At 40.4% G+C, this 72089-nt stretch overlaps 1 protein-coding gene across 1 annotated transcript; it reads left to right on the top strand.

The window, feature by feature from the left end:
* Positions 1 to 17520: 17520 nt before the first annotated feature.
* LOC130555750 (uncharacterized) lies at positions 17521 to 18968 on the top strand. Its single transcript, XM_057336205.1, has 3 exons — positions 17521 to 17681; positions 17760 to 17862; positions 18455 to 18968. The coding sequence occupies exons 1-3, from the start codon at positions 17521 to 17523 to the stop codon at positions 18809 to 18811; spliced, it is 621 nt and encodes a 206-aa protein (XP_057192188.1). The 3' UTR covers positions 18812 to 18968.
* The last annotated feature ends 53121 nt before the right edge of the window (positions 18969 to 72089 follow it).

Below are 72089 nucleotides of genomic sequence, written 5' to 3' on the forward strand. Positions count from 1 at the left end.
AACGTACATACCCTCTACTGGATTTTGTATAAGATAATCACAAGCACAGTGTTTTTGTTCAGTGTGAGGGAGGAAATTGGTGAATAAAGTTGTATTTTTGCTATCTATGGGGGTCAGAAAACTCTCGGACCTAATCAAAACCTCATCTAAATCTTAAATGTTGTTCTGAAGATGAATGGAGGTCTTAGAATTGTGGAACGACTTAAGGGTGGGTAATTCATGATGGAATTTTCATTGTTTGGTGAACTATCCCTTAAGGAGAAAATTTGGAGGCCGAATCCTCCTCTTGCATCAAGAAGCAAATCATATGCAAATCCCAGGTTAATACCCAAGACAACTTTTTGAATATTAGTAGACAAGTAAAACATTTGGCAATGCCATCCCTCCTGACTCTTCAGGCTTCTACAAAGAGTGCTTCCGCTGTTCTTTTAATCAGGACTCATTGCATTGGTAGTGTTAGCAATATGATCACAGTTTTTCTAACTGTTTACAATTGATCACAATTGTTGTAATATAAAGTATTTGAAATGTAAAATATAAAGGGGAAATCCCAAACAAGAGCAAAGTGACCATCTGACAATCCCAGCTCCAGCTCAGGCAATTCCATCCCCAACCAAGAGCAAAGACGGACTACTTGTCACATTAATGCTAAATTTGCAATACTTAGTATTTAATGCTAAACTTACAAAACATGACAGCAGTTTGAAGTTGTAGCTGCACTCAGTTTCATTATGCCATTACTATTTTCCCTGCTTATAACATTCCTCTGTTGTCTGACATCAAAATTTAAACTAGACCTAAACAGTTTCAACAAAATGAAATTTCCTAAATGACAACTAATAAACTCTCCCTACTATTCATAAACATTTACTCAGTAACTTTTAATCAAAGTCAGTGAGTGCAGCTGTGACACGTCAGAGGAGAACTGGCCCTCCCGACTGAGACCGGTTTCTCCTGAAGTTTTTTCTCCACTTATTTATCATTGGAGTTTGGGTTCCTCACCACAGGGCCGTGTTGTCTTGCTCATCGGGAGACTGCAGATATTAAATATTAGAATGATCTCGTTCGTTCTATAAACAACATGTGCTGTGTTTTGCTTTCTCCGTGTTTTCTGTTTTTCTTATTTTCTCCTGTAAAGCTGCTTTGGAACAATGCACATTGTAAAAAGCGCTGTATACATAAAAACTGAATTGAATTGAATTGGGGGTGATGGGGGTTAAAAAATGATGTCTAAAAGTGAAGGATGTTAGAGGAGAGGAGATGGAGAAGGAGCAGAGAAGAGAAGAGCAGAGTGGAAGGTATTGGTGCAGTGGTAAAAGCAAAATGAGAAACTGTACGACATAAACAGAGAGAAAGTGGACAGCAGGGTGGGCAGAGAGGAAGAAAGTACAGACCAATTAAAATGAACCGAAATCATGGCCTAGGGAGGCTAGGAAACGTCTTGGTTAAGTATGTAACCTCAGTTCCCTGATGGAGGGAACGAGACGTTGTGTCGAACCGACAGAATGGGGTTTGATCTTGAGAACCTATCATCTCTGATTGTACTTTTAAAAGGCCAATGAACTTGGCGAATGGCATGGCATGCCAGTCCCCGCCCCGTACATACTGATATAAAAGGAAGATGGCGTGCCCATTCATTCACTTTTGGGCTGAGGAACCTGAGAGGCATTCTCGGTCGCTGCAGCGGACGGCGAAGCGTTGTGGCATGAAGGACACAACATCTCGTTCCCTCCATCAGGGAACTGAGGTTACATATGTAACCAAGACGTTCCCTTTCTGTCGGTCTCTCGACGTTGTGTTGAACCGACAGAATGGGGTTCCTATACGAAACGCCACGGCGCTGCGTCGCGACTTCCAGCAGAGCGACACTGACTGGCCTGTGCAAGTCACAAGTGAGCGTAACCGTGAATCGGAGAATCGGAGACCACATCTGCCATAGGGAGATAATACGTGGAATACCTACACAGTCTCACCAGTGGGGAGATCTCATGGGAGTAGTAGTGTGGCCAGGGGTGCACAGAAGCTGTGGAGTCCACCGAGGGGAGGTCACAGGTTCACCGACAGGGGAACCAAGAGTGAGGAAATGCCAGACGGGACTACCCAAGGAGGAGGAGTCACTATGTGTGGAGCACGTAATGACGTAGGCACTCGTTGGACACAGAGAGTGCATGCAGATCCCCTACCCTCTTGACAGAAGTAAGCGTCAGAAGAAGCTTTAGCTCTGAGAACCAAGTCTAGTTGGGCCAATAGGGTGCAACCAACAGAACCTGATGCTCCTCTTCACTGACCTTGCACAGGACCTGGGAAGGCTTACTTCCGCTTGTCCCGCGGCCAGCTGTGCGCAAAGGCATCCGTGCCGAGGGGGGCCTTGGTCAGGGAGTACCAAAGCGGACAATGAGAGGTGTCCAGGGAGGCTAACAGGTCCACCTGTGCCTGCCCGAACTGCTCCCAAAGGAGCTGGACGGCGAGGGGGATGGAGTCGCCACTCTCCGCGGAGCGTGACCTGCCGAGAGAGCGCGTCGGCTCTCTGGTTGAGGTCGCCTGGGATATGAGTGGCCCGCAGGGATTCCGGCTGCTGACTCCAGAGGAGGAGGCGTCGGGTGAGTTGCGACATCTCCTTTGAGCGAATGCCACCTGGTGGTTGACATACGCCACGAATGAGAGGAAGGAACCTCTTCAAAGCAAGCCAAGCAATTGATATGCCACTGCAGGATGGGTCCCGTCCTGCGCCCCGACACTGCATGCCCATTGCACACAGCACCCCAGCCGAGCAGGGAGGCGTCTGTCGTCACCACAACACTCCTCAAAACCTGCCCGATCGGGACTCCAGCCGATAGGACATGTCTGTCCAAGGGGCTAGGGTGCGAGACGTGATGATAATACGCTGCTTGCCGGTGTGCCACGCTGTCCAAGGAACTCGACTCTGAAGCCAATGCTGAAGCGGTCTCATATGCATCAACCCGAGCGGCACGACTACCATCGATGAAGCCATATGCCCCAGGAGCCTCTGAAAAAGTTTCAGTGGGACCGCCAAGTGTTGCCTGACGAGGGTCAAACAGCGCAGTATTGACTGGGCGCACTCGCATGGTAACAGAGTCCAGTTCCATACCAAGATAAGAGATGCTCTGCGCAGGGGAGAGCTCGCTCTTGTCCCAGTTGACCTGTAGACCCAATCGGTCGAGGTGCCGGATCACAAGGTCCCTGTGCGTACACAACAGGTCTCGCAAGTGAGCCAAGATAAGCCAGTCGTCGAGATAGTTGAGGATACGCACGCCCTGCTCCCTGAGGGAAGTGAGAGCAGCCTCCGCGACCTTGGTAAAGGCACGGGGAGACAGGGCCAGACCGAAGGGCAGGACCTTGTACTGGTATGTTCGACCCTCGAAGGCAAACCGAAGAAATGGTCTGTGCCGTCGGAGAATCGAGACATGAAAGTACGCGTCCTTCAGGTCGATAGCCATGAACCAATCCTGATGTCGGACAGACGTCAGGATGCGCTTCTGCGTCAACATTCTGAACAGAAGCCTGTGAAGGGTCTTGTTCAGAGTGTGCAGGTCCAGGATAGAGTGCAGCCCCCCACCTTTCTTGGGGACGATGAAGACATCTTGGCCAGAGGGACGGGCTCGATCGCTCCCTTCTCCAGAAGGGTGGCGACCTCAACCCGAAGCATGGGAGCATTCTACTTCGCTCCGAGGTGCACAATGTCCCGGCGACTGGCGAACTGGAACGCGTAGCTGAGACGATTCATCCTTACTAGCCACCGCGACAGGGTGGGGAGCTGTGACCAGGCCCCAGACACCTCTTTAGAGGAGCTAGCAGGGATATCTGCAACATCGCCCCCATGGGGGGAGGTTCTGTGGCTGGCAGAACTGCTGTCTCACCAGGAACAGAACCCTGGGGAGGCGAGTGGATCCGCTGACTTATCTGCCTTAAGTCTTCGCTGCACAATGCACCGTCGAGTGGAGAGTACTGAGGGCTGTGGGATTGGCATGACGCAATGTCGAGTTGAGCCTGCTGCATGCTGGAACACCCAGGGAGAAAGGAAGCTCATTTAGAGACAGAGTGGGTGCCAGGCCCTGAAAAGCCCAGCTTGAGGCCGCCACCTTGGTCGCCCGGAGAGCGAGGTCAGTGGTGGTGTGCAGTTGCTATATAAACGCTGGGTTGTGCTTTCCCTCGTCCAGCTGCTTCAATACCTTAGCCTGCGGGGTAGCCATGGCATGAAGTGCGGAGGCAGCTTGACCCGCAGCAGTGTAAACTTTTGACACCAGAGATGAAGAAAATGTACACGCTTTGGAAGGGAGCCTTGGTCGGTACATCGATGTAGCCCTAAGCTGCTCCGGTGTCAGAAAAGGGGGCGTTCCCGGTCTTCGCGAGCTCTCCGTGCACTTCCGGGAAGAAAGGTATCGGGGCAGAACGCCATTGCCACCGCGCTCAGTTTCCAGGTACCAATAATGCGGTGCATTGCAACCCGAGGGTCGCGGCGGCTCGGGCAAGCACGGCTGACATCTCTGCATCAGACTCGTCCTGGGCTCAACCAACCGAAGTAGGGAGCTGCAGGGAGACATCAGCGTCTGATGCCAGAAAGACGCCATCCGATGCTGTGACGGAAATCTCATCTTCTGCACGCTGATGCATGGATCCGCTATGGGACGGTCAACTACCGCCCATCGGTGACAGGTTAGGTGAGCGTAACGGAGCCTGGACAGTCCGCGGCATTGCTGCGATGGGTTAACGTCCATGGGAACCCCCACATCACCATCGCCGCTGCAGACAGCTTGGCAGCCGCCACGGAATGAGAAGCAGATGATGTTATGGCTGTGTCCAAAAAGAACACAGCCAACCGTAACCGCAAAACCTTGATAGACATGTCTCCCAGTGCTGACATGCCGTATCCACGAACGTTACTTCAGCATGCTGGTGACCCAGACATGTGATGCAGGTATCGTGCCTGTCAGACTTGAGGATGAGGCGGTCACATCCAAGATTACAGCGGTGAGACATGCCTGGCGACAAGTGCACACTGTGAGAAATTTAGCTCTTTTAAGAAATTTGCTCTAATAGACACCTTCAGTGCTACCGAAACGCCCAGGGGAAATCGCACACACCAGGACGAATCCGCTGCTCTGCGTTGTAGAATCCAGTAGATAATCAGGAGTTAATGCGCTCAGCATTTCAGCTTAGCAGGTTCCGAAGAACAAAAGGTGAATGAATGGGCACGTCATATTCCTTTTATGTATGGGGCGGAGACTGGCATGCCATGCCATTCACCAAGTTCATTGGCCTTTTAAAAGTACAATCAGAGATGATAGGTTCTCAAGTTCAAACCCCATTCTGTCAGTTCGACACAACGTCGATAGACCAGCACAAAGGGAATGGGAGATTGTCAATGCAATTCTATTTTATGTCCCCTATTTTATCTCTTAGTTTTATTATTTTTCTTCTTCTTTTTCTTCTTCAGCCATGGAAATCTATGCCAGCCAAAAAGGTCAAGTGGGAAAGTTGTGAAACACATAGAGGACAGTCTGAACTGTTGCCATGGCATATACTGTAGTCTCGAGTCTCTAAATCTAATTCTACAGTGCCACCACCAGTTCAAACTATCACATACATTTTTCCCTATAACTTTTGAACCGTAAGTCGTGGAAACAAAATCCTTTCATCCTTTGAAACCGTGCCTCATGACGAATCTTCTGACATGTCCAATTATTTCGCTTTGGTCCATTGTTGGGCTTGATTCCGTAATTGCTGCTAGCAGTTATGTTTATAAATATAATTGTTGATAGTGCAGATTTGTAGTGCTCCTGGTACAACGTCTGTTCTTTACACTTATTATAGGCAGGGGGTACACTTTAAATATACATTGAAAATATACATACAGTTGGGGACAAAAATATTAGCCCCCTTGGTAAATATGAGCAAAGAATGCTGTGAAAATAAATCTGCATTTTTTTCTCCTTTTGATCTTTTATTTAAAAAATTCACAAAAATCCAATGTTTCATTGAAGTAAAACAATTTAAAGTAGGGGGAAATCACATTATGAAATAAATGTTTTTCTGTAATACACACTGGCCACAATTATTCGCCTCCCCAGAAATTCTTACGAGTGAAACATCTCTCAGGTATATTTTCATTGATTTTTACATTTTCTTAGCACACCAAGGTGACTAGAAACATGATGTTGTCCAGTCGTTACTTCTTTTTGCACAGGAGAATAAATATTAAGTAACACAAAGCCCAAACTCCTTTAATCATTCATCACAATGGGTAAATCCAAAGAATATAGTTCTGATGGGCAACTAAAGATTTTTGAGCTACACAAAATAGAAAGAAGCTTTAAATAAATAGTTAAAACAATAAATACATCTAATTTCCAACATCAGGGCAATGAGCAAGACGTTTTAATCGACTGGAGACGTTGCAAACCTGCCTGAAAGAGAATGTGTGTCTATATTGTCTCACTGCACAGTGAGGAGAAGAATTTGAGTGGCCAACGACTCTTCAAACATCACAGATGGAGAATTGCAGACATGAGTTGAATTTTGGGGTCAGAAAGCATTTCATAAAATAAAGGAAAACTGCACCTCCATCAGCACAAGTTGTTTGGCACACTGTTCAAGAAACAAATCTTCTGCTCTCATGCAAAAACAAACTCCACCATATTAATCTGCCATACTGGAACTTTAACCAGGACTGGGGTCTATGGCCATATGGAATTTAACAGAGTTTTTTTGCCAGCAAGAGCACAAGATAAGTTTGGTGCACACAGGGATAAAAAAGTGCCCCATGTCCACATTTAAATATACTGCCGGAACTTCATTGTTCTGGACCTAATTTTATACCAGAGGTTCTGTACATCTTGTTCAGATACATGGCATCATGGATTATATTAAATACCAACAGATAAAAAAATCAAAACCTGACTTGCTCTGCTAGAAATCTTATAATGGGTCGTGGTTAGATCTTCCATCAGCACATTGAAGGTTCAAAACAAACATCCAAATCAACAAAAAAATGACTCACTGAACACAAAATCAAGATCCTGCCACAGCCATCCCAGTTCCCTGATCTGAACACTATAGAACATGAGTGGATGAACTGAAGAAGAGGCAGCACCAACATTTGAAGGATCTGGAGACATTCTGTATGGAGGAATAGTCTAAGATCACTTGTCATGTATTCTTCAACCTCATCGGACATTATAAGAGCAGACTCAGATCTGTTTTTCTTGCAAATGAAGGAAGCAAAAGGAATTAAATGAAGGGGGGCTAATAATTGTGGCCAGTATGTATTAGAGAAAAACATTTATTTCATAATGTGATTTCCCCCTACTTTAAATTGTTTTACTTCAATGAAACATTGGATTTTTCAGATTTTTTAAAATAAAGGATCAAAAGGAGAAACAATGCAGATTTGTTTTCACAGCATTCTTTGCTCATATTTACCAAGGGGGCTAATATTTTTGTCCCCAACTGTACAATGAAAAAAATGCAAGTGCACTCACCTGTTCTCCCTACAAAATGTCTGAAAGACACTTTGACCAACCTCAGCCATTGCAAGTCCATGATTAAGAACATGGTCCACAATTCATTGCCTTGTAATTATAAGGTTCTATATGACCTTTTTGTCGAATTTGAGTTTTTACATATTTTCATTCCGCGACCATTTATTTATCTGATGTTTTTATCCTTAACGTTGTGTACATTTTGGGTACAAGTTTAATCTACAGAGTCAAATGGAATGCAAAAACTTTAATGCTTGTTATTTCCAAACTGCTCAGAATCCAAATAGAACCTTTTAATGCCAAGGTGACGAGTTGTGGCTCTTTTTAAAGTCCAGGTAAATCAATACAAAATATGTGTTCTGACTGTGTCATGCCATTAAACATGTGTTAGTATGCTTTAGATTTGAATGCAGTTTGAATCCTTATTAAACCTACTTTTTTAACATAACCTAGAGACAGTCCTGTCAAAAAGTGATTCAAGTTTTTCAATTGGTCAAATGGTTCTCGTATACAGTGTTATCTAATTATAATGCAAACATAACAAAGAGTCATGTGTCTGTATCTCTGCAAAACTTGTGTGTATTGACACAAACTCGGTGTCACGTTGAGCAGAGGGAAAACAAGGAGTGGATCCACGTGCAGTATTTTTAACAATAACAATACACGAACAAGTAACAAAGAAAACTAAAAGACACAGAAACTCTGAAACAACACTGACAAATGCCAACTGAAACACAGGGTTATATATACACAGATTAAGGGACAAACAGGTAATGAGACACAGGTGAAACCAATACATGATAACGAGACAAAGCATGATGGGAACTGGAGTCCTTAAAAAACACAAACAGAACACAGAATAGCATGGCGCCCTCAGGTGGCGAACCAAGGCGCCAGCAACAGGGCGTAACTCTTGGTATGTATCATCACTGGCACATCTTGTTCCCTCACACAAATTTGGGGACAGTGCCACCTACTCGTCAAAAGTTATATGCACCTATTGGCAGTTTCAGGAGCAACAACATAAATGTTATGTTATGCCCAAACTACCGGTAGACCTCTGCAAAAATTTGGAACCGTTAAGTAGTTTTTACTATATCTACATTAGTACAATTCATGTTTATATAAATCAACATGAATATAAATGAAATATTAAATACATTTTTATATTATAACCAATCACAGACCGGAAGATAACTTTGGGCCTGGTGCGTGCGGTACGATGAAGTAGTCTATATTGTGTTCCAAGCGATTTTCCCTGTTTTCATACCTGCTTTCAAAAACTCATCATCTGACATGACCATATGTCACATGTTTTTCCCTTTGTGCCTTTGAAGTGCTTGACCCTGTAATTGCTGCTTGCAGCTATATTTAAGCTTTTTTGTATGGGTGTTTGTTACCGAATCTTGGTTTATAGTAATGAGGAACTTCTCTGAAAAATAATGCACCTATTGTTTAGTGACCTTTGTGATTGAAACTGTTGAATTTATTTGTAATATAATTTATTTTTGACTGTTAATGTTGACTGTAGATGTGTTTTATGAGTTAATGTCTATAGTTATGCCTTTTATTACTAAAACAAACACAGTAATGATGAGCAACATTATCTCATATTATTGCAAACCCACCAATGTTTTTAACATGATATCTCCCGAGAAGACAGTATCAGGCAAAGAAGAACAGGTGAAAATTGCAGCATTTGTGTACAACCTTAGTTAACATTTCAGCAAACAGATTTAAACAGTGACACAACAAGAAACATTTCGATTTTACTGTAATGAAAAAAATGTGCCAGCTTTCCCAACAGTGAAGCTATAAACTACATCAACATCTGGAGGCATGTGTATCTATGAAAGTAATAGACAACTACAACAACCAAAACTATTTAAAGAAGTTTTAAACAGATCAACATCTGGTAATAAGACAAAAGTCATGATTCAGTAATGCCACATTTGTTTTACCTTTAGGCAACTGTATATTAGACAGCTGACCCAATATCTTCTGGTTATTTAAAACACAGAAAGTTGAGCTTCTCCTCACAGTCTCTGGGTGTCCAGGTCTGTGTGTTCTTGTCCAGAGCTGCACAGCGTTGGTTTTGGGCAGGACATTGAGGCGGTCCAGCTGAAGACCAGACATTGAGGATAAGATCATCTCCACTGATCCAGAACCATCCACCTGCTAGAAAGCGCAGACCGATCCACACGTATTGTGTTTGAGCTCCTGTGATCTTACTGAGAGCATCAGTCATGCTTCTGCTTGAGCTCAGAGACGCCAGATCATCATGATGATGTCTACAGTATTCTAGAGCTCCCTCCCAGCTCTCAGACTGCTGAACCATCACAGTATTCACAATTACTGTCATACAGAAGAAGGTGCAAGTATAAGTGCAATCTCTATCATGCAGTTTCTTACTGTCTTTGTGTAAATAAGCACATAAATGATTGGCCGGCTCACCAGCATCCCAGCTGATTTGTGTTGTAACTTCACCTGTTGCCCACTTCCAGGTTCCAGAAGACTTGTTGAGTCCAATCCAGGCATCAGAGGTTTGACTGACTGCATATTTTAAAAATAGTTGTTTCTCAATATCATTAAGGAAGGTGGACAGAGCTGTATAGGAGGCGTTGCAATACTGCCTGGCCTGAGGCCTTGTCTTCTTCTCATCTATAAAGTAATGTTGTTTAATGGCACATGAGGCGAGTCCATAGAGCTGGATGATGAGGAGCACAGTGAGTGTAGTCTTCATCTTTACCCAGTCAAGAGGTTTTGTGAGTTTGAAGATGAAGACACAACTGTGACTCTCTCTTACTTCAACTGACACACAACCAATCACAAAAGAGTTACAGTGACACAGTCCAATCACAACACAACAAACACATGTCAGGTGCAGGTGACCAATCACAATCACACATTAACTTGATAATGCTTCAAAGAAAGACAAATTTTAATCTGAAACGAAAACAACAGTGCATGTGTTTCCTAGTTCATTTCGTGCAGTTGATTATTAATAAATAATATTTTATCTGATTCTTAAACACTGATATAAATGTATCTTTAATCTGCTGTATCTAAAAGACAGAGTCAGTTATTGTTATCTTTTTATATATAGCTTAATAAGTTTATTTAAATTGTAAACTCATCAGATAAATTGACTTACTGTAATGCATGGGTCAGGAAAAAGATGCCTGGATTTACAACCCATTCATTTCTCACAATGTCACAGCACAACAGATGAGAAAGGCTTATTTTTGAGAGCTTTGGTTTAGATGAACAAAAACACACAGTTAAAAAATAGCAAATTTCTGTCCCACATACTTTAAAAACACTTTATTTTGAGAATAAAGCCATATTAATATGAGAATAAACTCATATGTAATTTGTTTTAGTAATTTTAGTAACATAATGTTACATGAATTCATCTCTAATGTTATTTTATTTATTATTTTCTTGTCACAAAAATGTTGTTGTATATTTAATTAATGATATTTAAAAAGACGTTAAACTTGAAATACAGGGACAGTTTTTTAGTCGTGTGTAATGGTGTGCATTATATCCAAATAAAAGTATTTGAGAGCAATCAAATGAAAAGAGGTGAAGCTGACTGTTCACATACATTTTCAGATGTAAGTAAAATAAGAAAAAGTTATAAGAAAAGTTTAATGCACTGACAGTCATATCTACAAAAAGAAACTAACATAGAGATGTTGAGTCTTGTGGTTTTGAATTGAAAATATCTCATTAAGATTTGTCAAGAAACACACTTTCTTTCTTTCTTTCTTTCTTTCTTTCTTTCTTTCTTTCTTTCTTTCTTTCTTTCTTTCTTTCTTTCTTTCTTTCTTTCTTTCTTTCTTTCTTTCTTTCTTTCTTTCTTTCTTTCTTTCTTTTACAGGAAGAAGGAGGTTGACCAAACATTAACAACATAAAAGACGATTGAAATGTAAACCACATCATGCATTTAGAATAACATTTGAACAGATTCAATAACACATAGTCAAGAAAAGTTCAAACTTTCACAAGAACTACTTTTACAACATGTAATATATATGAGCATGAACGGTAATATATCCAGAAACTGTTTAGGAACAAATGCCTTATCACGTGGTACACATGTGAATGTGACGCGTGGTTGACTGAAACATGTTGAGGTCAGAAGTCGGATATTTTACGATATGATATGCGAAAACCGAGTTGTCTGGAACGCATCATTATACTCGTGAAAAGGTGATTTCTGTCAAAGAAAATATCTCCCTTTGCTGTGAAGTATGAGCGTTATGACTTTGCAGATGTTGTTTATGTTCAAACAGCTATATTACACACTAAGTAAAGTTAAAGTGAAACCTTATCATACATGCTCCTTAAGAGTGATATTTTTAAATGAGAAATAAATACATAGTGGTCAACCAGATTAAAAGCTTAAGATCAAAGTGACAACATTTCCACCAGAAACCATCAGAAGCCAGAAAGATATCATCAGATACTTTTAATAGGGCAGGTTCTGTATGATATAACTTCCTGAAACCAGACTGAGAAGTTTCATACATTTGGATAGACCTCAGCGAACACTGCTTGATTTCCTCAGATTTTGTGGTTTCAATTTGTTTTTTAAGCAAAGTGTGGGTGACTGTAAATGTAAATGTGGTGTATTTTGACTAATGTGCCCTTTCACATGTCACAGAGGACACTCAGTGTTTCCAATTACATTCATGACTCAATCAAGTGAAGCAAATTCCAAAAATCTACAAATATTTGATGGATTGAACAAAAAATAAACATTTTTAAGTGTGTCAGGACACATGCAAGACATGACAAAGCTGAAGCGGTTTGTGTGTTAGCCGATCCTTGAAAAAGCTGAGCAAAATAAAGATTCTGTCATAAATGAACATAAAAATAACCCCAGGGCCTCTGGTCATCTTTGGAACACAAATTCTTATATTTTCCACAAATATCTTGTGCGGTAGATCTTCAGACGGTCCTTTTGAGAACTGTGAGAAATAGTTTACTTTCACTTGAGATAAAGACCTTAGAGGAGAAGGGAGAGAGGAAAGACTGATGAAAACAAAGGTCAGCACAGGTGTAATTTGCGGGTGGGACATGTCCCCACCACTTCTAGCCAAAGTAAATTTTGTCCCCAGCACTCATTGGAAGAAATAAAAAATACAGAGTGTCTATTTTCAATGCAATTAGCCTGCCTTGTCAGCAGAGGTTATTTACACTAACTCCGCCCACCAGTTTCAGATCGGAATAGAAAAAGTGTTAGCGGCTCCAGTGGCTTACAGCGCAAAGTGTGTGTCACTTATTTCCCTTATTTCCCCATCACATATATCAGATCGTAAAGGCATTTATTTTCAATAAAATGATGAAAATATTTGAAAAGTGGCTACTCAAGTCATACATGTACCAAACATTGAGCTCTTAATTGCGCTCTGTTGCTGTATTCGTCCTTATTGTTCTCGATATGCGGTTGCTATCTTCTATTTTGCAAGTTTAATTACATTGTATTTGATAGAAAACTTGTCTCAAATAAATGGAAAAAGTCACAACTTTGTAGTTTCATGAAATGTATAGTTCAAAACAAAATTTTGAAAGTTTATTATATATTTGTATCCCACCTGGCAATGGCTGAAGTAATAAGTGAAAATACCAATGTGTATTCTTCCATCTGTTTCTCCTGCATACTTGATAAGTCATGTTTGTCATTAATGAGGAGGGAGTTCCCAAACGTTTCAGTCCGGGACCCACCGACAGGTCGTCTGTGTCAGACACCCCAGTTTTTTAACATGGGGAAAACACACATTCGTTTCAGTAGTTTTTATTTTATCACAAATTAATGTGTCTGGGGACGTCAGCTTGAGGTCAAGAGTGATAAGGCAATGGTCTAAAGTGTGCACTAGGGTGACTTGGGTATGATGAGTGGAGCAGTAAAGTGGTTTGCCTGCCAAGAATGAGTGGTCGCCAAGAAGTGTTTGGTTACAAGCATTCTTCCAAATGTTCATCAGATCAAAGAAACTTATACAGACTTGGAACAATGCCAGGGTGAGTACTGTAAATAATGACTGAATTGTATTTTTGGGTGAACTGTCCCTGTAACATATCACTAAACATGCTGCCATTAGTGGATGAATAACACGAATAGCAGGCACAATTAATGGATATTTCACAATTCCTTATGACAAGATTTTAAGTAACCAGAGACATGTTTTACTCCACATACAGTAGATTGTAAACCATAAAAATGTGTCAAGACATGTAAAAGTGATGATGCTTTTAAAGGGGCCATTTCATGAAAATCAGACTTTTTCCATGTTTAAGTGCTATAATTGGTTCTCTGGAACCATTGCAGAATAAGAAAAACGAATTTCATTCCGGTAACACTTTACATTAATGTACCCTTTATAAAGCATTTATAAATGTGTTCATTAATGATAAATAAGTCATTTACAAATGCATTATGAAGCAGTTATAACTGCATGAATAAAAAGAGTGATTCTAACGAAATACCCGCCAAATAGTGAGCCATTTTAACTCACATGTTATAAATGTTTTATTAATTATTAATTTTATTCGAAAACAGATTCATTATTATCTTGATGTTGTTTGCAATATAGGCTTTCAGACTGGACACTGTAGGGTGTTATGTTGTTTATCTTATACCTGCTCACTATTTGGCAGGTATTTTGTTAGAATCACCCTTTTTATTCATGCAGTTATAACTGCTTTATAATGCATGTGTAAACGACTTATTAATCATTAATGAACACATTTATAAATGCTTCATAAAGGGTACCTTTCATCCATCGGATGAAAATAAAAAAAGTCTGTGTTTAAGTGCTATAATCGGCTCCCCGGTGCATCTAGCAACCCAGAAAACGTCAAAAACAAGATCCCAGTAAGTTTGTTTTGATGAGCCTTTCCCTGCAAGCATGTGAGAAATCCAGCCGTTCAGATTTCGCTCCTGTTGTGACGTAAAAGCAGGATCTTATTATAATATTACCGCCCCTTAATCAACACAATTCCACCCACAGCGCTGCCGCCCATGTTGTTTTCACAAGCGACAGCAGTGTACGGGAAGCCATGGCTAAAGTTCGTGGACAACATGCAACATGCAAAATAGTCGCTGCACAGTGTCCTAACCTCGGAAGAGACAGGAGTGGATTTATTTTATTTTTAGTGGAAATCCCTCAGAAACCATAAGTAAAAACCTGCTTGTTTGCGTGAATCACTTCAAGCTGCAGTGTTTTATCAACCTGGGACAGTACAATCAGGATTAGCTTCAAAGTTGTTCCTCAAGAGGGATCGAGACCGACTGAACGAGACAAAACTGCCGATGTAAGTAATATTTATCAACAGTCTGAATTGACGTACATGTACCGTTTATATAGGAGGATAATGTTAGCATATGATAGCGAAGGGAGCTAAGTCAGTCATGGGCTAAATAGAACATTTAAAGCCAGTGTTAAACTTACTCTATATTTATATGTTATTTGGCAAATGAGCACTTGGAGTTTAGCTGTATATATGTTAATACATCATGTGCGTTAATCTGTTCAGCTGCGACAAGCTGTTTGTTTTGCTAATGAACAGGGGCGAACACTGCGGTTAGTTTCGTTTTAAACATCTCAAATCATTTGCGCTGTATCTCATTGCGAGCATAGCTGTTTTTGACGAGGCAAGAAGGGTTTTGTTTACACAGCCATTGGGTGTTTTTAAGCAAAATATGTTCCAGACATTTCATGAAGACCCTAATAAATGATACCAACTTGTTGAAAGTGCTCATCCGATGAGTCCTTTAATGTAAAGTGTTACCGGAATGACATTAGTTTTTCTTATTCTGCATTGGTTCACATGGATTATTTTCATATACTTGATCTACATAATCAGGAAATGAATCACGTTTGAAACGCTCATACGCTTATGGGGACTGGCTGGTTTTTGAAAAACTTGTTATTTTTATTGTTATCAATGAGTTTAAGAGACTTTACAAACTGCAAAATCTCCGCAAGACAGACATAAAACAGACAAAATCTTGAGAAATTTTGTGTTTTTGTGAATAAAAAACGAAAACGTTTATTGTCTGGCCTTTGAGAACAATGCATCTCTTCACAGTTTTAGAGCAGGTTTAAGGGACATTATTCATGAGCAGTAAACACAGAAACCATCACGAGTGAACCTATATGGGTATTTATACTCTACATGTTAATAGCAGTGGCGTCCGGTCAATAGGGGGTGCTGGGGCACCGCCCCCTTAAAGTTATCCAGAGAAGAAAGCTACTTTAATATGCCAACAATAAGTTTAATATATATCGCAAATTAATAACGTAATAAAATAATTTAGTCGTACTATTCCACCGTTAGTCAAATTATCATTTATTAAAAAATCAAAAAATCTAAATTGTATTTTGTTCATACGTGTGCGGGGCGCCGGACAAACGAGTGTGTATGTAGGCACGAACATTTTTGAAAAGCATGTGATTTGAGGCTGAGCTCTAATTGGCTTGTTTCAAATCATCCTTGGGGCGCAGCACTCTGCGCCCCAAACCCTCCCACTTTTGTTGTAAGCGAATCAATATTGTTTTTATATTTTTGGCCTCATGTGATTGGACCGTTCTTAACGCCTCTCATTACCGCTCAGCAGATTGTCATTTGACTGACAGGTACTGATTAACGTGGAAGCAAGCGAAATTATCTCGAGATGAAAGAAAATTTGGTTTTATCTTTACAAGAATACCCGTTCCAAAGGCGTTCGGATGAAGAAAAAAAAACGGATCAAGGAGCTTGGACCAGATCGACCCAACTTGCAAATTCAGCAGCAGTCAAGTGATCGCGGTCGATCTTACACTCGGTGCTTTTCCGGCACTTCTTATGGAAAACGGAGTTGGCTAGCTGGATGCGATGTAAGTCATGCCTTTTATTGTTTTCCCTGTTTGCTGTTTCAAAGTCTTGGCACCGAAACGTTGTGGACAACAACAGGGGTTTGCGATTTAAAACATCTCTCTGATAAGTGCAAGCGACATGAAAGTAGCCGCAGCCATCTTGACAACGCTATGAGGCTCCAGTTTTTTGGGAAGCTTAGCATTGCTGAACAGCTAGATGAAGGCTACAGGATTGGCATTAGAAGGCACAATGAAGAGGTCACAAAAAATCGACACATCCTGTCTAGAATAATAGACTGTGTCAAATGTTGTGGCGCATTTGAGCTGGCTTTGCGTGGCCACAATGAGAGCGAGAGCTCAGATAACCCCGGGATATTCCGTGGCTTGGTCGACTTTGTTGCTTCTCTTGATGGAGTTTTGAAAGAGCACCTCGAGAATGCCTCTGTGTTTAAGGGAACTTCGAAAACCGTGCAGAACGAGCTGTTGGACTGTATGTTGTCTGTTATGAGGGAACACATAATCCAAGAAGCACAAAACAGCGATTTTCTATCAATCCAGGCCGACGAGACCACCGATATTGCCACACAGTGCCAACTTGTGCTTGTGCTGCGCTACATTGATGGCAAAAGCAACGTACAGGAGAGGTTTTTTGCTTTTATTCATCTGCATTCAACTACAGCTGATTCCATCGCTACAGCACTAAAAGAGCATCTTACTGTCATCCTTCCAGAGGATCAGAAGAGTAAACTCATCTCCCAAGCGTATGATGGAGCCAGCGTGATGAGAGGTGCCACTGCAGGTGTTCAAAGGAAGATTCAAGATGTGTACCCAAATGCCCATTACATCCACTGCTATGCTCATCAGCTCAATCTAATAATGCAAAAGGCCACTTCTCACATACCCAAAGTTAGAATTTTTTTTCTAACCTTGGAGGATTTGCCAGCTTTTTTTCAAGATCACCCAAGCGCACAGATGTTCTTGATAAAGTAGTTGCCCATAGACTACCAACATCAAGCAGTGTTAGATGGAACTTCCACAGCCGTGCCATCAATACAGTGTTTGAGCACAGAGAGGGCCTCATTCGCTGTTTTGAAACTATTCGAGACTCAGGTGACTTTGACCCTGTTACCACCAGAGAGGCAGGAGGCTTTGCCATGCTGCTGGAGGATCAGGATTTTAATTTTTTTCTGCAACTTTTCCACAACATCATGCCACACGTGGACATCCTCTATGCCAAACTCCAGAAGAAGGACATAGATTCAGTCCACATTAAGGGGAGCATCCAGCAGTTCCAGCAGGACATACAGAAGATCAGGTAGCAGCTGTATTCCTTCTTTTGAATTTGTTATCATTATTATTGTTATTAGTCATACATTTTCTTAATCCTTTGCAGAAATTCTCTCCATTCTCTGGTTAACCAAAGCAGTGAAGGAGCTTCTCAACCAAAGAGGCGGCGGTTGCTTAGTCCAGACGTCCATGAACGGATTGCAACAGAGGTAAGTTTATTGTAGTCCTTGTTACTCTGCAGTTTTTCATAGAAAAGCTATCAAAGGAAGCTATCAAAAAGAAAGTAAATATTAACAACAAGTTAAACGGCATGGTTTCATTTACCCTCTTTGGGTACTAAATGTGTTCTCATGTCTTTGAGTTTATAATTTTTTTGCTTAAATATTGTAGCAAAGAGTAGATCCTTTGATATTGGGCTTTATTAAACTTTATGAAACTATACTACATTTATTTGCAATGCATATTTTACTACAAGTCAATCTATTTAACCATTTTCATAGTCTTTAAATAGTGATCTAAATAGATTTGTTATTCTTAGGTTTCCTCTAGTGGTGTGCCCTTTTTATCTGATTGATATGAAAATGGCTGATAATAAAAAAATGCTATTAGCGCCCTAAGCATCAGAAGTTCATGAAACTTGGCATGTTTGTCTAGTCCATATGTATGAAGTTTGGATAAATCAGGGATTCAAACACTGAAACTGGTCTCCGTCTCTCTATGACTTACAACTGATCATGTTGCAGTTGAAATTGACATTTTGTCATCACTACATCATTTTTGTTTTTGTCCTTCACTCTGTAGGTCTGTGACACCATACTCCAACACACCATGGAACGGTTCTGCTTCACAAGCCACCTCGTTAGTGCCACCCTGCTGCAAGCAGACAGGTTTGAACAGTACACAGTGGCGTTTCCTGAAGATGCACTGAGTAGGACTTTGAAGGCCTATCCAGTGCTCAATGGGAGTAAGTTAGAGACAGAGCTTAGTCTCATCTACTGCAAGGAAGAGTTCAGAACCTGTTGTGGTGCTGTGGACCTACTGCAGCTGTTTAAGGAGAACAATCTTGAAGAAGTCTTTTCAGAGACTGTCACTCTCCTAAAGATCCTCATCACCACACAAGTGCAAGTAAAGCAAGGAGAGGTAGAGAGGAGAGAATAGCAAAGTTAAAAAGTTCCTTTGTTTCTCTAAGCACTACATATGCATAGCTCTGTCAGTGTGGACAATTTGCATCCAATAACTGAAATTGATTACAGAAAGACTATGATTCAAATTATAGTACTATAACATACATCACCTGGTGGTGATCAGGATCAGTTAGCATATGACAGGGTTTGAAACACATTAAGAATAAAGCCATTTAGATGTATGAATACCAGCAGAACCTTAATCCAACTTAAACATTTACTAGTTACAGGTGAGTTAAAATAGCAACATAAAACAGGGTTATATACATATTTCTACTAAAATGACAGTTTAGTCTGGTTTTGTCAACTGGGACTTTTCTCTTATTCCCTACTCTTTAAAGCTCAAGAGACTTCATACATGTCCTGTTGGGGGAGCAACGATGAGAATCCAGACCCAATACAGCCCGGAATGTCTCTGGCTGCACGCCATGCTGGTCCTCTGATAAGACATGTTGTTATCAAGAGCCTGGACGTGTTGTAAACCCCCACTTAGGTCTCCTTTAATGTCTCTTGGGGAGGGGGATACTTTTATGACAAAAGAATGATCAAAGAATGATCCCACATTTTAGCAATGCCAGACTTTGCAGCAGTCTTGTCAGAACTGTAATGTCAGCACCACTTACATACGTAGCACCACAGCGGACCAAAGCGGCCAATGTGTGCTGTGTGTATATATGTCTGTGGTGCCGATAATGAAACATCATAATGGCAAACTGAAGGCAACAAAAGACAATCCACTGAGTTCAACTATTGTTAGTGATGTCCGTGAAGACACCTGACAAGTCTGGCAACATATTCTATGCAGAAAAAACCCTGCAGTCATGAGGAGCAAAATTGTCTCATTCAACTGCACCCCCACCAATGCTTTTCACATGATATCTCTTATCAAAAAGTAAGTGAGGCAAAAGAAAGAACAGGTGAAAATTGCAGTGTGTGTGTACCGCCTTCAATAAATAGTTAATAGTTTAGGAAAAGGTGTGAAATGATTTGTCAGCAAAGTGTACTTTAACAAAAGAATGCATCAATAATTTACTTTCATAACAGTGAAGCTATAAATCAGTAGCGTAGCCGGAAAAGAGACTCTGGGTGTGCCACATTTATTAACAGATTAAAGTGCAAAAACCCAACTCTGCATGTAACGTTAGAGGATACACTGGGCTGATGTGTAAAACTAAACTCGCCACATATCCATAAATATTGTAAGTGAACAACAATAGCACGAGTATAATTTTTTTATGAAAACCCTTTCACACGTAAGTTTAAAATGTTCAGAATGACTCCCTGGTGTGAGTTTTTTTTCCAAGGCAACCGTTAGAACTTATCACTTTAATATTTCCATGGCGACGCGGGACTGCTTATCAGGTGACAGACGCACCACAGAACGACAGCAGCTGTATGACTGATGTGTTGCTTTTACGTATTTTTTTTTTAATTCAAAATATTCACAAACTTGTTAACTATGATATGAAATATCTGATATTCCGATTGTCAAATATGTGTATATGAATGTGTTTTGTTGTTTAAACACTTTTATAATGATCGCGTTAGTTGAGCTAACAGTCATGTTTGTTTGTGCCGCATTTACAGCACGTGAATTTAAATGTATGAAGCCTAAAATAAACATTATGTGATTGAAAGCACTGCATAGTTGTGATATGTGCGAGGCTTGAGTAAGTCTGTCTCTGGCTCAGTGCCAGCCAAAGCGCCGAATGTTCTAATCACACCGGTGTGATCGTATACGCGCCAAAGGGTTCATTTAAGACTTTCAAAAAATCTGCATTTATTTTTAGGTCTGCCATCTGCCACTTTGGGTGGCACCGGCACACCCTGGCACACCCGTGGCTAGTTTGTCAGGCAGTTGACCCATTATCGTTCATGCACCTGACATTTGTTTGTCCTCAGTCAAATGAATTTAACAATACTTCTAAGAAAGACACATTTTAATTCGACAGGAAAACAGTTTTGCATGGGTTTCCTAGATCTTTTAGCACAACAATTGATTCTCGGGACAAAACACTTCCAGCAACTGCAAGTGCTATTAGGTTTAACATTGAAAATGTTTTCAATTGTAGATGTTATGAGGGATTTATAATAGAACGTTTTTAACGCAGTTATCCTATTCAAGTTATTTGTTTTATTATACTGTTAAATCTATAACACTTATTATCTTCTCTAAAACATCGTGTCCACAGAGAAGGGTTCAATCATGCATCTGCAATAAAATAGATAAAAATGTTTTCAATGATGAAAAAGAGCTTGTTCTATAAAAAGCAACATTTAATAATATCTCATATCAAAGCAATGTTGTTTTTCAAAGACATGGGCGTGTTTCATAAGATTTTAAAGTTGTGTCAACACCATCAGACTCTCATTCAAATCAGTGGTGTAGTGTGGGCCATACGCTCGTATACGCCGTCTGCTTACTTTTTCCACAGCGTTGTTTGCGTGTTACAGCTTCTAAAGATCTATATTAGCGTATACCCTCAGTACTTGTTTTCCTGCTCAAAACTGTCATGACTCTGCTTCTTCATGTCATGTTTATTCTTGCCATACTCTTTCTCTCCGGTCCGCGTCTTTGTTCCCGCCATCTTGTTTCCTTGTTATCTTTCCCTGAGTGTTTTATTACCCACACCTGCCCTGTGTTAATTATCCCTTGTTTGTATTCCCTATATAATACCCTCATGTTTCATTGTCCTGTGTCGGTCATTGTATGTGCATGTTGTCCTGTGGATCGGTCCTGTACTTACACTGTGGCTGTTGGATTTTGTGGCTGTTTCCCGTTTTGCCTCGTGTTAATTTGTCGTGTCCCGTTTTTGATTTAGTTCTGTTTCTTGCCCCCTCGTGGGAAGTGTTTTGTTTTCTTGTTTTGTTTCCGTGTTCGTAGTTCCTGTTTTGTTTTGCACCCCATCGGGGGTTTTTGTTTTGTGTTTTTTATAATAAATATCCTTTGTTAACCCCTTCATCCACTGCCTGCCTGCAATTGGGTCCTTTCCACGCCACCAACCGTGACACAAAACCTCTCCAATCTGATTCTGTGGTAGCAACAGCATCGAGCCCGTCATCTTCAGTGTTTGCAGTTCGTCCGGTCAGCCACTGAGATCGTCCCTCTGAAACCATCAGGTAACATTTCTGGAACTGGCCACTTGTCAAAGTTGGTTTAAAAGTGTGCAGTGGGTGTCCTGAAATTTCACACTACCCGTCAGATCAATGTTACATCAATCTTTTTTTGCCCTGTAAAATAAGTACCTGTTTATTTTATATTGCTACCACAATCTATTCTACATATTTATTTAATACTGGTAGGACGATTTGTGCTGTAAACTAATCCTACACGTTTATTTGGTAGGATAATCTGATAGCGTATTTATGCCGTAAACTCATTCTATGTGTTTTTTAAACTGGTAGGACAATCTGGCAGGGTATTTTTTACATTGTAAAATGATCCTACCGGTTTAGATTATATTGATTTTTGACACTGAATTCACAGATTTATTCTTTCTCTTGCACTGCTTTATTTACCATCTCTTTGTGATATTGAGGAGCATTGCAAATCTGAGATATCTGCCACAACTTTGTCACAGACACGCCAGGCTCCAACCCACTTCCACGCTCACTCTCACCGGAATCCTAGCCAGCACCTGCAGCTCATCCCCATTCTACGCACCAAGTACTTACTGTAAGCCAGCCACTTCCCCAGCAGCCACATTGTCCCATCTCCCCTCCGGAAAAGGACTTGTGCGTGCGTGTGTGGATTCCTATTTACCGCGTGTCTCCAGCTATCTCCCAGTGTTCTCCTACTTACTCTTCGTGTTCACTGTGAGCTCTCAGTGCTCTGGATTTCTTCTGCGATTCCCAGTGTTCCCCAAACCGATCAGTGGCTGGCTGTCTGCACCTCTCCCGTTCACCAACTCCTGGTAACACAAAGAACTCTGTCCCTGCCATACCTGCATTCCCAAAGACTCTGTTACATTCATACTCGCCTGCTGTTGTCTGTTTCAACTTCTGTGAACAAATACCTGTCTGGCTCTTAATCCTGTTGTCTTGAGTCCTTCATATCGTTGCAAACTTTTACTTCTAGCTTTATTGAAATGACATGTGAGGTTTTAAACAGTAGGGATACAGAAGTGCTTTGTTTCATATCGTCACAAGTCAGAATCCTTAAAATGTCCCTGTATCCTTCCATTTACAGCTGTTTTAAAACCCCTCGTTATTGTTCTACATTTAAAATAAGGTTATTTTCACCACTTCTCCATGAATGATTAACACGTATTTATACTGAGATGGCAGTGCTGGGAAAGTTACATCTGTATCTGTCCAAGGTCAAATCTTTCTTCATGTTTTTTATGTATAGCCTAATTTGTGTATTGAATGGTAGCAATCTTGCGTATGTAATGTGTTAAAGATTTGCTTTGTTTGTTAAAATGTTGTTGAACAGTCTGCATATACTTTCCAACTAAAGCCAGTGCCCTGTAAATGTACTTGGTATCCTTTTTAAAGACACATTTTTTGTTGAAAACAAATTAAGGTTTGATGAAGATCAGCCTCCAATTTCATTGACTGGCCCACCACTCTCACTGTTCAGCCTGTAGAGCTGGAAGTATTTATTGCTGTTATCTTCCCAAAAGGCATCATTTGCTCTTGTAAAGATGACAGGGGTGCTGAGATGGTGATCAAGCGCTATAGGCCCAGATGTTTGTCTATTGTGGGACCAGTACAGTGGTTGTTTAAGGTGGTCCAGATTGGTCAATTTGAATGTTTCATATTTAGCTTAGTCACATGGTCAAGGAAAGGATAAAAAGGAAATGTAAGATAAGCCCTGGGCTCTCTTTTCTCCTCTCTGGGAGCTCTGGCTCTTCTCCTCTGATTCTTCTAAACCTTCTCTTTTCTATCCAATCTCTCAGGTAATATCTCATACATTTGGAAACTGTTAGTTGTATCATTTATAGTTGTGCAATTATTTTGTAACCATTTCACATGTAACTTCAATTTAAGTCTGTTATTAGATACTTTCATTTACAAATCTGCAGACTAGTGTTGGTTTTATGTTAATATTTAAACGCTCCATATTGCACTACAATATAGTCACGTTATAGCAGCGCTCTGCCACATATATAGCTATAATCACTGCACTTATCTACGTTGTTGGTATAAGTGGCAGAAGGGTGGAAATTGACAAATACACAGTTCTGTACCATCTTGCTGTTAACGTTTCTTTAGTCATTTCGGCATCCCTATAGCCTGAACCACTATAGTGGAACCACCCTTACAAACCCATATAATCATGTAGTCTGTAAATCTAGAAGTCTGAAAATGCTATTCAAGGCACAAGTGAAATTGTGCATTCATGGCATATTAACTGTAATAATTGTCATTTTTGTTACAGTGACGTCTTTTTTTTTGGCCGTTTAGGGTCGGGGTAATCAAATCTGGGACTATCAGGGGCAGCTGTCAATCTAAAGGGCCACGTTCCACCTCTGCAGAGTATATCAATGTCTGACAGGCTCTGGTAAGTTTGGTAGGTTTAGAATCTTTTATGAAGTTAATATTTCCTGTCACAACCTTGCACAGCTGAAGCAGCTAATCAACATGTCTAGGGTTGCGTTATAATGACAGACAGGTTTGTTTGAGCAGGGTTGGAGATCACTGCAATATGCTTTAGTTCAAATTAGTAAATAAATCCACATAAATAGTACATATTTATGTTAATCTTTCTTTTCTGACTGACTGACTGTGTAACAGACCGCTGAGCTCAGTGTGCACGTGAAGAGAGCTGCGTGTAATCTCACAGCATATTTCTAAGCTTGGATGATTGTGATTCAACACCAGTCTGCACTGTTGAGGTTGGAGCTGAAATCTTCAGAATGGCAGCTCGCCAGGAGCAGGGTAAGAGGTCCCTGACACATTGTGCACAAACATAACTTTTGTTTCATGGATCGATGAAGAATATTCCATGTCACCATTGCATTTCCACAATTCTAGATTGCATCCATTAGTTTTTTGAAGTCTTAACTTTTCTTGACATGTGACTGAATGATTTGACCCGTGAAATCGGTGTTTAACATCAACCCATATCAAACACACCTGATCCAGCTAATCATGATTTTCAGAATTACTTGACATTTCCAAGCAGGTGTGGTTGGAGCTGAACTCTGCTGGACTCTGGCCCTCCAGGAATTGAGTTTGACACCTGTGGGTTGACACCTGTACTTAAAAGTGCTTTTAAAGAGGAGTCGATTTCCTTTAATGGAATCCATGTCTTACCTTTGGAATCGACTCTTGATACCTAACACCTCAGAATCAAGGAATCTATTCTTTTTGGAATCGATTCACTGCCCCGTTCATTCAAATTTCTCTTCTGGTGCCTCGGATTCGATTAACTTCCATGGGTACCAGATCTTTTAGCTATGCTAAACCCCCCCCGGCCTATGGAGCTCCCTTCCCTTTGTTATTCACAATAGTGATTGCCTGCAGACTTTTAAAGCGCATCTTAAGACATATCTTTTTACTCAGGCTTTTATATAATATGCTTTGCTGACTCTTTACTGCACTTTATTTGTGCATGCTCAGTGTTTGAGTGCTTTTGTCTTGTGTAGTGATTTGTACTGTTATTCTTTTTTTGCCTGCTTGTGAGGTGACCTTGGGTGTTTTGAAAGGCGGCATTAATTAAAATGCATTATTATTATTGTTATTAGTAGTTTTAAATATCGCAATATCCATTAGGATTCATATCTTAATATGCATTTAATGGCATGTTTGAGTATAAAAGGTATTTGAAATCAAATACATAAAATCATATGTACATAGTCATCATACATTAAAAATATATTTCAAATGTAATCCATCATGATGAATGCAGACTAATATAATGTAATACAACACACAACAGTCACTTCATCAAATCCCTTTTATTATCACTCCACCATATACACAAGTAGCTAATCTACATAATAGAATATATATTTAGTGGTTTTTAGGGAAACTACACAGACACTCATGTGATATGAAGAGCTTCAGAGAGATGTCACAGGTGACTGTAGATGAATTGCATCATTTGATGTCCACAGTTGAGCCGATTATTACCAAAAACAAACACAGTCATGAGGAGCAAAATTATGTCATTCAACTGCACACCCACTAATGTTTTCCACACAATATCTCTTAACAAGAAAATATCGGGCAAAATAAAGAGAAACCCAGGAGAATAGTGCAGCTTATATGTACAGCCTTTAATGAATAGATAATAGTTTAGCAAAGACATTTAAACATTTTACTTAAACTGTGCTTACAGTATGTCAGACAGTCGACAAACTATCTTCTGGTTATGCAAAGCACAGAAAGTTGAGCTTCTCCTCACAGTCTCTGGGTGTCCAGGTCTGTGTGTTCTTGTCCAGAGCTGCACAGCGTTGGTTTTGGGCAGGACATTGAGGCGGTCCAGCTGAAGACCAGACATTGAGGATAAGATCATCTCCACTGATCCAGAACCATCCACCTGCTAGAAAGCGCAGACCGATCCACACGTATTGTGTTTGAGCTCCTGTGATCTTACTGAGAGCATCAGTCATGCTTCTGCTTGAGCTCAGAGACGCCAGATCATCATGATGATGTCTACAGTATTCTAGAGCTCCCTCCCAGCTCTCAGACTGCTGAACCACGACAATCTCAAATATCTTCATACAGAAGAAAGTGCGAGTATAATAGGACCCACCATCATACAGTTTCTTTCTGTCTTTGTGTAAATAAGCACAGTAATTACTGTCTGGTTCTCCATTATCCCAGCTGATTTGTGTTGTAACTTCACCTGTTGTCCACTTCCAGGTTCCAGAATACTTGTTGAGTCCAATCCAGGCATCAGAGGTTTGACTGACTGCTTCTTTTAAAAACTGCTGTTCCTCAATCTCATCGATGAAGGTGGACAGGTCATGATAGTTGGTTCTACAGTATTGTTGTGCTTCATCCCATGTCTTCATCTGATCTATAAAGTAATGTTGTTTAATGGCACATGAGGCGAGTCCATAGAGCTGGATGATGAGGAGCACAGTGAGTGTAGTCTTCATCTTTACCCAGTCAAGAGGTTTTGTGAGTTTGAAGATGAAGACACAACTGTGACTCTCTCTTACTTCAACTGACACACAACCAATCACAAAAGAGTGACAGTGACACAGACCAATCACAACACAACAAACAAATGTCAGGTGCGTGTGGCCAATGAAATAAACTTGACAATGCCTCAAAGAAAGACACATTTGTACATGGTATTTTTACATATTTCCCAGCTCCCAGATTTATTTTCTTATCCACTTATTTTAGGCTTTCAACTGCTAAATCTTGTCTGTAAACATGGCCCTGTAGACTGCACTTACTTTTATCAAAATGCTGCTCTGTGATTTTATTTTGAATGTTGAATATTTTGCATTAATGTAAATGTGTATCACTTTTACAGACTTAGTCAGTTTAACCAAATAAAGAAAGAAGTTTGTTTCATGAAAAGTTGAAGTTTAACTCATCAGATACGGTCATCTAGTGCACAGGTCATCAAAAAGATTCTTTAAGAGAGCTTTTTGTTTAAATGAACAATTACATTCAGTTAAAAAGAGCAATGTTCTGTCCATATACTCGGTATATACCTGATGTGTGAATTATATTTTTTAAAAAGCAATGTACATTCACAGTATACATTCACTTTGATTCGTTTCAGAGCAAAACATTTACTGTGCTGAATTTTCTCAGATATTTGGAGAAAAAAGTATAATTTACAGATATATAAAGCAGCAATGTCTTCCTGATTCTCAGTGGTAAAAATATTTATAAGTTTAAAACTTTAAAAAGAGCACAGAGTGAGAAGAATCTCATAGTATTTTAAGAATAAAAGGAAAAAAATAAATTATTTGAGAATCTTTCCTCGTTGTATTTAATGTATATACTGGGCTCATCGTTTGTTTTATTAATATTATTGGACTGAATTGGGTCTCTGCTATGCACGTTTGTTTACTTTATCACTTCAAAGAAATGTTACTTAAAAAATTATATTTCATATACAGTAGCTTTGACTTCAACCTCCTAATGTAATTTATTTTTCAATATTGAAAAAAATATATGAAAACTTGATAAACAGTGGTATTTTTGGTCCTGTGTAATTATATTTTACCATAAACATAATTAAATACACAAACTTCAATAAATATTGAATGGACATTGTAACTTTGTTAATGTTATTGTCTATTACTATTCCATAGATTCTCTACATCATGTTCAATGCTTTAGAATTCTGGAATCATTGCACGTCTACGTCACCATTAAAATAAAATGAAATAAAATAAAGACGTAACTACAGAACAGATTTTGTGTTCATATACATTTTACGCGTCCGTTTAAAGAGCTTAGAAGAACAAAATGGAACCCTGAAGAACATGAAAAGACAAAAGAGCAGTGGAGGATGTGTATTGTGCTGTGGAACATGTTTTCGTAACTTCCGTGATTTTTTAAATGAGAAATGAGTACATGTTGGTCTGCTCCCTGAAACCAGATTGAAAAGTTTCATGAATTTGGAGAGAGCTCATGAAAGCCTAATTCACATCACTTTCTCCAAGATTTTGAACATGAAAGCTAAATTAGAAACTGGACTAGAATTTGTTCTAAAACAATTCAATCATGTCCATTTAAATCATGTCTGAGGCCATACAAGAGCTTAATTTTGTTAGGACTGTCTTGCTGCTAGCTATCAATAAACATAAAATCAACATAAATGAGTGTTTGTTTTGCTGAGAACAGGCTCACTGAGACTCATTTTAAATGTTTTTGTGACCAGAAGGCATTTTATTCGTAATGTTAGTCCTTTGATAAACTTCTTTCTTGGAAGAGGAAGGAACAGAAGAAAATGAGTTTTTGTCATTGTCTCAAGGCCATTAAGTTCATTCTCCTTTGTCTCTGAGGCAAAATAGGAATCATTTCCCAGGCAAACACTGCTTGCTTTTCTCAGATTTTGGTGGTCTGAATTTGTTTTTTAGGCTAAGTGTGGGTGAATGTAAATGTGGTGTATTTTGACTAATGTGCCCTTTCACATGTCACAGAGGACACTCGGGGGCGGTTTCCCGGACAGGGATTAGTTTAAACCGGGACTAGGCCTTGGTTAAATTAGGATATTTAAGTCGTTTTTAAAAACATACTTTACAAAAAAACATTACTGGTGGGCATTTCGAGACAAAACAATCTCACTGATATATTTTAAGTTATGTCAGTGCAAGTTGTTTTCAATTAGGACACCTCTAACATTTAAATTAGTCTGGGACTAGGTTTAAAGCCACAATATGGAATATTTGGACCGCTAGATGGCGCACTTTCGAAACAACAACAAAAGGCGAAGCTAAATGACGTTATGTAGGAGAGTGGAATTATGGGACATGTAGTTTTCACCACCCAGAGGCGTATGGAGATCACCCATCATGTTCACGGACGAGGTAATTAATACATTTTATTTTATGTCATCGTAATGAATTAGCTTGCAAGAAATGTGGAATGTAATGCTACGTTAGTTCGCGACTGATATTGGACTTGATTTGGTAGCGTAATGCTACACAGTTTTACCTGGAACGAACCCACAGCATTTACAAGTAACGTTATTGGCTACATATTTTTGTGCAACATATACCGTATTTCATAGGGTAACTGCATTCATAACTATTCAAATAATCTGTGCATGAGTAGTTTGTGTACAATAAAAAAAATGTGCTTACCTGTCTATTAAAACACATGCGAGAGCGGAGTCTCTGTCGAGTCCAAGTTGGTCACGAAGCTCTCTCTATTTAGAGAACGCCACGCCGATATTAATCCTTGTTTTATTTCTTCGTTTGTCCATAACCCTGCTTGCCTCGTTTGGCCTACGTTTACACTTTTTTGGGTTTCCTTTACTCGCCAAAGAGTAATCGTGATCCATAATAACAGAACAACAGATGCTGTATAACCACTTCCGCATATGCGTGTTGCCGTAGTTTCTACAAGCGGAAACTGAGGGTAGTGCGGAGCAGCGGATATTAAGTCACTGATATGCGACAAATACAAGGGAGACAAGGGACGGGCCATTATTTTCAATTGGAATTTCTCTGGATTTACACATTCTTGGGAACATTTGGGATAATGTAAATACACAACTGCATGAAATATATCACACTGTGCAAGTGATTTTGGGATATTTCATAACAAAATGATTCCATATTGTGGCTTTAAGCCCTGTCCAGGAAACCGCCCCTCAATGTTTCCAATTACAGTCATGACTCACGACTAAAAAACTGTACTAAATGTTAAATACATGAAGAACTGTGTATTAGGTTTACTTGCTATGGTGCTTGAAACACTTGTCCTTAGATAAATTCAAGATTGCAGTGTTATTTATTGTACACAACATTACAGTTTTTCGATTGCTAACACGCGTTGGTGAATACAGACATGACCACGGGCCTGATGTAGAAACGATGTGTACACACAAAATGGGCATAGAAATGTGCGTACGTTGTTTTCCACGCAAATATGTGTGCACCGTGAGGATGCTCTTGACTGTGTACGCACTCTTTTTCCTGGAGTGAAAAAAGTAATGAAGTAAACAAGGATTTTACACTCTGCTGTCATTTTGATATACAGAGTTACATAAAATATTCCACTCTTAAAGTAAACACTTAAATTACGTGAAGACATTACGCAGATGTTAAACAAATATGATCTACATTTAGACATATTTATAGAGGATGTGCTCGATCACTTTCTGTGGCATGTTATGTTTTAATGATTTAAGTGCATGTTATAGGTGCACAATGTCTCATGTTATGAGAAAATATAAATATTTAGCGTGAACAATGATCAATGATGCGCACGTACTTCAATATTATGGTGGACACTGCTGGACTCGGTGGTTGAACGGTCCATTGTCCGGTTTGAAAAGGTCTAATGATAATAGTTTTCTGTACAACTGCAGCTGCACAGAGGTTGATTTCTTGTGAAGGCATTTCCACAACATCATGAAAAATAACACTGTTTTACAACTTACAGAAAACGGTAACAGTTGCAGGTTTCTTTTATAAAATATGCGAGTCAGACAATTGTAGGTTACATCGTTTTCACTAAAATAGCTAAAAGATGTTCACTTTATCAGCAAAACTGGATAAATCTAATTTGATTAGTATTGTTAAAACAATTGAAATAATATTTGGCCGGTGGAAAAGAATGAGATCACTATTCTAAAATCTTTGTCTGAGAACCATTAAACAATTTTATGGATATTTTGATATGTTTATTCTAAAACATAACAATGATACTGATGATTTTAGCGATGTAATATGTGTGGCACAAATGGCATTTATAGTCTAATCTGTATCTCAAATTTTCTGAATGTCTTGTACCTTTGACGGTGTTTGACATTGTGTCATGTGGATTAGATTATGCATGCATGGAAATTATATGCAGATGAGGTAATGCTTAGTAAAACTTGGCTTTGTAAACTCCATATATGGTACTTTCAGGGTGAAGACGGGGTGGAGATGCACGTACGCACAATCTTTCTCTAACTGCGATTTACAAAGAGATTTTTGAGCAGGTCCTGGCATACGCATATGGTTTTATAAATCTGAAAACTTTTGTTGTGCGTATGCAAAACCTAGCTTTTGTGCATATGTACACTTTTAAGATGAAATCTGTATATGGCGAGTTTTATATGAGCCCCAGGGCTGGACATAGATTGCGTCTGAAAGCTCAGTCCTATCAGGCAATGACTTCAGAGGCAGCGTTTGTGCACAAAGCAAATTCAAAAAGACTTTACAGGCAATTCAATTTTATTTGGAATATAAATCCCAAAGCCTCTTACTGATAACCAAGTTAAACAAATTCTCACTCCGCCAGGGTTCGTACATTTTGATGTTTTGTTCGAACATGAATTCCTGTTTTGGAACAAGGGTTCTTAGTCCCTTATTGGACAATTCTCCTGGACAAGAATGCCCACACATCAAGCAGCGAGAGCGAGAGAAAGAGCACGCCCATCAATGTGCTTCGCTGAAGTTCAGATGTTTGTTTGATGAATGTTATATAAACGCTGGATTTGGAGATGGTGTGATACTGATAGATGGCGCGGTCTCAGCGCTAAAAGATGCCGGACATGAACCGCCCGCGCTAGCTGAAACTGAGTCATATGTCTGTGTTTTGTTGGCAATCACCGTGTACGGGCATAAGGTGAACAACACAAACTTGTAGTGAATCAATGCGATGATGTATTGTGTGCTCGTGCTGTAGTTCCGCCCCCTGCACGCCTCCAGGAGCTCCACTGTTTCCGGAAATAATTGTACAGCTGTAGGCCTATCTCTCTTTTACAAATGTGATCAAACTAAATACTCTTCGAAGATATGAAATATGCATTGCTAATCTTTAGCATTCCTGTCAACACTCCCGTTTTCGCCGGGAGTCTCCCGTGTTTCATACCCTCCCGTTTTGTTATTTCTCCCGTATTTCAGTTATTTCTCCCGTATTTCAGTTATTTCTCCCGTATTTCAGTTATTTCTCCTTTGAAACCCGGACTGACAGGAACCGGGACGCGTTCGCGTGAACAGGAGGGCTCCGTGGCTTGAGCCGCTGCCCATTTGCCATCACAGGTTGAGGCGCACTTTGGTAGGCGAAACTGAACGGTAGCTGAAGTGCAGTAGAGAGGACTCACATCCATGCTGAAAACGTTCTCTTTACACCGCTAAAGGTCCGCATATTCTACTTTAGTTAAATTCGCTTTCCATTTAACTCTCGCTCCTCACAGTCTGTGTCCGCTCACTGGAGACGACAGATCGTTCCATCCAGAGCTTTGACATGTAGATGCATTGGAGTCGAACGTTACATTACAGCTTGATCTCCAGAAGTTACACTTTTTAAACGTGTTATGAAAAGAGTGATGTGTTCTGCAGACAACTCTGAATAAAAACAGATTATTTAGAGTTCATTTCTAATATTTCCTCTACTTTGACCATAAGCAGTTCTTGTAAATAATAACTGCAGTATGCAAACACGGGTAAATCCATCCATCTATGTAAATAAATAATAAAAACATTCTGCTGACTAATAAACCAAGTTAAAACAACCGAACTACGGGACTCGTGAAGGGACAAACTGCTTGTACTTTTTTTAATCTTTTTTTTTTTTTTTTTTTTTTTTTTTTTTTTGTTTTTTTTTTTTTTTTTTTTTTTTGTTTTTTTCTTCCTAGTGAAACAGCCAATCAGAGCAGAGCTCAACATTAATATTCATGATCCGTCCAAATAAGGTAATAACAGACCTTTTCATTCTAGGGACAAATCCTGGGGTTGTAAAGGGACATGTTTCAGGATCATTTTTGCATTTAATAAAGCCACATACATTCTATGTAGATATCAGAGAACAATTTAACATATTGTTTCAATGAATTCTTTGGCACCTTTAAAAAGATTTATAACAGAAGGGTGCCCTATTTGCCTTGCACAACACCCCCGCAACCACATCACAACCCCCATCCCAGCTCCCCACAAAGTCTCCCTTGCTAACTTCAGCTCATGAATCTCTCCCTTAACGGACTGATGATTTTAGTCAGGTGTGTTAGATAAGAGAGACATGCAAAATGTGCAGAGCAGTGGCTCCCAGGTATAGGTACCACTACTTTAAGCACTTAAAGGGACACTTCACCCAAAAATGAAAATTCTGTCATCATTTACTCACCTTCAAGTTGTTCTAAATGTGGATAAATGTCTTTGTTCTGATGAACTCAGAGAAAGATATTTGGAAGAATGCTTATAACCAAACTGTTCTTGGACTCCATTGACTCCCATGGTAGGAAAATGTTTTGGTGAACACAAAAGATATTTTGAAGAACGTAGGACAGCAACAGTTCTGGGGCACTTTTGACTACTATTGTCATTTTGTCTTCTATGGTAGTCAATGGTGGCCAAGATCAGTTTGGTTACAAGCATTCGTCCAAATATATTTCTCTGTGTTCAACCAAACAAAGAAATGTATACAGGTTTGAAACAACTAGTGAGTAATTCATGACATCATATTCATTTTTGGGTGAACGATCACTTTAAGTCCCTGAATGAATTGTTGAATTTTGTTTGATCAAAATTCAACTTGGTAATGCAGACTGTATCAAGCATTTTTCAAATGTGACTGCAGTCTTTACCGACACTTGTTAGCATTGGAAAAAAATACAGAAATCCATATTTTGGTGGAGAGCTAAACAAATTATTTCGGAAAGATGCTCCGGCATCATCTAGCTGCCTGAAACAAGGCTGAAATGTGTTTTTACTTACCAGTTTATTCAGGAAAGCAAGTCAACATATGAAAATGGTTCAACTATTTAAATATGAAAACATATAGTTGGTAAAGTCGCCATGATATCAAAATGACTGGCTTTCTTTTGCGCATGTGTGACTTTAACAGCTTCTTTGTGGCGTTGTATTGTTGTACCAGTCTACGACGGGAGAATAGCTGGTTTGCCGTAGTCGCTACTACGTGACAGATTAAGTAAGTGTTAGGTTTTATGGCATGTAACATTGTAATTGTATGGTTCTACTATTTGCCTTGTAATGTAATCTGGGTTGATATGATTGTAATTTAAGTTATTTTAAATTAATTTTTCTGTTTGTTCAAAGATATGTCTGCTGTTGGCAACATCACCCCGGGTAGCATTGACCTATCTTAAACATTCTCCTATAAAGCCATTTAAATATATCATGCTGTTAAATTGTTTTAATGTTGGATAGAGCACATTAAAAGATTACAATTATGTATTATCAAGATTGCTAATTATGTTCATTGTTCAAAAATGAACTAGCTGCTTTATGTTTCCTGGTGATTATGGAGTGGACAGAAAAACATGATGACCCTACTCACAGAACCACCCAGGTACAAGAGGGCCACAGCCTGGTCTATAAGAGCAGAGACACTGAATTTCCCACAAGACCTTAAATTTAAAGTTACACATAGGTCAGTGAGGGTGTTACGATCAGCAGAAGGAAACCAGGGAGCGGATCCAAGTGCAGTATAAAGGTTTCCCAAATACTCCCCAAACCACGACCTGGCAACACGACAGAGAACATACAAAACGATTCACAACAGACAACTGAACACAAGGGCTATATACACACACAGATAAGGGGCAAACAGGTAATGAGACACAGGTGAGACCAATACAGGATACCCAGACAAAGCATGATGGGAACCTACAAAAACACAGGCAGAACATAGAGTAGCACAGCGCCCTCAGGTGGTGAAGTATTACTCATGTATTTCATTGTGTGTAATTCATAAAACATTTCAAATGATAATTTATATTCTGTTAATAATAAATTATAAAACCTGTCAACAATGTCTTAAATGTGTGGAGTGTCCAAGTTAAAAAACTGAGATGTCTGGTTATCATAGAGACAGCTAAGTGCATTTCTTGGCAAAGCAGACACTACATGCAGTTTTCCAACACTACTCAAACCAAATTTTAAAGTCCAAGAATTGAAAGTGGTCTGCTATGTCCCCAAACAAACTGCACAGGCACTCTGACTTCACTCATTCTTTGGTTGAATTCCATCATTTGAGGAGTGAGGTAAACAATTTGGAAATGGGGCTTGCAGATGGACACGCAGTGGGTATGCTGGGTCGTGGGTACACAAACATTGGATAACCATCTATGCCGTGATGTTCCAGCAATGACAACAGTCCTGATTCTGCCTGCATCCAGAGTCACGCTTCTTTCCCTCTGTTAATATTTTGAAACTCATTTTATATCAGTTAGAAAAGTAATGACAATACTTGCAAAAATAGTAAATTACTTTTACTATACTACTTTTTACCGAGTTTAACCACTGGGAATGGTTACTGCCTGGTATTTACGACTGTGAATGTGTCTGTGACCATTATAAAAGATCCTCTGTGTTACATCTGGTCTGGCTATGGGTGGAACGGTGCCATCTATAAATCCAAAGCAATCATGAAGAAGGGCTTCCACTTGGTGGATGCAGTTAGCATATATTTTCAATGCAGCAGGGTTTAGTATGCTGTTATTCCACTGAGTTATCTTCTCGTGATGACACAGGACAGGACTTTTAGATGTGTTGGCATCACACAGCAATAAAAACTGCTTCTGTCAATGGGTTATTATTTAATGCCGAAAGCAATCCTTCTCTTGTCTTTCTAAATGACATTTTTGGACTCTAATGAATCCCTGAATGGCACGCCGTCTTGTTTAAGATTGCTTAGTGACGTTAGCCTTCATGGCTACAGCGGTCTAACAGGTGGCGTCCGGTCACCGTACACCGTAGGGTGATCCATTTTCCAGCTGTTGCTTAAACTCCCTACTATCTCCTTCACAAAGAAGGACATTGTGCCTTGTAGCAGTGTTGTGTAGGACAATACAGGCAAGTGTTATGTTGCTTGATCCCTGTGGTTCCACTCGTAAGTAGATGAGACATTCAAAGCACCACTTGAGAATTCAGTTTAAGTGCTCAATTGCACATTTTGTTTTGCATTAAGCAGTGTTAAAGCACTAAATAGGCACTGTCTCCTAATAAACTGCTATCCAGTCTGTTGGTTTTGAGCCGTCTGTACAGTACACGCCACTATTCTTCAGGATATGTGTGTCATGAACAGACATCAGGCCACCTCACAATGCAGTTTGTGATGATGACATACTTCCACTCCCTCTCATGAGTGTAGTCAAAAACCCCAGTAGTACTTTCCTAAAATCATATTTCCCAAAAGATAAAACGTATGTTTGGTATGTTCCCAGAGGTTCCTGTTGAGTTTATCTCCTACCTACTCCAACACACCTGCCTGGATGTTTTTAGCTGTCCCAAATACCTTCATTAGTGTGAAATGTACTATGCAGCACTGTGGCCCTTGATGAAGACCTTGGGTATAGGTAATCTGGTCATCCTTTGAAAATGAAACTAATTGATTGACCAAAATGGCCATTGCGATGGGCTAGTTGCACAAGATGGTGCTGGTTAACCTTTGCGACGCAGGCTAATTTCCGGTTGTATAACACGATTGAGTTGTTTTGGCTTAATGAAGTGCTCAGCAATGTAAAGAGGATCTGTCATATCGCTGACGTATTACTTATTTTTTAAAATCTAAAAACACCCATATTTACTGGCCAAAAATCCTCCTTTTCCTATACAGTGTTATACGACCGGAAATTACTCTGCCGACTCTGGCGTCCCAAAAGTTCACCATCGCCATCTTGTGCAACTAGCGAATTGAAATCAGATTTCACCATTTCACTGACAGTTAAGTTGTCTTATATATTGTCACCAACGACTTCTTAGAATGTTCCAGCTGCATGGAAACGCAGTGCAATAAGGAGCTGTTCTCATACTGACAGAGCATTCGTTTTCTTTGTGTCGTGATTCTGCCTCATCTTGTCATGTCTTTCTTGATCTTGTGGCAGAATCACGGCAGGATCCCTTGTTATATGTGGAGAGAGACGTTTTGGCCCTGTGGGCCTTCCATATTCTCCCTCTCTCCGGTGTTGCGTCTTTTAGCCCCGACCTCTGGTTCCCTCGTTAACTTCTGCTTAGTGTTTGATCCTTGTCACCTGCTCTTCACCCTCCCTGTGTTATCATCCCTCGTTTGTATTCCCCTATATATTGACCTCGTGTCTCTTGTCTTGTGCTGATTTGTTTTGTTTCACTGCTGTTCCAAGTCTTAATAAGTATATTAATATATATAAAGTTTATTAATATATGACTTTAAAATGTAACATCCTGCTTAATTTATTTATTAATACATATAGTAATTTATAGTCTGTATAATATTTGACCTGTGTTTCTTTCTTTTATCTTAAATGTGTGCTTCTCTGAGATAACACGTGTGTGCGTGTATGTGTGCATGCTGTGCTTTGTGCATGTGGAGTCATGTTTTATGCAGGTGGGAGTGTATGTATTCTGTGTGTGTTCACTTTTATGTTCGGCTTATAGTCAATATGTGGTATTTCAGTCTCTTAACATCCCAGCTTAATGCATACTGTATGATATAAGGGAACTAAAGATTCTGCAGTCATGATCATGTCAGTGAGCATCGTATGTGTCTTGATTGATGTCATAGACTGCATCATAAGCCTCTGAGGCCTCAGGTTATTTTCTGAAAATAAATGAAAATATTTGCAGGTAATATTCATTTTAATATTAGTAATAGTATTAAGCAAAAAGGAATTGAATCATTAAGGAAGCTGACTGATTAAATCTCTTAGATGGTATGTGACCTGCCTACAGTATCACCAGCACTGAAGCAACCTAGCTAGGCGGTCCAACACACTGAGGTCAGCACGACGACCGGTGTTCCTCGGTGGAGGTCGGGTAGTAGACCAGAATGATGAGATCCACGGTGAACATATTTCTGACAAGACAAATATAGAATGTCCGGGTGCAAAAGCAGAGCAGGTGATGGTGGATTGTGCAGACATGGGCGGACCTCAGAAGCTCAGCGGCAGAGTGCTGGAGGAGTGCTGTCGATGGGTGAAGACAGGACAGTCCAGGTAAACACAAGCCACACATAGTTAATCCACATAGTTGTCGTAGAATGTTAAAAAGAGGCCAGAGCGCAGCGGCAGCAAGGCGAGCCAGCGTTCACTCAACCGGAAGTCTACACAGATGTGACAACTGAGATCCCACAGCGTGACATGGATTTTAGCCGGGATCATGAACAGTATTCAAAACAGCATAGTGTGCAGATGGATTAACTCTGTCGTTTGAACACAGCACAGCCAGAACCAACCATTTATATATTTCCGGTTGTTAAACCAAAACACGAGCAATCTTTCTCTTTCTCATTATACCTTTCATATAGGATATCAAATGTGTAAAACACAAGCTGGGACCTGATGTGACGTGCCATTTGATAAATGTCTAGTTTCGCATGGAAACGACTGTACTGACGGTTTTATTGTGTGTTTGTCTCGTAAATGAGGTCCAAAGAAATCAACGGGAACATGTAATTCACCTCTTTAAAACAAAGACATTTATTCATTTATATACAATATTTATTCTAAACAGTAAAATCATATCATTTAATTTCAACCCCACTACTGTTGTGAGAGTGGGGGTGCAGTTCGCACAGAGAGTTGTCCGTGGTGTTGTGGGAGATGAGCTTCCGTCTCTCCAGGACGTCTACACCAGGCGGTGTTTGAGGATCATCAGTGATTCCAGCCACCCGAATCACAGGCTGCTCTCCTTGCTGCCTTCGGGCAGACGATACCGGAGCATCCGGTCCCGGACAAACCGGCTGAAGGACAGGCTGTTAGACCGCTCAACATCAAAAACTGATTCACTCCACACACTCACATTTCTTTTTACCATGCTCTACAGTTTCATGGACTATAATGCTTCATGCATTGCACCTAATGCAATAACCATCCATTACCAATCTTACATACCCATATCTGTACTATGTGCACTATGGTTGATCCACTATACATACACGTTCATGTGTACACCTGCATGTTTAATGTGTATGTTCAACGTCTAATGTGTATATCTTGTGTATATACTGTCCATATGTGTATAATGTACATTGTCTTTTTTGTACAGTCTTTGCACTGTTCGTCTGCACTACTGTCACTTAAGTCTGTAAAGGCATACAGTTGTCTGTCATACAGTTGTTTGTCATACAGTTGTCTGTCATACAGTTGTTTGTCATACAGTTGTCTGTCATACAGTTGTTTGTCATACAGTTGTCTGTCATACAGTTGTCTGTCATACAGTTGTCTGTCATACAGTTGTCTGTCATACAGTTGTCTGTCATACAGTTGTCTGTCATACAGTTGTCTGTCCAGCTGCATTCTACTCTGTATGGAGTACGCACCCAAGACTTTCACTCACCACACGTGCTGATGTGACATTAAAAGTGAGTTGAGTTACTGTTTTTCACACAATGTTTCTCAAAAAGAAAGAGGTTTAGGCAAAAAGGACCTTTATTTGTGGGCCTGCAGTTAAAAGTTTAGTAAACACGTTTAAAAATCTAAATCAACATAAAACATTGAATTTTCACCAAAAGTTTACTGTAATAAAGAAATGTGTAGATAACTTACTTTCTTACATTTGAAGCTTTTAACTACATGCATGTGAACCTTAAACAGTTAAAAACTACACATTTTGTGTTGCTTTTCACACAACTTCTGTTGTCCCTTTCCTTCAACACAAAATGTCACGTGTTAATAGCATAACATAAACAATGTGATAATGTTAACATATCCTGTTTAAGAGTGTATGAAAATTATAGACAATCTCAACTACTACACGAGTTGAAAAACGTTTTAAGCACAAACAGCATCAGCATCTGGTAATGATAAATGTCACGATTCAGTAACTTAAATGCCAGCTGACCCAATATCTTCTGGTTATTTAAAGCACAGAAAGTTGAGCTTCTCCTCACAGTCTCTGGGTGTCCAGGTCTGTGTGTTCTTGTCCAGAGCTGCACAGCGTTGGTTTTGGGCAGGACATTGAGGCGGTCCAGCTGAAGACCAGACATTGAGGATAAGATCATCTCCACTGATCCAGAACCATCCACCTGCTAGAAAGCGCAGACCGATCCACACGTATTGTGTTTGAGCTCCTGTGATCTTACTGAGAGCATCAGTCATGCTTCTGCTTGAGCTCAGAGACGCCAGATCATCATGATGATGTCTACAGTATTCTAGAGCTCCCTCCCAGCTCTCAGACTGCTGAACCATCACAAACTCAGACACATTCATACAGATGAAGTAAAACACAGAACGACATTCAGCATCATGCATTTTTTTTGTGGATTTGTATAATAAGCCACAGTCATCATCGTTTGGTTGATCATAGGCAGTGTCCCAGCTGATTTGTGTTGTAACTTCACCTGTTGCCCACTTCCAGGTTCCAGAAGGCTTGTTGAGTCCAATCCAGGCATTAGAGGTTTGACTGACTGCATCTTGTAAAAACTGCTGTTCTTCAATCTCATTGATGAAGGTGGACAGGTCATGATAGTTGGTTCTTCAGTATTGTTGTGCTTCATCCCATGTCTTCATCTGATTTATAAAGTAATGTTGTTTAATGGCACATGAGGCGAGTCCATAGAGCTGGATGATGAGGAGCACAGTGAGTGTAGTCTTCATCTTTACCCAGTCAAGAGGTTTTGTGAGTTTGAAGATGAAGACACAACTGTGACTCTCTCTTACTTCAACTGACACACAACCAATCACAAAAGAGTGACAGTGACACAGTCCAATCACAACACAACAAACAAATGTCAGGTGCAGGTAACCAATCAATAAACTTGACAATGCCTCAAAAAAGGACAAATTTGTATATGGCATAACATTTGTTTGCATGTTCCCCAGCTCCCAGATTTATTTTCTTATTTAAATCTTATATCTGAAACATGTCCACTCATCTTTTGCTTTCACCTGCTATATCTTATCTGTAAACACGGCCCTGTAGACTGCACTTACTTTTAACTCATTGCAAAATGCTCTGTCATTTTTATTTGCATCGTAAATATTTTGGATGTAATTTAAATATGAATCACTGAATTGAATTGAATGAATCACTGAATGAATTTTACGGACAGGCTTAATATGAAACTGTCCTCGTTGCATGTATAGACTGGGCTCATCTGCTTGCTTGTACATTGTTTGTTTTAATAATACGGTTTGTACTGAATGTGGTTTCTGTTGTGAAGCTCTGCTTGTTCACTACATCACTCCAAATATGTCAAATCGTGACTTTATTTTCAGAATATTAAGAGTTTATTGTCCTATTGCTAAAACTTTAATATCATCTTCCTTTCATCTCATAATGTTATTGTATTTATTTAATTTACATAGCACTATATTCTTGGTGTATGTTTTTTCAAGGTCAAACTTCACAAGATAAACCTTGATTTTTTTAATCATGTGTAATGAAATCGAATAACCAAATGATGAAATACACAAACATCAAGAAACGTTGAACGGCAGATTTGATCAACTTTATCAATGTCTGGGTTTATTCTGTGATAACAACCAGTTAGCCAGTTGCACATCATGCCCCAATTCTTCAAACAGATCATGAAAACATAACGACAGAGCAGATTAATGCTTCAGGGTGACTGCTAAAAGTTTGAATGAATTTAAAGTCAGTGACTTCTGATCCTGTATATCAGCATAGCAGTGATGAATTTATGAACTACTTCACATATAAAATCCAAGATATTAGAGAACAAATTATAACAATGCAATCAGAAGTGAAAACCGCTGAACAAACTAACTACAGCGCCCTTAAGGAGAAAATGCAATTATTTTATACCGTAGATCAAGATGAGCTGTCTAAAATTATTAGATCATCTAAATCAACAACATGCATACTAGACCCTATACCTACAAATCTACTGAAAGAGATGCTCCCAGAAATTATAGATCCTCTTCTTGGTATTATTAACTCATCTCTGACATTAGGACATGTGCCTAAAGCATATAAGGTGGCTGTTATAAGGCCCCTTGTCAAAAAACCCCAACTCGACCCTAGAGAACTAAGGAACTACAGGCCTATATCGAATCTACCTTTCATATCTAAAGTTCTGGAAAAAGTAGTTTCAACTCAATTATGCTCCTTCCTCCAAAGGAATGACATCAATGAAGAATTCCAGTCTGGATTTAGAGCATGTCACAGTACAGAGACTGCTTTGATCAGAGTTACAAATGATCTGCTATTGGCGTCTGACCGAGGTTGTATCTCGTTATTGGTGCTGCTAGACCTTAGTGCTGCATTCGATACCATTGACCACAGCACACTCCTACATAGACTCGAAAATTATGTCGGCATTAAGGGAATAGCTTTGAAATGGTTTAAATCTTATTTATCCGACCGTTTTCAATTTGTAGCAATAAACAATGAGGTGTCACGCAAATCGCAAGTCCAGTACGGTGTACCACAGGGCTCAGTCTTAGGGCCTCTGCTCTTCGCATTATACATGCTACCTCTAGGAGATATAATAAAGCGACACGGAGTTAGCTTTCACTGTTATGCTGATGATACTCAACTTTATATTTCCTCGAAGCCTCATGAAACACAGCAGTTCCATCGAATAATGGAATGCATAGTCGATATAAAAAACTGGATGAGTAACAACTTTTTATTACTGAACTCGGACAAAACGGAAGTGTTACTTATTGGACCGAAAACTGCTATAAGTAACAACCAAGAATACTGTTTAACTATTGACGGATGTTCCATAAAACCCTCGTCGTCAGCAAAGAATCTTGGCGTTCTATTCGATAGTAATCTGTCATTTGAGAGCCACGTCGCCAACACCTGTAAAATTGCGTTTTTCCATTCTTAAGAATATATCTAAACTACGTCATATGCTGTCAATCTCAGATGCAGAGAAGTTAATTCATGCATTCATGACATCAAGACTAGATTACTGTAATGCACTGTTAGGTGGTTGCCCTGCAGGCTTATTACAAAAACTCCAACTTGGTCCAAAACGCGGCAGCTCGAGTTCTTACACGTACAAAAAAGTATGAACATATTAGCCCGGTTCTGTCAACCTTGCACTGGTTACCTATAAAGCATCGCGTTAACTTTAAAATCTTGCTTATTACCTATAAAGCCTTACATGGTTTAGCTCCTCAGTACTGAATGAACTCCTTTTGTATTACAGTCCTTCACGTGCATTATGCTCTCAGGCGTCCTGTCAGTTGGTAATACCTAGAATTTCAAAATCAAGTGCAGGTGGTAGATCCTTTTCCTATCTAGCGCCTAAACTTTGGAATAGTCTTCCCTGCACTGTCCGGGAGGCAGACACACTCTGTCAGTTTAAATCTAGACTAAAGACGCATCTTTTTAATCTTGCATACACTACTCTTCCATAATATAAATCTCTGAGGGTTTAGGCTGCATTAGTTAGATCAACCGGAACCAAAAACACAACTGATGTACTTGTTGCATCAAAGAGTCAGAACAGTACTCTACTCTCAGCCAGTCTTGTCTCATTGTTCCAAGGTTACCACAGCGAGCAGGATGCAGTTCATGGCCTGACCTGATGGTAGAGCGGAGAATGGGAAGTGGGGACCTGACAAGAGCTGAGATGATAGAGCTGGATAAAGAAGGACGCGGTCTCTTGACATGTCTTCACCACAAAACTTTCAAATGCTATTAGATTATTAATGATAATCTTAAACTATAATTTATTTTATTATAAGTTTATTTATTTTATTTAGCCTTGTTGTGCAAGTTCTCTGGAGCTTGTGCAGAGGCAGCAGCTTTTGCCAGAGGGGAACTGGAATCCCCTGGTTGAGGCCTGGGTTCTCCTGAGGTTTTTTTTCTCGATTAGAGTTTTGGGTTCCTCGCCACCGTTTGCATACTGTTTTTGCACTATTGCCTGACCGGGGGGGCTGCTTTAGAATCTTAAAGTTTTACTTAATTAATATTGCATATAGGAATTTATTAGTCTGTTATATTTGACCTGTGCTTCTCTCTCCTTTATCTTAAATGTGTGCTCTCACTGAGCGTGTCTGTGTGTGCGTACTTGTCTGTGTACGTACGTGTGTTGTGTTTGTTGTGTGTGTGTGTGTGTGTGTGATGTTGTGTAGCGGGTGGTGTGTGCGTGCGCATCCTGTGTGTGTGTGTGTGTCTCTATGTCTATGTGTGTTAGTACGTGTGCATATTGTGTGTGTGGAGTGTTTTGTATGTGGGTATGTCTGTCTTCTGTGTTTTCAACCTTTTCTTGTTTTTGCAGGTACAACTTTAATTATTTTGCTTATAGTCAATATGTCTCATGTACAGCTGCTTTGTAACAATTAAAATTGTAAAAAGCGCTATATAAATAAAGTTGAGTTGAGGTGAGTAAAGTTTGTTTACAAAACATGATGCTTTAGTTTAAAGAGCTTAAGAGTACAGGGCAAGATGTAGCATGCAACATTTGCCAACTGTCTTATGAATAAAGTTTGATCCACTGACAGTTACATGAAGAGAACACAAGATGAAATCAAAATGAAAACCAACACATAATACCACATATTAAAATGGCAGCACTTCAATAATGGCATCGTCGCATTGGTTCTTGCATGTCTCATGGCTGTCTTTGGTAGTCAGACTTTTTCAAAGGTAACTTGTGGGTGAATGCAAATGTCTTCAAAGTGTATTTTGACTAACGTGCCCTTCACAGACACATCATTGAGGACGCTTTGTGTTTTGATTTACTCACAGACATGGATCAGAAAACAAATTTGAATAAATTGACTGATTCATATTTAGTTTACTTGCTACTAAGTGATTCAAACATCTTTAAATGTTGATGTCATTAACCCATTATTTTATCTACCCACCAGCCAGTTGGCCTTAAAGCATGCCAGATTCCAGTTTTCCTGTTTCACATCAACCACCAGCACAAATGTCTCATTACACTATCAAATTGAACCAAATGTAGAGGTCATGAATTGGTCCTTCCTTACGGTTGTACTCAGAGTTACAGGTTTTTTTTTCCGATTGCACACATAAATTGTGAAGCCCTAACCAAACAAATAATACTGAAGTCACACAAACTCTTTTTTTATTCATACTTAACCACTTGCGAAAAAACGTCTTGGTTACGTATGTAACCTCAGTTCCCTGATGGAGGGAACAAGACATTGTGTCAAACCAACAGATGGGGTTTGTCTTGAGAACCTATCATCTTCTGACTATTTGGTAAAGGCCAATGAAATTGGCGAATGAAATTTGCATGCCGGACTCCGCCCCTGATATCCGGGTATAAAAGGAAAACGGCGTGCTCATTCATTCACCTTTTGGGCTGAGGAGCCTGAGAGCATCCCTCGACCACTGCGGTGGGCGGCCAGCTTTGTGGCATTAAGGACACAACATCTCGTTCCCTCCATCAGGGAACTGACATTACATAAGTAACCAAGACGTTCCCTTTCTGTCGGTCTCTCGACGTTGTGTCGAACCGACAGATGGGGTTCCTCTGGAAAACGCCACGGCGCTGTGCCGCGTCACAATCTCTAGCGAGGCGACGCTGACTGGCCTAGGCGTGTCAGACGTGCGCACCATCACGAAATTTGTGACCATCCAGTGGAGAGGTAGGCTGGGTCAGTGTTATTTCCTCACTGAGGAAATGCGCTACAGAGACCACTTCCTGCCGTAGGGAGGACATTAGTGGAGACACCAACATGGTCTCGCCATCAGGGGAGAACTCATGGGAAAAATGTGCGGACTGAAGGAGTTAACCGCAAGGTGGAAGTCCACCTAGGGAGGTCATGGGTTGCTGAGGTGGGAACCACTCATGAGAATACATCAGACGGAACCTCCCAGTGGTGGGGTTACCACGTCTGGAGCACTAGGTCCGGTTAGAGCTATGGGGTAGATAACTCAACTGGTACCCGGCCTAAGGGGGCAAGGCTGCTCTGCCCAGCCCTCTCCCCAGGAAGGTGCTTAGTGATGGATGGAATGCCTATTCTTCGCCCAGTGGGGGGAAGAAGGGAGGCGGAAATAGCGCACTGACCCATCTAGAGGGAAGGCGCTTTCGCAGGCGTATGCCCTACTGGTTGCCGTTTCTTACCTGTTGCCCTGCAAGACAGGGCTGACACCTGTTCCACGCGGAGGTTGTAGAACCTCGCGAAGGTGTTGGGCATAGCCCAACTTGCAGCTCTGCAGATGCCCGCCAGGACCACTTCAAGGTCCCAAGAGGGTACGGAGCACGGACGAGATGGATTCATGACCAGGTCGTGCTGTCCTAGAGACTTGTCAGCAACTGGTTCGTGATGTACTACGATGGCGGCTACACACACTTTCAGTGTGGAAGGGGAGAGATTTCTCTCAAGTCTCTCTTGTAGGAAGGACAGCATGTTCCCGATCGAGCATCTCTGTGGGTCTTCTCCTCGAGAAGAACACCAGGACGAGAAGAGAGCGCCACTTCAAGGCGTACAACCGCCTAGTGGCAGGGGCCCTTGCCTGAGTTATAGTCTCAACCACCGCCGGGGGTAGGCCACTCAGGATCTCCTCATCCCGTCCAGGAGCCAGACATAGAGGTTCCAGAGGTCTGGTCTCGAGTGCCACAATGTGCCCTTCCCCTGCGAAAGAAAGTCCCTTGTCAGGGGAATTGGCCAGGGGGGAGTTGTCGTCAGAAGCACCAGCTCTGAGAACCAAGTCCGGTTGGGCCAGTAGGGTGCAACTAGTAACACTTGATGCTCCTCTTCCCTGACCTTGCACAGAACTTGTGCAATGAGGCTCACTGGGGGGAAGGCATACTTCCACTTGCCCCTTGGCCAGCTGTGCGCTAAGGCATCGTGCCGAGGGGACCCTCGGTCAGGGAGTACCAAAGCGGGCAATGGGTGGAGTCCGGGGAGGCAAACAGGTCCACCTGCGCCTGGCCGAACCGCTCCCATATGAGCCGGACTGCGCGGGGATGGAGTCGCAACTCTCCGCGAGACGTCGACTGACGAGAGAGCGAGTTGGCTGTCTGGTTCAGGTTGCCCAGGATTTATGTGGCCCACAAGGATGTTCTGCTGACTCCAAGGGAGAAGGCGCCGGGCGAGTTGTGTTAGCTGCCGTGAGCGTATGCCACCCTGGCGATTGATATACGCTACGGAAGTTGTGCTGTCTGACCGGACCAGCACTTGCTTGTCCTGCATGAGGGGCTGCAGCCTCCTCAGTGCAAGTTGCACAGCCAACAACTCTAGGCAGTTGATATGCCAACGCAGGCGGGGGCCCGTCCACCGCCCAGACACTGCGTGCCCGTTGCACACGGCACCCCAACCCTAAGCTTGCTCTTTTCCCAGTTGACCTGTAGCCCCAAACGGTCTAGATGCCGGAGCACCAGGTCCCTGTGTGTACACAACAGATCTCTCGATTGTGCCTAGATGAGCCAGTCTTCGAGATAGTTCAGTACCCGCACACCTCTCTCCCTGAGGGGAGCGATGGTGGCCTCCACGACCTTCGTGAAGACTCGTGGGGACAGGGACAGACCGAAGGGGAGGACCCTGTACTGATATGCCCGCCCCTCAAAAGCTAACCATAGGAACGGCCAATGACGAGGGAGAATCGAGACATGAAAGTACGCGTCTTTCAGGTCGATTGCCACGAACCAATCCTGACATCTGACAGAAGCCAGGATGCGCCTCTGCGTGAGAATCCTGAATGGCAGCTTGTGTAGGTGCCTGTTCAGGGTACGCAGATCCAGAATGGTGTGCAACCCCCCGCTTTTCTTGGGGACAATGAAGTAAAACCCGCTCAGCTAGAGGGACGGGCTCGATCGCTTCCTTCGCCAGAAAGGTGGCTACCTCGGCCCTAAGCACGGGAGCATCCTCGCCTCTGACTGAGGTAGAGAGGACGCCCCTAAACTTGGGAAAAGTCCTCGACGGTATCACCAAACAGCTCCCCCTGTGAGATGGGTGCGTCGAGAAAGCGAACTTTCTCAGCGTCCCGCATCTGCGCAAGGTTGAGCCAGAGGTTTCTCTCCTGGACCACCATAGTGGACATCACCTGACCCAGGGGCGCCTGACCCGTAGGGCGAGATCGGTGGTGGTGCGGAGTTCCTGCATTAACGCTGGGTCGGTCCTCCCCTCGTGGAACTCCTTCAACGCCTTGGCCTGGTGGACCTGCAGGATGGCCATGGCTTGGAGGGAGGAGGCAGCCTGGCCCGCGGCAGCGTAAGCCTTCAACACCAGAGATGCCGAAAACTTTCACGCCTTGAACGGGAGTCTAGGTTGACTCCTCCAGGTGGTGGCCGTCTGCAGGCACACATGTATGCAGCACGGCACGTTCAACCTGGGGGATGTTGACATAGCCCCTGGCTGCACCACCATCGAGGGAAGTGAGGGCGACAGAGCTGGTCTGACGGAAACGAGCCGAAAAGGGGGCGTTCCACGTCTTACTAAGCTCCTCATGCACTTCTGGAAAAAATGGGACCACGTATCCAGCCGCAAGCGTTGGGGGAGAGGCGGTGCGGTGCACTGCAGCCCAATGTTCACGGCGGCCCAATGTTCACGGCGGCCCGGGAAAGCATGGTTGACATCTCAATATCCGCCTCTTCCTGGGCTCGACCCCCCGGGGGAGGGAGCTCCGAGGATACGTCGCCACGTACTTCCGAGTACGTGGCGGCGGAACAAGATGGGGTGGGACTGTCTCCTGGGGGACGGTCAGATGAGCGAGACGGGGCGTGAGCAGTCCGCGAGCCTGTGGCTGACGGTTTGCCGCTCACGGAGCTCCCCATATCAACCCCCACTGCTCGCCATGAGGGACGGCAGGGCCATAGCCACTGCGGTCCTAGGACGGGAAGCTGACGAGGTGGCGGCTGCTTTCAAAAAGAACACAGCTACCCATGACCTCAACGTCTGAATCTCCATTCGCCCGCAGTGCGGGCATGAAGTATCCACAAATGCTGCCTCAGCTGCCGGAGACCCAAACACTTGGGGCAGACATCGTGTCCGTCCCCCTCCTCGATGAGCGCGTTGCAGCCACGAGAACAGCAGGACATGCCGCGCTGGAGAAATTTGCTCTTTTAGATAAAAAAAGGAAAAATTCGAACACCTCCGGAGCTGCCGAGATGCCCAGGGGAAGTCCCTGCGAGAGGGGACAGTCCGCTGCACCACGTCGTAAGGATCCAGCAGTGTAAACTATCAATGTAAATCAATGAAGAGATCATCAGAACGAAGGCTCCGAAGAACCGCGAGAGCGAGAATCGCGAGAGCGATTCGAAAAACGATAAATGCTTTCGAATCGCTCGCGGTACTTTGATGTCATCCGCCTGTCGGATCTTGCGGCGCCACATCAGGTCGAACAAGCCTTATGTCTCCCGCTGCAGACTGCGCTGAACCACGCCCCCCTCGCCACAGTATTATGTAGGTATCTGTATGGTTACTTCAATGTGGAACTTGAGAACCTTTTTGCACCATTGATCCCACTGAAGAGGCTCATAGGTTTTCAACAACAGACAATAAACCGAATGGTTGAAACTGGGAGGTATTGGCCGTCCAGTAGGTTGTTCTCAGCGTTGGCTAAACACCACCCTTTCTAGAGCCTTTGAAAAAAGAGTGAAAGTGAAGTGACGTGTGGTCAACTAGTCTCCCATACTTGGAATTGGTGCTCTGGACACATTTATTGAGAAGAAAAACATCTTACACAGTGTAGGCTATATGTACGTCTAATTGGATGCACAAGACTGTGCCCAAAGTTACCTTATGGTCAGTGTTTGCTTCTGGATCTGGCTAGAAATATAGCAATTTATATTGTATTTAATTTAAATGAATTTATTTTAACATTGTATTGGATGTCAGCTCATCATAATGATCTCTGCAGTATTCTAGAGCAGTGTTTCCCAAATCCAGTCGTCAGGACCCCCATCACCGAATGTTTTAGATCCCTCCTTATGTGAAGCACCTGATTCACCTGGAAATTAACTGTAATGTACTGAATATTTATTTATTTTGTTAAATAGATGTCCCAGAACAACCCAGAATATCAGTGTTCTGAAAGCCAAAAGTGTGACAAAGTTATTTATTTCCATTTGAAAATTTGTTCCTTTCAAGTTTTACTTTATCATGGCTCATTTCCAAAAATGGCCACTGGGATGCTCCAAAACGCCACCTGTTTCCCAAGCTGTTCCAAAGCTAGACTAATTTTGCATAATTATTTGTGTTACTCTCTTAAACCATTTTTACTGAATGACCGCAGCATATAGAGTTATGTCACAATAAAAAAAACCTTAAAGAATAAAAAACAATTAATTACCAAGCAGACACCTAGTGATTTATATACCTATATGTTGTGAAATCAAACAAATTACAAATAACAACAGGTACACGCAAAACCGATGAACCAGTTGATTTCTTTGCAGTACAAATAAAATGTTTCATAACCACAATTTTATACATCCCGTAGTCTTTCATAAGAGCGGTTATAATAATTGTATCTTTATTTAAGGCTGTTGTTAGCCACAGACACGCTGTACACAATGCACAATTGAAAAGCATACATGACTGTCAACAGTGGAGAATCTCTTCTCTCCCCCACACAGCGCAATCACAATGAAGTTCAATACCTGACCTGCATCCCATTTGGCAACGGATCACCCCTTTTTATCCACAGCCATCTTGTAGCTCGTTCTGCAGCCTCTGTTGCGAGTCTAATGGCTGCTCTCCATCTCCATCTCCATCTTATAGCAGTTACTTCTGGAAGAACCTCTGTGTAACGACGCAACCATCAGATGAAACTTAGATTAATTTAAATGTTATGTGTAAAAAATAATGCTAAGAGTACAATGTGTGTGTGAATGGTCAATATAATAAATTAATTTACCCATTCAAGTGTGGCAAGAAGTTCCAGTTAATATTCACATGATTCGATACTGTATGTGGTAAAAGAGATCTTCATACGCACATGATCTCACACACGTGTATGTACACACAATACTATATATACAGTATAAGGTGGGACTAAATTGTGAACAAGGCAAAGGACAAAGCTTTAGCTTTGGAACATTATATCACGCAAAGCGAAACACGCAAGTAATAGAGCAAAAAGTGAAGCTTCGTTTGTCATTGGTCACGTGATTTCTATGTTACCAACACAAGCATAGAATTGGGGCTTCATCTGGCACGCCCATTTTTTTTAGTAGTAGCCATATCACCCTGTAGCCCACTGAAGCTAAGCAGGGCTGAGCCTGGTCAGTGCCTGGATGGGAGACCTCCTGGCAAAGCTAGGTTGCTGCTGGAAGAGGTGTTCGTGAGACTAACATGGGGTGCTCACCCTGTGGTCTGTGGGGGTCCTAATGCACCCGAATAGTGACTGGGATGCTGTTTTGTAAGAGTAGCACCGACCTTTGGATGAGCAGTTAAACCTAGGTCCTGACTCTCTGTGGTCATAAAAAATCCTATGGCACATCTCGTAAAGAGATGTATCCTGCCCAAATGTCCCTCTGTCGGCCCTTATCTACAGTATCATGGCCTCACTGGTGCCATTGTACCTGGTCATGCTGCCAGCAGTAGCGAACAAGAGCTGTATCGGTTGTTGGCGCACCCCAGACTTGTGCTGCGTCCAAATACCCCCACTTGCGGTCTTGAGTATTTTCACAACTTATTTCCTGTTTTTGGCCCAAGTGTTCTAGTGGGCGTGAAGATCCCAAGTGAGCATGTAGTATTTCTAACCTGATGGGACACATTTATTAAGTGAAAACATGTCATTAATGTGGTGTTTCTTTGTATGTGATAAAAAGCAGCTTTACAAAATACATAACTCTGGAGTTTTCACCATTAAAATGTGCAACACTTTACATTTTTACTCCAAAATTATATGTAATGTCTAGCTATATAGTCAACTCAAGATTTATTTTTACGGCGCTTTATTTGTATTGTATCAAAGCAGCTGTACCCAAAAATTAAAGAAAAACACACGTGAGCCAAACATAGAATAAATAAAGTTCTAACCTTAAAAAGTATAACTTACACTGAAAAGACTTCCGTAACATCTCGCGAGACCTGTGCAAAAAGTCTCATGATTCATATCCAGAACGTGATGCGGGATGGGACACACTAAAAATAAAATAACAGAACAGAAAATATGTATTTCATTCATTTATTCCTTTGACTTAACTCGGCACAATCAGTCCTGACAGTAATGACATCTGATGTTTATCCAGCACAGTCAACCAAGCACAAGATGACGAATATACATCAATCATTTTCAGTATCTGATTTGTAACCTTAATTGAACCAGAAAGAAGGTGCCTCTAGCTCCTCTAGTGGACACTTCAACCAAAAGATGCAGCAATTTGCACCCAGAGCTCCATATTTCGGGGTCTATAGAAATGTAGACAGAGGTACAGTACCTATATACAATGAGCCTGTGTAGTTAATTTATATTATATTGCATCGTTTCCACATTTTGTAACCCAAAAAAGCCAAGTCAATAGTTCACAAATGTGGGTTTTCACAAATCTTTATAAATAAATATGTTTTTCTAAATCTAACTATTGAGGTCCTTAGTGATGGATGAAGACCGCTGAACGCTCTATACCAATCACACCAGACTGCCTTGCTGCTTCTAGCAAATCCTTTCTAAATCTTTGAGAAGTGAGGTGATATTAAATTAATGACCTAATGCATTAAAACCTGTTGTCGGGGACTCCTAAACAAAATAATTAACTTTAAAATACCATATTATGTGCAACTGTGCAAGTGTTTATAGAAGCAATATAAAGGCCCAATCTTACACCCGGCACTATGCGACGCTAGTTATCATTTTCACATCATGCGCCACGTTGTTTAAATATGCCATGGGCTTGCTGGTCTGAAAACAAGGTGTGTTCAGGTGCATTGTTGGTGCGTTGCTATTTTGAGGCAACTGAAAACTATTTCGCTATCGACTGGCTCAACTCTGATTGGTTTACTGCACCACGGTACTCTCAAAACACACCTTAGTATAGTAAAAAAAATAGGGCCCTTACACTCACAAATGTGTTTACTTTCAAAAAAAAGCTAACACATTTTGTTTTTCAAAATCTGATCATCATACATGTCCAAAATATTCCCCTTTGGGCCACTGTTAGGCTTGACCCTGTAATTGCTGCTTGCAGCTACATAAATTACTAAGTGTTTGATTATTATATTAATAAGTGATGATTAGTTATTTTGGTTTGGCAAATGCCTTGGCACAGCTGCATTATGCAAAAAAAATAGGTGTGTATAATACTTTAAATATTTCCATTTCTAAAGATGGCAAGAGCAGTGATGAAGGCCTTTCCAGATGTTCCAGACATAAACTTTCAAACATCAAGAAAGAAAATGGCACTTGAAAGAAAAGAAATGGCTCTCCAGATTCTGGATTCGTCAGGTAGTATTTATATGTATTATAGTGGTATAGTAACCATAACAAAATGTACCTTTGTCATGCCTTCTAAACATGGTCATTGTAATATATGTTACGCATTGGAAGGTGTCCAAGTAAATTGAATTTACATGCAAGCTAGAGACAGCTCTTGCCACAAAAGCTAGCTTTGTCACAGTATAACGTTTAAGAAATTATTAAAGAAAAGTAATAAAAATCTAAATTATAATTACAATATATAATATGTGACTATAATTACAATGCAATATAGTACTACACAGTAAAGTTAATTAATGCCAGAGAAAAAAAAGCAAATAAATGAAAAACAGGTATTTAACATACTCAGAGTAGGCAAAAATGACCTATCATTGATAATTCCAAAAAAACAAATAAAGAATTTGTGGTAAAGAATGCTGTAAAATTATAAAAACAGAGTTGTATGCCCATGATATACTGTAAGTGATGCTTGGGAGCAGATAAATGGCCAATAGCGATTAGGGGTGCAGAGACGCATAGGTAAAGTGTTGCGGGACAACAGATCTTGAATGAACAACCCAGATTATTGCGCTAATTACTTGAGATTTGAGATTTCCAATGAGATATAAGAATAAACCAGACAGAAATACACTGATTGAGGTAAAAGGATGATATTGGATGGGAATGTCTGTAATCCTTACCCAAAGCTTACCCACACTGTTAATGCAGATACTTCACTCAAAAAAAAACAAAATAAATTCTGATTTTATTGCTGCGTTTAATAGTTATCCAAATAAGAATATATTAAAGTTATAATAATAATTAATAGATACTAATAATAGAATAGAGTTATTGCATTCTTCGCAGCACCCTCTGAAAAATGTTAATCTTATGTTGGTGTAATTTTATAGTGTACGATGTGGCCAATAACTGCTCCATGTGCTCTGCATCAAAGTCACTTGGACCTAGGCCTCGTCTAACAAATTGGGTGAGGTTTTTTTTTATAGTTTATTGCATATTAGTTTAATTTCTACAGTATATGTTGGTCTGCTTAAGACAGAATATAAGTATTTGAACAATAGACATTTAAATCTATAAAACTATTTATGAGTGACTTAATGCATTTTTTAGATACAATGTGACAGCTGTGACAGGTGGTTCCATGAAGTGTGTCTAGGCCTGAAAAAACGGGCACTGAAGAAGGCAACGACAAACAGCTGGAACTGCAGCTTGTGCACTTAATACAGTCATTGAAATTGTATATATTTGTTCAAAATAACTTAAATATTACTTTTAATTTAATCATTATCTGTCTATTTTTCTGTTAATTTATGACTTGTTTGTGTTCCCTTAACTATTTATGTTAACATATCTCTTAATATGTATTAATAAAAGACAACTTGAAAAACGTCTTGCCCTGAAGTAGAATGAGTCCGTGGAAACAGAGCGTTTTCTTTTAAAATCTGTCTAAACTTGTAAAAAATATATTTAAGAGACATTTCAGGGGCTTATAAATTAAAAACTCTGCTTTATATTGTCCTGAATGTGGGACATTATGAGGTGGTGCTCTATCACCCTGAAGTAGAATGACTCTGGAAACAGGGATTTGCTTTTAACATTATGTCTAATAGAATGTATAGATACACAGCATTTTTTACAGCAACTGGACAGCAAGACTTAAGCAACCACCAGAATAGTTAGCAACAGTTTACAAATCACCCATAACTACATAGCAACAGGTAATAACAATTTAGCAAACACCTAAAATATACAAACTGGTGATTATGAGAGAAACCGCGTTCGCCGGAAGAACGCTTTTATTTTGAAATCACCATCTCGCGCTTTTACCGTAATGCCTAGTATTTGCGCGCACAACAAACCGCGTGAGGGCAGACTTGACCGTCGTTTTCACAGTGGAGGCTGGCCTGACCGCAGCGCGCTCTCGCGGTGTTGCCATGTTTACATATTTTTAAGAGCTGCGCATTTGTTGTTTAGTCTTTTCTTATGAAGCCGCAGATACATTATATAGTTAATAAAGTGAACAGTTGCGCGTAGTGGTTTTTTGCCTTATTAAATGTGTCGATTTGTAGGTTTATTTTGGGCTTTCATTGTGTGCTGTTCTTATCAACAATATGATCTGGGAACACAATCATTTCCCGGCAGGGCTGGTGAGGCTTTTCAAAATGCATGACATAGCAAACACATTTTCACATGACTTTCTTGCACCGCGCTTACAGAAGAGAGAGACATGTGATGCACGTTTAAATATGTCATTACGCAGAAGTTGTTCAGTTCGGTTCCATTCACACTGCGTAAATGTGGTGCAGACACATTAGTGAACCGTGCGTCTACAAAACGAGATGAAACACTTACCATATAAAGCATTATGATCCAATGTCGTTTTGACTTTTACTACACAGTTCAAACTTCTTATTAGTCACCAATGCAACAAGGGTACGAGCAGTATTTAAACAAATATTATTTATCTTACCTCTAAATTCTCGCACATTAGGATTTTTATAAGATGCTAGTTTGCACAGCGTCCATAATCCTGTGTCTAGCTGAAATGGTTGTTTAAATATGGCCAGGGGGTTACTTCATTGTCTTCAGCAGTTAGAGTTCATAGGGTTTCACCTTAGGACAGGTGCACTATACCGATGTCTAACTTCTCCATCGCTCTTCTGGTATCGGCGCAAACTCAAACTCGCGCCCATTATTCACTGGAGTCATTTACGGTCGCGTTTTTTTCCTTGCAATGTTTTCTTTTTTTTTTACTCGGTAACGGATGTGATTTTAACGAAGTACAATACATCACACAAATCATACTTAAGTACAAGTAAAATTACAGATTTTAAAAGCTACTTAAAAAGTACAAGTACACAAATAACCTACTCCATACAGTAACGCGAGTAAATGTAATTCGTTACTTTCCACCTCTGCTATATTTACAATGGACAGTGTTGCTGAGCAGTTGTATTATATGCTGCCTGAGGTTAAGCAAAGATGTCTAATGTCCTCACTTATCATTTGCATCACATTTACATGTATTTATTCAGAAAATGATCGAATCCACACTGAAGTACAGATAGAAACCTCATAAGCAATCCAAAAATATGTAGAACACAATATATATAATGTAGTATAAGCAAGTTTAGTACAAGCTACAGCAGAAGTGAAACACAGAAAACAAGAGATTTATCATATACACATGTATACACTGACCAAAATTATAAACGCAACACTTTTGTTTTTGCCCCCATTTTTCATGTTCATGCCAATATCCAGCAACTTCGCACAGCCATTGTGAAGAGGAGTGGACCAACATTCCACAGGCCACAATCAACAACCTAATCAACTCTATGTGAAGGAGATGTGTTGCACTGCGTGAGGCTAATGGTGGTCACACCAGATACTGACTGGTTTTCAGACCCCCCCAATATAGTAAAAGTGCACATTTTACAGTGGCCAGCCTAAGGCACACCTGTGCAATAATCATGCTGTCTAATCAGCATCTTGATATGCCACACCTGTGAGGTGGATGGATTATCTCGGCAAAGGAGAAATGCTCACTAACACAGATTTAGACATATTTGTGAACAATATTTGAGAGAAATAGGCCTTTTGTGTACATAGAAAAAGTTCAGCTCATGAAAAATGGGGGCAAAAACAAAAGTGTTGCGTTTATAATTTTGGTCAGTGTGTGTATATATATATATTTATACAGTATATATACAGTATATGAATAAACCTGAAGGTGTGTCTTCAGGCTGTCTAAGCAGATTGAGTGGAGGTTGACAAGACTGAAGTATAAGAATACACTTTTAAGAAACATTCAGAAATGTTGTGGTAAATGGCTTTTGTACTTTAGATTTAGATTTTATATCTCAAATGATACATTTAAATGTTATATTTCAAATTAATGTAAACAAATATTAATCCTGACCCCAGTCTATGCCAAAACACACTGTAAATGTTCAATCGTATGAAAAAAATCTGGCTTTATTTTGTTTGAAAAAAAAAGGGAATCTTGTCACAGGCTGGGCTGTTTGATTCTGCATCTGCCAGAGAAGGAAGGACGCATTTAAATGTCGATGTGATGCATTTGGTCTTGGAATGCAGCTAGTCTTGAATAATAGCAAGTTGTACAATTTATGATACAATTTTCATACAAAGTTAACAAAGAAAACATATTTTAATTTTATATAAGTGTTATATTTGTAATAAGCTCACCACAGCCAACTTCATACCAACCTCCATCCTTAAGTGCTATACACATCTATTATATCTACAAATCTGCACTTCAGAATGCTGTGATGTTGCATTTACTGAATAACACACATTAAGTTGAGCTTCTCCTCACAGTCTCTGGGTGTCCAGGTCTGTGTGTTCTTGTCCAGAGCTGCACAGCGTTGGTTTTGGGCAGGACATTGAGGCGGTCCAGCTGAAGACCAGACATTGAGGATAAGATCATCTCCACTGATCCAGAACCATCCACCTGCTAGAAAGCGCAGACCGATCCACACGTATTGTGTTTGAGCTCCTGTGATCTTACTGAGAGCATCAGTCATGCTTCTGCTTGAGCTCAGAGACGCCAGATCATCATGATGATGTCTACAGTATTCTAGAGCTCCCTCCCAGCTCTCAGACTGCTGAACCATCACAAACTCAGACACATTCATACAGATGAAGAAAAACACAGAACGACATTCAGCATCATGCATTTTTTTTGTGGATTTGTATAACAAGCCACAGTCATCATCGTTTGGTTGATCATAGGCAGTGTCCCAGCTGATTTGTGTTGTAACTTCACCTGTTGCCCACTTCCAGGTTCCAGAAGACTTGTTGAGTCCAATCCAGGCATTAGAGGTTTGACTGACTGCTTCTTGTAAAAACTGCTGTTCTTCAATCTCATCGATGAAGGTGGACAGGTCATGATAGTTGGTTCTACAGTATTGTTGTGCATCATACCATGTCTTCTTCTGATCTATAAAGTAATGTTGTTTAATGGCACATGAGGCGAGTCCATAGAGCTGGATGATGAGGAGCACAGTGAGTGTAGTCTTCATCTTTACCCAGTCAAGAGGTTTTGTGAGTTTGAAGATGAAGACACAACTGTGACTCTCTCTTACTTCAACTGACACACAACCAATCACAAAAGAGTGACAGTGACACAGACCAATCACAACACAACAAACATATGTCAGGTGCAGGTGACCAATAAAAAGGGAATTGTATTAAATTCATGGAAACTAAAGAATAAACAGTGGGCAGGTCAATCTGCATTAAAATGTTTTTGCATTTGTTCCCCGGGTTGTTTTCCACAGATTTCTTATTCAAAGCAAAATCAGAATAGTTTGCTTTGGCCTTTAAATTTAACCACATTTCTATGATATTAGACACTGTTGTGTCCCGGAGCAACTGAATGTTTAAAGTTTGAAACCACACAGTTTTAGGCTGTATAGAAATCAGTCAAAAACACACTCAACAAACTAAAGTTTTCGAATGTAGCAAAAATAGCAAGCACAACCAATATTTGTCTTCATGTATAACAGACATTCTGTTTTTCTGTCAAACCCAAATACGCGTTGGGTTTGTTGGATCTGTGTCGGTGGGGAAGGATTGCCGTGGTTTGGACTTCAGTTTTGTTCAATCTGAAGTTTTTGTTCTCGCGCTGAATTTAGGGTAAGTGATCCCTCAGTTCAAACAGGGTGAGATTTTGTATGGTAGCATAAGCTGCCTTTGTTACCGCTTTGGTCCCTGTTAGGATTTAGCGGCTTGTTCCCCTTTTGGGACAAGCTGGGATAATTTGTAATTTGTTTGTTATTTTTGTGTGGAGAACGTGGTTAGAGCATTTTGTCTCGGGAGCACGGCCGTGTCATTGTGGAGTCGCCAGCTTGTTAGCCGAATTTAGTGCATAAATACCCACCACAAGTAACTGCATGAAGACTAGGGTTGAGGTAGTTAGTGATTTATTGAGTTAGGGTTGGGGACTTGTTTGTAAATTTCTTCTGTTTTAAAGGCGCAGTTCTTAATTAACAGCGGCCGCTAGCGTTGTATTGTAGATTTGCCACGAATCGCTCAGTCCAAACACGACGGTGGCCACCACAACCCAGGCAACTTCCCTGGGGTGACCTAACCAGTGGCCTTACCTTGTGTAGGCCACCAACTCCTTGTTGGCCACCAAGTAGAAACAGGCACTGGGTGATCTACCCTTAACGAGGGTAAAAACACTACAGAGACCACATCCTACCTATAAGGGAAGTGAACATATGGACATAACATTATAGGTTTATCAGAGGAAGATCTCATAGGAAGTACTAAGATGAGGTGCACTATCGTGGAGAGGGCAGTACCAGTTTTGGAGTGAAGGCAGAGGGCCTCTTCCGAGGGGAAGACACATGGTTTCCCGAAGGTGGTGGCATTGCGAGGGCACAAATGTACCGCAATTGCGCACACAGCGCTCCTATACAATGACAGACAATTCATCATCATCTGGAGCTTCAGTCAAGACCGGACTGGGCCTAGAAATCCATATTCTATGAATGCTCAAATGGAACACACAGGGTTGGAGGGAAGTGCGGCTGCAGAATGGTTGATGCAGAATTAGGCGTGTCTTTCACTCTTGTTCAACCTTGTCATACTGTTAAATATGTGGTTTGAGCACATCATTGAAACAGGAGTTCAGTGGTTCATCAGTACATTCACACTTAATAGAAATAATGTTAAGTCTGGTTGGCTTGCTGTCCTTGATGCCGAGAATCAGCTCATGTGTGACTGAACTGTTGGTTTGCCTTTAAATTTTCACCTGCTAAAATTTGTGGAGAACATTTGTCTGTCCAGTCTGTGAAATTAGGCGTGTCTGTCATTTCCATTGCAAATATTTTTGCATGCAGTCCTGAATTAGTTTTATAGTAAAAGGCCTGAATTTGTTTTTTAAGTAAGTCAATGAGTCAATGTACATTTTGTTTTAGTCATTCCTTTAAAGCCTGAATGTTGAATCTGTGTTTTACTGGTTGTCTTTGACATTAATTCAGCCTTGAATCATCAAAATGCTATCTCTGTCATTATTTTAGAATTGAATCAGCTTAATCTATAAATGAGTCATCTTAATCTTATAAACTGATTTGTGAGTGTTACTCTTTGGCTTTTCATCATTATTTTGTAAACACCTTCAAATAAACATTTCTCATCTGTTAAAATAGACACAAGGCACAGTTACATTATGCATTTGAGGTCCACTCTTACACTGTAAACCCAAACAGTATAACTAACTTATAATGGAAAGTACCTGGTACTCAAAATGTGCCAAAAAGTTGAACTAACTAATATTTTTGAGTTCATTAAACCTCTATCAGAGATTTAAGTTAACAGTAAATATTTTTTTGAGTTTTTACAACTACGCTAATGTTTAGAGTTTAGGGGACTTGAAAAAATAGATGCAACCCTACTCTAATATTTCAATTTCAAACATATGCCCTTTAGTGCCGGTTTTTACCTAAATGTGACATAATCGCTGAACGTGCACAACTCAGACGCTTTCATTCAGAAACCCAGAGTCCCAGACGTCCTCACTCGCAGGGCACGGCAGTTGGATTTGACATCAGTCCAACATATGCAAGTTGTGGCCTAATGGTTAGAGACTTGGACTTGTAACCCAAATGTCGCCGGTTCGAGCCTCAGTACCAGCAGGGATTGTAGGTGAGGGGAGGTCAAGGATTAGCGCTCTCCTCCACCTTCAATACCACGGCTGAGGTGAGACCCTTGAGCAAGGCACCGATCCCCGAACTGCTCCCCGGGCGCAGAGGTGGACGAAGTACACAACTTCCTTACTTGAGTGAAAGTACAGATACTACTGGTCAAATATTACTCCACTACAAGTAAAAGTTGTAAAGACAGATTCTTACTTGAGTAAAAGTACAGAAGTACGTGCTTTTAAAAGTACTCAAGTATTAAAAGTACATTTCCTTTATGTCAGTTGTGCATTGTTTTATTGTCGTATACCTTATGCCTCTGAAGCACCCTACTGAATACACCGAGTAGCTCACAGAATCAGTGGTATTAAAGGAGTACTTCACTTCAAAATTTGCCCCCATTGACTTTCCATAGTAGTTTTTATTCCTACTATGGAAAGTCAATGGGGGCAAATTTTGCAGTGAGCAACTCCTTTAAGAGCTTTATATGTTTAGCACATATATGTTTAGTTTAGATATAATCCTGTATGATCATTTAGCCTAATTATCCTCATTAGCCCCCTAGGCCTATATGTATTTATGAGCAGTGTTCTTTTATTTTGTATATTTCCTTTACCAGTTTTAGCAGCAATTTTCCAGTAAGTAGTAAGGTTCTTGTAAATAGTAAAGTGTAGAAGCCATGTGTTTGTTGGATTATTACCATTTGTATTACCATAATTTAACTACAAACATAAACTATAGCTAGTATAATGAACTATGTTCATTATATGTTTAGTTGCTGTGGTTTTACTAAAGATTATTAATTGGAGTATGGTTCCTATTTATAGAAATGGTAAATTTGTGGATACTGTTGTTTTACTGCAAATACCATCCCTGCTGAAAAAAACAATGAATTTTTGAATTAGAATGAGATTTTTAAATTAAATTCCTCTTTGTAGTGTGTTTTGGGTTTTATTCCTATAGGGTTTACCATCCCATCAATAGAATCCATCACATACAACTAGACAACAAGTATCCATAGTACAATTCCCATTATAACCATTAAATCCATTACATTTTATGTTGTATTTTGGGCAGGGTTCTATTGTTTTTATTTCAACAGGAATACTTCAACTATAGTTACTTCAGTAAAAACATCATTCATTCTCCAAATCGCTTTAAATGATACAGCAGCAGATCAGAAGTTAACACGCACGTGTAGCTCAAGGTGTATGTGATGCTTATTTACCGTTTAGCCGTTATGCCGATCATTTTCATGACAATGTTTCTACGATCTTTGACTGATCGTAACCCACAGATGATTACACCACACTTTAACATGTGCCTTTTTCATCTTTTAATGTTCTATTTGTCTTTTTAGAGCTCTATCAACGTTGTAGCAGCGCCTACGTTTACATTAGTTTAACGGTGGTGCAGTGGTGCAGAAAGAAGAAGCCAATGGCTGTGGTTGAGGCGGATGGACACAGCATGGGCTGCCAGATGACCTTGTAACAATGCGACACACACCCAGGTCTGATCAACCTGCAGTGGGCCGCCCTTGGCTGAGGGTGTCTTGTGATAAAAGGCTGAAACACCCGATGAGGCCGAGGAGCACAACTGACCATGTGTCACATTGATGGGAACCTTACAAAGGGCATTATCAGCAGCACCTCACCAAAAGACATATTTCACTCAGGATGTGATGAAAGTGGGACACACAACTCATGAGATGTCTCTCTGATTATAGCAAGGAAAGTTAAGTATGCTATGTATTTCTATAATCATTTATCCCTCAAACACCGAGGATGCCTACCCAACGAACCCAGTGAAACCTCAGACCTCCTCTCCTCTATTCATATTCTTGACTGCTTCCCCCTGTCATGCATAAGGCGTGGGAAATGTCCTATTGGGCAATTCATCTGTGCTGAAATAGTGGGATTATAACACCATGTCCTATTAAGCGAATCTGCACCTTTTATAGGCAACAACATGTGGGCTACACCGCCACCTCCTGACAAATACACAACATAACAATATGCGATTTCAAACAAGACTTTGTGAACATAACAAAAAACAACATTCACTTAGCCTACCTGCTCCAGGCCATAGCCGTGCACAAACGACAGACAGAAAACACCAAAGGGATTTGAACAAGAACATTTGAACAAGATCTGACTGTGTGAGTTGCATTCACGTTTATCTTCGTATAAAGTTATCTTATGGCTTCAATTCCCAAAGTTTGCAATGCGAGTTGCAGAAATATTCATGAAATTATTGATACTATGACAAATCTGAAGTATTAAGTTAATAAAAAAATGAACAACAATACCCGTCTGTCACTTCCATACACATAACAGGTTTAAATGCTGCTGGCACTAGAGGGCGCTCATCATTAAAAATCAACTGTTGGTTGTAATAAGGTGCTTGTACCAACAACATACAGGGTGAATTCAGGTTGATTGGGACACTTTTTGACACTCATGTCAATGTGAGTGTCTCTATCAACCTGAATTCACCATATGTTCCTTTTTTTAGAGGACAGTCTCTTTTATTCTCGTTTTGATTTTTTTAAAGTTCAGATAAGAACAAATCAGAATCCACTGTGCAAAAACTGGGGAAGACATGCAAATGTAATTATTTGCTTTCCTGTAGCTCAGTGTTTAGAGCATGGCACTAGTGATGCCGAGGTCATGGGTTCTATCCCATGGATTGCACATACTCAAACAAATGTAGCCTATAGTATAATGCAACATAAGTCGCTTTGGATAAAAGCGTCTGCCAAATGCATAAATGTAAATGCAGTTTGTATTACAAATTTAAGGAATGCTTTAAAGCTTTCTGATTGAATAACATGCACCTGACATTTGTTCCCTTACAGAAAAGACACACGAATGTTCTCAAATGTGTGTTGTGATTGGACTGTTACTTTCCCCCCATCATACTCTTTGTATTTATTAACATATATGTTACCAAATTAAGCCTAGGTCATGTTAATTGCAGAATGCATTAATACATTTTCAAAATAAATTGTTAACATAGTTAATGCATAATGAACTAACATTTGTATTGACATTAACTAACAAACTAACAAAAAGATGAATAATTGCTGAAAACAGCGTCACTGTTAGTTCATGTCAGCGAACGCTTTTACTAATATTAACAAATACAACCTGACTGTAGAGTTACTCATCTGGTCTTACAAACATGGCACCACATCACACAATTTAATATCTTTGCTCACTGTGCCAGAAATAAAATCTGTGATTTAAAATATAATGGAACCAATACGACAAATGGAGCCAGAGTTAATGTATTCATAATGAAATACTGACACAGACTGACAAGAGAGAAATGTTTTTACCATTTATTTAAGGGTATAAAAGATAGTGTCACAGCCCTGTTTGTTTACCCATAGTCAATGCAAAGTAGTGTTGTCACGATACCAAATTTTTGACTTCGATACAATACCTAAGAAAAGTATTTCGATACCAATACTAAATCAATACAATGCAAAAAACAATCAGGAAGTAATTAAATAAAAAATGATGAAACATAAATAATTTACTCCTACAACTACTATGTTCCTGCCTTGCTTTTTGAGCATGTCTTCCCCCTTATTTAAAAAGAACATGTCACCACACAGACATATTAATCTATGATACAGTCCTAAACGTGTACCCGTCTCAGTGTTTGCTGTCTGCTAAGGGGAAACTTGAAAATAAAATGTTTAAACTTAAAATAATCTAAAATACTAGCTAAAACCTTAAAGCATGGTTGCAAAGCACCTCATGAATGCTGATTTGTATATGAGCAATTCCATGAAAATGTCAACCTTACCATGAAAAAATAAAGTTTCTACTAAAAGAACAAAATCATTTTTAATTTGTCCATTTAGACCTGCTTTATATTGTATTCATGTACTTCAATAAAAAATTTAAGGAAATTGCCTTGATTTCCCACCCACATCAGGTATATACAACAATGCCAAAATTACATTTTCCACCAACCATTTTTCATGCTTTCTGAAGAGGGATCAAAGGCTCCCTTTATTGTAGCCTACTTTATGTTTAAAAAAGGCATTTTGCCGAAAGATGAAGGCATGTCTGAAAAATTAATACACTCACTCTGTCTTACTATTACTGCCTTGTGAATTTATAATGGCTATAAGGGCAGTTGTGGCCTAATGGTTAGAGAGTGGGACTCATGACCAGAAGGTTGCCGGTTCGATTCCCAGGGCCGGCGGGTAACAACTGAGGTGCCCTTGAGCAAGGCACCTTACCCCTACTTGCTCCCCGGGCGCTGCAGTGATAGCTGCCCACTGCTCCGGGGGTACGTGTGGTCACTACTCTCTGGATGGGTTAAATGCAGAGGTCACATTTCGTTGCCTTGTACCTTCGTACATGTGCAATGACAATAAATTGAATCTAAATCTAAATCTAAAAAAATCTATAATTAGGATGTCACAAAACCTCACTGCTGTGTCACGTCCGTAACGTTTTAAAGTTTAAGTTTATGTCATATAATAATTGCAAATACAAACAACTTTAAACTTAATATACAAAGCCAAATATGTATGTTGATGATTTTAAACAACAATTCATCTCGCTTATTTGCTCTGAACAACCGTAATAAGTCGTTACGGGCGTGACAGTTTTAAGCACTTAATATTGAATCATGTATCACAGACGCAGATGACATGTTGTGATCTGTTTTAAATATCATAATGTTTGTACAAATGATTTTGTCCTTTAACATTTTATAAATTACTAATTAATAACGAATTATGAGAACGTCGATATCATAGGGATATACACTGTATATCGACGTATATTACACAGATCGCCACACTGATATTGTGCTTGCAGCATTCGAATAGCGTTCATCTGATTGTTCACTCCTACCTTAAAAGCAAGCCTCTCGTGCTTGATGCATTTCCCCTCGCTTTCGTTCCCCTGTCCTTAAGAGCAGCAATTTCTGAGGTGATACAAGATCTCTAGCTTTTGGATAGAATCTACTTTTTATTCACACTAATTTGTAAGTCATTTTAATCACACTTGTAAACTGTGGTCGAGAAAATTGGATCAATTATTATTTAAGTATTACTTTTAATACCTTTAACAACATAGAACACACTGTGGTCATGAAGTTAATCATCATTCTAGTCCGTTTTAAATATTTTTTTATTATTTGCAAATGCTAACAAATATTAATCAACATACTAAAAAGATCAACTTATACAGTCAATAGTAATACATATAATCTCGTTTTACAGTACAATGGCAAAAACTAATGCTGAAAGACAAAAGGCAATCAGAGAGAGGAAGAGGAATGACACAATTTTAAGGAGAATGAAAGAAAGAGGAGACTGGCACAAAGACAAAAAAGAAAGAAACACAGTCAAAGCGAGAGGCAGAGAGAAATAGGGAGCTTGCTAGACAAAGGCAGAAGAGAAAGCGTGAACTGAAGAAGTCCCAGGTTGACGTTTCATTCCAGGAGTCACCACAGACATCACCATTTAAACCATCAAGACAGTCTCTAGGCAAAGCAGTCAAACGAGCACTCCGAGCTTTACCAAGCAGCCCTAGAAAGAAACTTGCAGTTGTAAAAAAAATTGCCATGTCACTGTGCCTTCCTACAGAGAAAAAACAAACAACTCATATGAGTGCTACAAGTAATGACGTCAGGGCATTCTTTGAGAGAGATGACATTTCAAGGCAAGCACCAGGGATGAGGGACGTGGTCATAGTCAGGGAGGGAGGAGTAAAAAAGAAGATGCAGAAATGGCATTTAACAATGTCTATACTAGAGGCCCTTCGCTGTTTTAAACGTGAACATCCGGAGTCTGTAATTGGCAAATCTATATTTCATGTATTGCGGTGTTCGGACACTCCAAGAAATGTGTGCCGTTGCCGTTACCATGAAAATATTAAGTTAGCCCTGGACTGTGTGCAACACGTCATCCCACAGCAAGCATTTCAGTGCACACATGATTTTATTAAAGCAGTCGTCTGCAGTCCTGATAGTCCCCGCTGCATGTTAAGTGATTGTGATGAATGTAGAAATTGTATGCTTTTGGAAATGCACATCCTTGGTCACATTCCAGAGGAAGATAAGCAAATTAAAGTCAAATGGTACACATGGGAAACAACAGCAGCGCTGCCGAATAAGGTCCAGAGGAGTGGCTCACTGGGTAGATATTCTCAAAACAACTGCTGGGAAATTTCTGCACCACTGTTTTGTGAAGAGACAACAAAGTGCATTTTTCCAGACCAAAAAATGCAAGCAAAAACCAACATGGAGAGTGTGGTGCTGCAGATAGATTTAGCTGAAAACTGTACACTGCGTTCCAAATTATTATGCAAATTGGATTTAAGTGTCGTAAACATTTAATTTTATATTGTTCAATTAAACTTATGGATGGTATTGTGTCTCAGTGCTCTTTGGATCACTGAAATCAATCTCAGACACCTGTGATAAGTAGTTTGCCAGGTGAGCCCAATTAAAGGAAAACTACTTAAGAAGGACGTTCCACATTATTAAGCAGGCCACAGGTTTCAAGCAATATGGGAAAGAAAAAGGATCTGTCTGCTGCCGAAAAGCGTCAAATAGTGCAATGTCTTGGACAAGGTATGAAAACATTAGATATTTCACGAAAACTTAAGCGAGATCATCGTACTGTGAAGAGATTTGTGGCTGATTCAGAGCACAGAAGGGTTCGTGCAGATAAAGGCAGAATGAGGAAGGTTTCTTCCAGACAAATTCATCGGATTAAGAGAGCAGCTGCAAAAATGCCATTGCAAAGCAGCAAACAGGTATTTGAAGCTGCTGGTGCCTCGGGAGTCCCGAAAACCTCAAGGTGTAGGATCCTCCAGATGCTTGCAGTTGTGCATAAACCTACTATTCGGCCACCCCTAACCAATGCTCACAAGCAGAAACGGTTGCAGTGGGCCCACACATACATGAAGACTAATTTTCAAACAGTCTTGTTTACTGATGAGTGCCGTGCAACCCTGGATGGTCCAGATGGATGGAGTAGTGGATGGTTGGTGGATGGCCACCATGTCCCAACAAGGCTGCGACGTCAGCAAGGAGGTGGCGGAGTCATGTTTTGGGCTGGAATCATGGGGAGACAGCTGGTGGGCCCCTTTAGGGTCCCTGAAGGTGTGAAAATGAACTCTGCAAGGTATGTAGAGTTTCTGACTGAGCACTTTCTTCCATGGTACAAAAAGAAGAACCATGCCTTCCGTAGCAAAATCATCTTCATGCATGACAATGCACCATCTCATGCTGCAAAGAATACCTCTGTGTCATTGGCTGCTATGGGCATAAAAGGAGAGAAACTCATGGTGTGGCCACCATCCTCCCCTGACCTCAACCCTATTGAGAACCTTTGGAGCATCCTCAAGCGAAAGATCTATGATGGTGGGAGGCAGTTAGCATCAAAACAGCAGCTCTGGGAGGCTATTCTGACATCCTGCAAAGAAATTCAATCAGAAACTATCCAAAAACTCACAAGTTCAATGGATGCAAGAATTGTGAAGGTGATATCAAAGAAGGGGTCCTATGTTAACATGTAACTTGCCCTGTTAGGATGTTTTTGATTGAAATAGCTTTTGATTTCAGTAAATATGACCTCCTAATGCTGCAAATTCAACAAATGACCATTTTCAGTTTTTTACAACCTATGAAATGTTTTCAAACTCTGTTGTGCATAATAATTTGGAACAGTGCATTTTGAGTTTTTCATTTTTTAAATAAATACTGTTGTCAGTGGGAGGTTTGTTCAATAAAATTCCAAATGTACCCTAACTGTTGATTACTTGAAAATTATACTGACTGTCATTTGCATCGACAAATTAGGAAAACCAGAGAAAGATATCATTTGCATAATAATTTGGAACCAGTGTACACTGCTGCCTACCAGGATGAGATCCAGTCAGCACACTGGCATCAGAAACTGTTCTCAGTCTTTCCATGTGTTTTATGGTCTGATGGAGAGCCAGAGTCATACGCCATTGTCAGTGACAGCTTGGAACATAACAAGAGGTCCGTAGCAACGTTCCTCACCAAGATTGTACAAGACATTGAAAAAAAACATCCCCGGATGAGAGAGATGCACATATTCAGCGATGGAGCTGCCTCTCAATTTAAAAACAAGTTCATCTGGTGTTTCATGTCAACCACATTCAAGGAACTGTTCCCAAATATAACACTGCAATGGCACTTTTTCGCCACAAGCCATGGCAAAGGTGCTGTGGATGGTGTAGGAGCAACAGTTAAGCTTGCTGTTAATACAGATGTCCTCAGCAGACAGGCAATTCTTGTAAATGATGCTGCCTCATTTGTAGATTCTGCAAGGAGGAGTTGTCCAAACATTTAAATCATACTGATTACATCCACTGAAATTACAGATTTTCAGAATCAGAATCAGAATCAGAAGAGCTTTATTGCCAAGTGTGCTTGCACACACAAGGAATTTTCTTTGGTGTTGGAAGCTTCTAGTACAGACATTCAACACAATGACAATACAATATAATACGATTTACAGTCTAAAAGATTCTAAATTGTGCATATATAAAATAAAGACTATTTTACAGAAAATGGGGGATAATAACATATAAGAGACATTGTACAGGGTAGTATATAGTAGAATAAACATATTAACAGATTGTATGTACACTTGTGCAAATGGATAATTTAGTAAGTAGAGGTAGTGTTATATACATGTATACATAAGATGTAGATATAATAAGGCACAGTAGTGCACACTATAGGAGTAGTGGAAGTGGAATATTGCTCTTAAGGAGCAGTTATCTGTTTAGGAGGGAGATTGCCTGGGGGAAGAAGCTGCTTCTGTGTCTGGAAGTCCTGGTGTTTGGTGCTCTAAAGCGCCGGCCAGAGGGCAGCAGATCAAAGAGTTTGTGTGCTGGGTGTGTGGAGTCAATGATGATTTTTCTTGCCCTGTTTTTCACTCTGGAATCGTACAGGTCCTGAAGTGTGGGCAGAGGAGCACCAATAATTTTCTCAGCACTACGAACTGTCCGTTGTAGTCTTCGTAGGTCTGATTTGGTGGCCGAGCCATACCAAACAGTAATTGAAGTGCACAGAACAGATTCGATGACCACTGAGTAGAACTGGGTCAGTAGCTCCTGTGGTAGGTTGAACTTCCTCAATTGACGGAGGAAGTATAACCTCTGCTGGGCCTTCTTTACAATGGAGTCTATGTGGGACTCCCACTTCAGGTCCTGAGAGATGGTGGAGCCCAGGAACCTGAATGACTCCACAGTATCCACAGTGCTGTCCAGGATGGTGAGGGGAGGAAGTGATGGAGGGTTCCTTCTGAAATCCACTATCATCTCCACTGTCTTGAATGCATTCAGCTCTAGGTTGTTTTGACTACACCAGGCAGCCAGCTGAGCAACCTCCTTTCTGTAGGCAGATTCATCACCGTCTTGAATAAGGCCAATGACTGTGGTGTCATCTGCAAACTTCAGGAGTTTGACAGAAGGGTCTGTAGAGGTGCATTCGTTTGTGTAGAGTGAATATAGCAGTGGAGAAAGAACACATCCTTGAGGAGCTCCGGTGCTGATGGTACATGTGCTGGATTTAAATTTTCCCAACCTCACTAGCTGCTGCCTGTTCGACAGGAAGTTAATAATCCACTGACAGGTAGAGGTTGGCACAGAGAGCTGGGTAAGCTTGGGCAGGAGGAGGTCTGGGATTATGGTGTTGAAGGCCGAGCTGAAGTCTACAAACAGGATCCTGACGTAAGTCCCTGGTCTGTCTAGGTGTTGTAGGATGTAATGCAGATTTTGTAGAGCATCACAAGCTGGATGATATGTGGGCCATTCCCTCAGCTGTTCTGGGCACTCAGGGTCATCCATTGCATTCAGCCAGTCTCCTGGGGAAGAAAAATATGCCACAAAATCTATTCTGATGCAGATCAGTCAGGTGCACACACATTTCTCTCAGAAGCCAAATCTGCTGAAGCTCCTGCACACCAGTCCTCTGAGTCTCAGTTAACTTCTGCAAAGAACATCAACACTGGAGATTGTGTAATGGTCAAGTTCAGGGCAAAGAAAATATTTAGACAGTTTGTCGGACTTGTGAAAAAACAAGACCATGAGGCATTTGAAATTCGGTTCTTGAAGAGGAACTTCCTATGGTGGAAGATAAATCTTGGGTGACAAGTGGTCAGACTTTGAATCCACACATAGACACCAACGGGAGGTATTACTTTACAGAAGCAGTCTTGGTAGAATAGAGAAAGGAAAAATAATATGAATTGTCATCTGGTCATTCTAATCAAATGTGTTTGTAGTTTTTGTATTCACATTGTTTGTTTATTCACATTAATTGACAAACTGAACAGCAATGATATTGTTTTAATTGCTTATTCAGACTGGCATCCAATCCACTTGTTAAGCCTGACGTCACACACCATAATGGCCGTATACCGTTTCCGGGTCCAACCGCTATCAGATGCCTTAGGAAAATAACAAAAAATGATGTAAAACTGCCGAAAACCCCTGATCCCATCCTTTATCTCCGTAACGAAATCACAAAATCACCACACATGAGATTCACTGAGATTTACAAATTAATAATTATTATAATTAGATTAAAGCCAAAGATGGTCTCTGCAGCATGTATATGTTTACAGCATTTAGACTGATCATTAAAATCACCTCATTAATTAGTGGCATCCTTCACCTGAGATAAAATTTGAAGACATAATTGTAAAAGACAAATGTTGGTTTTGTTATGAATATAGTTAGGACTGATAACGACGACATAAAGAGAAACG

Source organism: Triplophysa rosa, linkage group LG6 (genome assembly GCF_024868665.1).
Source record: "Triplophysa rosa linkage group LG6, Trosa_1v2, whole genome shotgun sequence".
NCBI classification, from domain to species: domain Eukaryota; kingdom Metazoa; phylum Chordata; class Actinopteri; order Cypriniformes; family Nemacheilidae; genus Triplophysa; species Triplophysa rosa.

Excerpts from the sequence above, each read along its gene's own strand:
- LOC130555750 (XM_057336205.1), top strand. The coding sequence starts at position 17,521 with ATGCTGCTGGAGGATCAGGATTTTAATTTTTTTCTGCAACTTTTCCAC. Across the intron at positions 17,682-17,759 it reads CAGGACATACAGAAGATCAG|AAATTCTCTCCATTCTCTGG; the intron begins GTAGCAGCTGTA and ends AATCCTTTGCAG. Across the intron at positions 17,863-18,454 it reads ATGAACGGATTGCAACAGAG|GTCTGTGACACCATACTCCA; the intron begins GTAAGTTTATTG and ends TTCACTCTGTAG.